Source organism: Eumetopias jubatus, unplaced genomic scaffold (assembly GCF_037043125.1).
Source record: "Eumetopias jubatus isolate StellerSeaLion01/CBP00866 unplaced genomic scaffold, mEumJub1_p1.0 scaffold_3, whole genome shotgun sequence".
Lineage (NCBI taxonomy): Eukaryota > Metazoa > Chordata > Mammalia > Carnivora > Otariidae > Eumetopias > Eumetopias jubatus.
Genome location: NW_028274809.1, coordinates 47,767,765 through 47,839,853, shown reverse-complemented (window position 1 = coordinate 47,839,853; position 72,089 = coordinate 47,767,765). Strand labels below are relative to the sequence as shown.

Below are 72,089 nucleotides of genomic sequence, written 5' to 3'. Positions count from 1 at the left end.
ATAGTAAGCCATAAGTCACTCACCTCATGGCCTCACTATACTAGAACACATAATTTCATTACCAAAGCAAAGAAAGGCAAAATTTTTTCCTACTGCTCATAAATGGTAAATTGAGACACAACAATTTATGATGGGACTTATTAGTGAATAGGTGAATACTGATTTAAAAAGAGAGACTTCTGTGTTATTCTAAACTTGCCTTCAGTAATTAAGATATGTCAGAAGAAACCTTTACACAGAAAAATTACTGGTAAATCATGAGCCAGGATTATCAACATTCTGAATTATAATAAATTTTAATACTTCATATTTATCTGTGATTTAGTTATACTTCGCCTTGTTCCTATTGTGAACAAGGGTGGCTTGCAAAAATACATAAACTATAGCAAGAAGCAGAAGTTTAAAGTTGTTTAAAAAATACACCAAAAGTAAAATCAGTTCAGGAATGTCTGAAGGAAACAGATAAAAGGGAAATGAAGAGTAGGAAGAAAAGTCTAAATATGCTAATGTCTTTTATTTGTGGCTGACAGTCTGTAGCTACCCTCTAATGTTGAAAAAATATACTTAACAAAATTCAATGACCCAATCTCTTAAATTTTTTAGAATAATTCTAGAGAGATACTTCAAGGCCTAATATGACTTTGTTATTAAAAACAAATATTTAATCTGAAGTTAAAATTTTTTACTAAATGTATATGAGATGTTATATTTTAATTAAAAATTACAAGTAGGGAATTATCCCATCTGCTCCAAGATTATTTTTACCTAAGTATCTATCCTTCTATCTACATATACACACATAGATATATTCAGTGCTATTCAGCAAATATTTAAAGTGTTCTGTCAAATAATGGCTGGTTTTTTAAGTTCTTCCTTGTAATTTTCCATATTTTGTTCTTTATATGTAATGAAACTGTTCCATTCTTATGAAAATAGTAAATACATTATTCTTTTTTTTAAAAAACCTGTGAGTTATAATTTAAATTTTTTTAATGCAGGTGTTGGGCATTTGGATGTGTTTAAATGTGTGCAATGCAATTTAATCTGCTACTAATCTTCTTCCCAAGTTACACCCTATTTTGGAACAATCAAGATCTAAGGTATAATTACAATCCTAATCATATAAGGCTTCAAATCCCAACACAGTTTTATAAATAGGACCACTACCACAGCCACCACCACACACACACACACACACACACACACACACACACACACACACACACACCCTCTATCCCATTTGGAAACTAGTTTCCATTCTGTTTATGTGCAGATTTTTGCACCCAAAGAAGGAAAACCATTACTCCATCATTTCTGGGAGGTCCAACAACATTGTCATTGCCACTATTTCAACTTTCTCACTCTTATGCTCCTGCTAATATACGAATGGAAGAATTCCCTCCCATCTTTCAATCTTCAAACCATTCCGGACTTTTCTCCAGGGCCCTCTGTAAGAAACTAAGTTCCTAAGGGCAGGTACTATAGGGCAATTTGGATTAGCCTAGAAGGAAGGATTAAATTTTCAAGTTGTGAACTAGCACCTGAGAAGCATTTTATGAGCTTTTCCTCCTTCCTCAAGAGAAGATACTAAGTCTGGGTTTAATCCTAGTTCTGACAATTACTAAGTAGATAGCTTAGACACATAACTTCACCCCACTGTGTCTCATTCCCTCACCTGTAAAATGGGATAAGTCCTGAAGTCGTGAAATTAAATGAGAATTGAAGTTTACTAGCACAATATCTTACCATAACAGGCAGGAATTCAATTCACCTTTCCAGGTCTAACTTTCCTGCCTCACCTTCTTGCTTCTTTCCTTTCTTCCTTAAATACTGTCCTTGCTTTTTTTTTTCTTCTTTAGTTCTTCTGTTCAACTGCTCTTTCCCCACCCATCTTGCCCTCTCCCCATTTTCATCCACTCCCAGACCATCAGGCAGCCTTCCTATCATATAATTTCCCAGGCAAGTTCTAATCCAGAGCTCCTGAGGACCTGACCATCTGTTACAAACTCACCCCAACGACTTTTCTAGGAAGTATAGGAAATATAAAACCTGGAATCTAGACTTGATATTCCATAGGGCCTGAAGTCAGTAACTACATTAGGCACTATAAATCACATTTATCTGTCCAGAGTTGGAGGGAAACTTGACATTATCTTAATTTTTTTCAAGAGCTAACAAAGGAAAAAAAATGAATAAAATCTGTGAAATCTTGCTTTATGATATAAAATTAATATCAACTATGAGCTACTTGACACATAATTAACCATATGAGTAATAAATGTATACATATAATTAATGACTGATTAATGTACCTATTTAAAATGAATATAAGGGGCGCCTGGGTGGCTCAGTCGTTAAGCGTCTGCCTTCCGCTCAGGTCATGATCCCAGGGTCCTGGGATCGAGCCCCACATCGGCTCCCTGCTCAGCGGGAAGCCTGCTTCTCCCTCTCCCACTCCCCCTGCTTGTGTTCCTTCTCTTGCTGTGTCTCTCTCTGTCAAATAAATAAATAAATCTTTAAAAAAATAAAAAAATAAAAAAAAATAAAATGAATATAATATCAACCTTGCTCCCATACAGTTCAGAGTATGATCTTCTGCCAGAACTTAAAACAGTTGGAAGAAATCTTAGTTAGGATGTCTGACTTCTATCCTCCCTCTAACACTTGTTAGCTTTGTTACTTCAAATTAATACTTTAGCATTGCTGGCCCTCCATTCCCTCATTTATAAAAAGAGGAGTTGGGGTTATACCATCCAAATAGCCCTCCTTGCCCATGAATTCAATAGTTCATTCTTGCTTCTTATTTTTAAGAATAGGATAGTGACAGTGTGAGCTACACGGCATTTCATTAAAGAATCATTGATCCTTATGGCCCTTGCTTGTAACTATTAGGCATGTAATGCTAGTTTAGAGCCTCTTAGTTTTTTAGAATATCCACATGGTAGCACAAAACATCAACATCAATTACTCCCTGGAAACTCTGCCTGCCTTCTTAGTGTTCATTATCCACCCCCAAATGAAAAGCAATGGTATCTGTGAGTAAACATCTCTTTGGTTTATTGCTTATTTCTATGAAAATATATATGATAAATACAAAAGAGAGGCAAAGTAGATAGCTATTTGATGTTCAACCTTCTGTCAGAAATTATTCACGCCAATTAACTAGAATGCTGAGGTGTTCCATCTTTTTTAAAACACTCATTTTCTAGCCCAGTAGGTTTAGAATTTCAGGAAACAGTATTTGTGTTCTACTAAGCTCAAGGAAAATGATATTGTTCCAAATATCCCTAAGAAATGTTATTAACATTTTGCTTAAAATAACCATTCATTTATTTGTCCAACAGTTAATGATTATCTATGAGTGTGTCAAGAGCTAATGACACCTAGAAAAATAAGACAAATTTCCTGCCCTCTGGAAGCACATGGTTCAGTAAAAGAGGCAGATAAATATGCAGATCTTGACAATTCAATTTGATAATGGAGATGTGCACAGGGCAGAATGAAAAGTACTGGTAGTAAAGGAATTATTCACAAAGGATTGACTAGCACAGTGCCCGGCACATAACTGATGCTTAATAAGAATTTCTGAATATTAAATGAGTTGATTTGGAGCTAAAAGCTATCTTGGAGACAAGATAGGGAAGGTAATGATAAATAGAGAAAACAATCTCTGCAAAAACATTTTAATATTGTACCCTGAGGTATGCAATAGTTTAGTGAGACAGATGAGGCTGAAGAAGTAGGCACGGTCTGACCACTAGCAGTCTTGTATGTCAAGATAAGAAGTTTGAGTTTTGGGGTGCCTGGGTGGCTCAGTCGTTAAGCATCTGCCTTCGGCTCAGGTCATGATCCCCGGGTCCTAGGATCGAGTCCCACATCGGGCTCCCTGCTCAGCAGGAAGCCTGCTTCTCCCTCTCCTACTCCCCCTGTTTGTGTTCCTGCTCTCACTGTCTCTCTCTGTCAAATAAATAAATAAAATCTTTAAAAAAAAAATAAAATAATAAAAAAAGAAGTTTGAGTTTTACCCTGATGAATATGGGGATAACATTTGCATTTGAGAAAAAGACTCAAATAATTTGTAGAGGAAAAAGATAGGAGGCAGGTGAACCTGTCAGAAGGATATTATAGTAATCTATGCAAAGAGGGCCTGAAATACAGCCCTTTCAGAAAAAAAAAAAAAAGGCATACTGAAAACAATTTAGGAGGTAACAATTGATCACAAGCAGAAAGTAAGGCAGAGGGAAGTATCTAGAAAAATTCCTAGGACACTGGCTTGTCCTAGGAAAAGTCAGTTAACAGTACCATTTACTCAGAATTTAAGAAGAAATACACCAGGAGGGGAAGAAGATAACCCACTAAGTTTTGGACATGTTCAGTTTCAAATATTTGTGTCATAATACCTAGCAGTGTACATTCAGCTTGCTGTAGGAAAAATGGATATGAAACTAAAGAGTACAGATTCTACTAAACATAAAAACTTGGACTGAAATTGGTTGAAATTGCAGGCATTAGAGAGATCACCTAGGAATAGCCTAGAGAAGAGGGCAAAGAATGAGACTCCAGGAAAGGTCAATATACAGAAGAGGGCAAAGCTAATCAAAGACCAGAGTATGCAGAGGCCAGAGCTGGGTGTGCGAAGACCCAAGAAAAGGAGGTGTTACAGAAAGGAAAGGAGAGTTAAAAAAAGAAATCATCAGTAATGCTGAACTGCGCAAAAAGTCAATTAAGATGAAGAGGAAAACGAGCTCAACTGATCATCCTTATGAACAGGCCAATACGCTAAATTCTTCACATAATTTATCTCATTGACAATTCTCAAAAACCTTGAATTATGTATTATTTCACTCATCTCACAGTCAGGAAATAGAGCTTAAGGAATTGTGACTTTCCTAATAAGAGCAAGAAATGGAATCAAACACGTCTGCTTGGTTCTTAAGCCCTGTTCTTACCAGAAAAACCAAGATTCCCAGAAAATTAATATTTTCATACACTAGTCTAAAATGCAAAATGAGGATGGTAAAATTCCTGGCTTCAACAGTAGAAAACTAAAAACCAATGAAAGCTGTGTTGGTTTGTCATTAACAGGAAGTTAAATAGGTACAAAGAAAACAATTTGCATATAAAGGGCTCTACAGAGAAAATGTGGCACATAGTTGAGCTCATGTGGAATTGCCATAGGAAATGGGAGTTTCAGGTCTGAGCAAAGTACAGCTATTTTTCACCAGGTGGAATATCCACACACATAGCCTACATCTGCAAGGAAACCAGTTACCCATCTCCTCCCTCTCCAGCTACCAATGCAGTTTACATACCACTAGCAGATTATATTTTCTAAAGCTTGAGTCCCTTTATTTTCCCACCCAACTCAAGAATGTTATGGTTGTCCACTATCTCCAAAAGTCCAAACTTCAGAGCCAGGTATTCAAATCTATTCATAATATTTTTCCCAAATTTATCTTCATTTTTATCACACCCAGAGATATCCAGTCAAGCTAAATTCATCTCAGGTCCATGCAGACACTCAGTTTCCACTTCAATCCTCATTCTGTTTTCTCTCCCTGGAACTCCTTTTTCCCATATCCTCTTGGGGAACTCCTCCTCATGCTTCAAGGCCTCCTAAATATCACTTCCCCCTAAAACAGCTCCTGATTCTGCATTTCTATGTCCTTTAACCCGCCTTTACCCTCCTTTAACCCACCATTTACTAGCTTTGAATTCATCTTTGTATACCATGCAAAAAAAGATCTCTGAAGCCCTGAACTCAATAGGCTTATGTAATAGAAAAGTTAAATGGATCCTCTCTTGTCAGATTAATAACATATTTGGGTATTTAAATAAATTCATCCCAAGCATTTTTTTCATTACATGGCTCATATTCAATTTGATATAATGAATGAAGAACAAAAATCAATTTTATATCCCATAAGCTTCTCCTGCATTAGGATGCCTTCAACTTAATATGAATAAAATATCTTCTTTTGCCAATGCAAAACTGCTACCTATTAACAAAAATACTCTGAATAACCACTATATCTATGTAATATTAACAAAGGGATTGAGGCAAATATAATTTATAATATATTTTATAACTTACTAAAATCATAATCATTAACTTACTTGCTACATACATATGTATATATTATGGTGTTTTACATTAAAACACAGTGAAAATGCTGTGCCCTAAATGCCCAATGTTCAAGAGTTTAATCAGACATTCCAAACCATGTTTCCACTCTGTCTGAAGTATGTTGTCACTAATTAAAATTTATACCGATAATCCCTCCTTGCACCATTAATGCCTTACTAAACATTTGATTAATTTCTCCATAAAAGCATGCTTTCTACACGGCTCTTAGCATTTAGTAGGAATAAAATATTCCTACTAATAGCTATTTTGCATTTAAACATTAAAGATCTAAAATAGATAAATTTCCGAAGGAGTCCTTATTCCTATAAAATTTACTTTAATCCTGGAACAACTTTCAACTCCATGCAAAAATATTATCTTCATGAAAGCTTGCTTTCTTCACCACATAGAAGTTTGGAAGAGGAACAGGTCTGGAACACACTGTTTGCAGGCTATCTAAATGAAGATGTTGATAAGAAAGTTAGAGATGTTGGTGTGAGGCTTGGAAATGAAACTGGATTGAGACAAATGTATGAATCACTCATGCTGAAGGGATAACTGAAGTCATTGAAACCATAAGATAGTAGGCAATTAGTACAGAAGAATGTATAAAAACTGAAGGAAAAAAAGGTGAAATACAGTCTGAGGAAGGACAGAAGAGAGACAAGTCAGAAAAGAAAGAAAAAATGTTACAAGGGAGAAACAATGTAATGGAAGGTTGTGGATATCAAGAGAAGAGAAAGTTTTAGGAGGAGAATGAAATATAATTATGCAGTCACTGATGACCATTAAGAGAGCAGATTACTGGAATGGGAAAGGTAGAATCCAGAGTGACATGAGGATAAAACTGAGTGGCTGAAATATGTTACACTAGGGGGAAGATAAGTGGTAAAAGGAAAATTAGAACATAGTTCAAAGATGTATTTAATGTGAAGAGAGGTTTTGGATCTTGTTGTTTTGGTTTTTTTGTTTGCTTTTTAAGTTCTCTGTTTCTGTTTTGTTCCTGCTATTGTTGTTGTGGGATTGTTGTACATTCCATTTTTTGTTTTAAATTTTAAGTATATCTTTCAGCTAGTCTTAATGTTCTTCTTAACTCACACCAGTCTCCACCACTTCCATCCCTACAACACCACTAACATTCCACTTGCTGAAGTCACTATAATATTCTGTTCTATCAATGTCAGAGACCACTTCTCTGTCTCGACTGTATTTGAAATTTTGGCTGCATTTAAAATACTTGATGTATTTGGTCTATAATGTTGTTCAAGTCTGCTGGTTCCTTATTGATATTCTGTCTGATCTATCCATTATTGGAAGTGGGGTATTGAAGTCTTCTACTATTATTGTATTGCTGTCTATTTCCTCTTCAGATCTGTCAATGTTTGCTTTATATATTTAGGTGCTCTGAAGTTGTGTGCATATATATTTATAACTGTTATATTTTCCTGTTGAATTGACCCTTTTCTTAATATATAACCCTCTTTGTCTCTTGTGACAGTTTTTAACTTAGTCTATTAACAAAATGAAAAACAACCTATAGAATGGGAGAAAATATTTGCAAACCATATATCTGATAAGGGGCTAATATCCAAAATGTATAAGGAATTCCTATAACTCAAAAGCAAAAGAACAAATAAGCTGACTAATAAATGGGCAAAGGGCCCAAATAGGTATCTCCTCAACCTATAGAATGGGAGAAAATATTTGCAAACCATATATCTGATAAGGGGCTAATATCCAAAATGTATAAGGAATTCCTATAACTCAAAAGCAAAAGAACAAATAAGCTGACTAATAAATGGGCAAAGGGCCCAAATAGGTATCTCCTCAAAGAGGGCAAAGGGCCCAAATAGGTATCATATGCCCAAGAGGTACATGAAAAGGTGTTCAACATCACTAATCATCAGGGAAATGAGAATCAAAACTACAATGAAATACGACCACAAATCTGTTAGGATGGCTATTATAAAGTAAAAAAAAAAAATTAAGATTTTATTTATTCATTTGAAAGACACAGACAGAGAGAAAGAGAGAGAACAAGCAGGTGGGAGAAGTAGAGGGAGAAGTAAACTCCCCACTGAGCCAAGAGCCCAACACAGGGCTCCATCAGGACCTCTACTTGTATTTTCCATAGTTTCTTTCTTAAAGACAAGTTTTTGGGTTTTTTTTTTTTAAGATTTTATTTATTTATTTGTCAGAGACAGAGAGAGAGAGAGAACACGCACAAGCAGGGGGAGCAGCAGGCAGAGGGAGAAGCGGGCTCCCCGCTGAGCAAGGAGCCCAATGAGGGGCTCAATCCCAGGACCCTGGAATCATGACCTGAGCCAAAGGCAGATACCTTACTGACTGAGCCACCCAGGCACACCTATTATTTAGTCTTTAAAAAGAAAGAAATCCTGCCAATTCCAACAACATGGATGAATACAAAGGGCATTATGCTAAGAAAATAGGCCAGACACAGAAAACCAAATACTACCTGATACCACTTATATGAGGAATCTAAAATAGTCACTCATAGAAACAGAGTAGAATGGTAATTGACAGGGGCTGGAAGCAGGAGGAAATGGAGATATTAATCAAAGGTACTAAGTTTCAGTTACACATGATAAATAAGTCCTAGAGATCTGTATAGCATAATACCTATAGTTATCAATGCTGTATTATATGCTTAAAAATGTGCTAATAGGGTAGATCTTATGTTTAGTGTTCTTATCAACCAACCAATCAATCAATAAATAAAAGGGTAGGAGGAAACTTTTGGGAGTAGTGATTATGTTTATGTCATGGATTGTAGTGATGGTTTCACACATGAACACTTAACGCCAAGTTCATCAAGTTGTATACATTAAATATGTACAGCTTTTGTATGTGAATCATACCTCAATAAAGTGGTTTTTAAAAATAAAATGTAATAAAATAAAATAAGTTGATCATTTCCTCCTTTTTGAAATGCTTTCTTTTCCTGGTTTCTATGACCCAACTTTTTCCTATTTACCTTCTACCTTATTCATCAAACTTCTTTGTTGTCTTTTCCTCTTCTGCTTAACCTCTAAATGTTGGGAGTGTTCCAGTGCTGGCCATGGAACTACATCTCATCTCTCTATTTTCCTTACCTTTAGGAAACCGCATGTCTTTAAATACCATCTTTAAATCAATAACTCGAAAACCTATACCTGTTCTGGACCACTTCCTTGAATGCCAGACTCATATATCCAACTGCCTACTGGACATCTCCACTGGCTATTTATTTGGCATCTCAAACACTAGATGCTCAAAAGAATTCTCAGTTTTCCTACTCCCCAACCACATCTCTGTATATTCTTCACTCTCTTCCCTCACTCCTCATGTCTTCTCTAGCTCAGTAAACTGCACTATTAACCATTCAGTTGCTCAAGCCTAAAACCTAGAGTCATCCTTGACTTCTCACCTTCAATCCATCATCAAATTCTATTAACTCTGCTTTTGAAAATATTTCTCTAACCCATGTGATTTCACTGCCTCTCCACTACCCCCTCAGTCCAAGCCAACATCATCTCTCACTTGCACTCTCAAATAGCCTTCTAGTTGCTTCCTGCCTGACACCTTTGTCCCACTTCAATCCATTAACCATATAACAGCTAAAGGAATCTTCTAAATTATAAATCAGATCATACCAAATGCCCTGCCTATTATTCCTAAAATAAAATCTAAAATCCTTTACCTAAACTGTTTCCTTAAAAGCCCTACACCATCAAGCCCTAGCCTACTTTTTCAACCTTATCCTGTGCCCGATATGTTCCAGCCCAGCCTCAGTTTATAGCCATAGTATTAATTAGTCTCTAAGTGGAATGCACCCTCCTCCAAAATTTCTCCTGCAGACTTTTTCTTCTTATTCACCTGCTTCTGATTTGTCTTTGTTAATAAGTTATAAAGAAAAAAAGGAATTTGCCTGATTGGTAGCTGTATACTATGAACTACGGACAAAGTTAATTTGCTCAAGTACAGAAATCACATCCTGAACACTACCTGCTAATGAAGTCACTACCTGATTAAGTCCTTCCCCAAGTGCTGTTGTCTTCTGTACAAGAGAGAAGTTTAATAGGGATGTAATATGAATCATCATTCTTACTTCTTTTAAGTGTGTGATGATGCCACAAATGTCTGAAATCACTGCAGGAAAGCTCTATTGCATTTGTTTATTATCAGGGCAGGAAGAAACAGCTCCAGGGCCTTCCATTTGACCCTCCTTGTCACTAAACAGGTCAGGGAACCAATATGAGCATTCCCACTAATTGTTGAGTATGTGCATTTTAACAATTACTGTGGTCTGAGTAAAGCAGCAACCGCACCTGGCTATCTAACTTGCTGCCAGGTTTGTCATCCCTCTCTATGTGCTATAAAGGCAGAAAAATCCATTTGGACAGAACTGATCCTTAACCATCTTATTCCTGGTGCTACCAACATCAGCCTCAGTACACGTATCTCTCCTCGTATGTGTACAAACACAAGACTGACAGAACTGTGTTTCGATCTGACTAAGACAAATTCATATGCCCCCTCTAATATCCAAACAGCCTTGGGTTATGCTATGTGTAGCAATCAAGGCTGCAACTACTTGATTACACTGCTCATGTGGTTAAACCAAAGTCAGGTAATGGTCATCCAAATCAGGTTTACCAACAAATCCCAAACTGAAGTTACCTGTGCTCTCCAAGTTGTATGTTTGTCTGTGGAAGAGAATGGTCCAAGAATATCTCTCCATTGGGAATGAGGATTGGTTTTGTAGCATCTATTGCCCCTGTAACATTAGCAATGAAACCAAAGATCAGCAAGTCAGTCTAAACTCCTTTAAAAGAATCATAATGGGTAACAGACTGGACTTAGATTACATCCTGCCATTCTGAAATGAGACATACTTATCCTCCTGGGACTTACTCACACTTAACTGAGCCCAGGACTTTGGGAAACAGAGAGGAGGTCAATACTGAAGGATGGCCTCATTCTGATGATTAGAGTCATGTTGATAGTATCCTTAATTAAATGTTGTATAAAACAAATTGAATGGATTTGTCTCAGCCTCAATCCTTCAGATTAATCAGAATGATCAATGAAGTGCAAATAAAGTTGAAAATCTGAGTTTTGCCAAGAACATGTAGGACAGAGGAATAGACTTATGGGAAAGTCCATTCCACCATGGACTCTGAGCAAAACTGCATGCTCTTGCCAGTTCCATGAATACAAGGCCCTGATTGATCTTTATGCAAGCTATTTCCCATGGTTGTGTTTTCAGCGATCATTTCAGATATGAAGTAATGTCTCCATCAACCAAAGCATACACTTGCCATAGGATAGGTAGATTCCCAAGCTCATTGTTCCTCATCTACAACACAAACCCACAGCATGCATATCATCTATTTGTGCCCTCTGAACTATCCTTCTGAGACTTAGAGAACAGGGGAAATGATGCAGAAGTTATGTCCATACTACTTGTTATACAGTAATAAAGTTCTTTATATCTGACCCCAAGAGTCTTACGTATTCCATGAAACTGTAACAGGCTAACTTATTAGCTTGTAAGGAAAGTAAAATCAATCCCAGACTCTGACAATAGCCACTACTGGGTTCAGGTTTTAGTCAACCAACCGAGCAAACTTATAGAGCCTTTCCCAGGTACTCAAGACAACACTAAATCCAGAGTCTTTGCTTAGAAATATCCATATTGGCATATTTGGCAAGTTTGTTATCTCCTCCCAGGTCACATTTTGTATCCATCTTCCTGTGGCATATAGAGCTTTCTGTCTAATTATAGGTCTAGAAGAAATGATAAGAAGTGGAACTGAATTTTAAGGATGACTGACATTTTTCAGAAAGATGATTACTTCAGGAGAGCTCATCATATGTTCTTCAGGCAAAGGGAAGCTAAATTCCTCAGACAACAGTAAAAGAACTGCTTCTGTTGTTCTTTTGGAATTTGAAAGACTGGAATTTGGAAGGCTCTAATCTAGAACCATTCAAAGCAGAGCATTCTTGAAAATATAGTTCCCAGCCTCAGAAGGAAGTAGTAGTAACGGTGCTGAGTTGACAATAGACAATCCAGCACAAATCCAGATAAGTTATCATCTATTGGATGATTTTCAATCACAACAGTAAGCTTAAATTTCCCCCAAATTTCCCCACTCCAACTTACGCCAAATTTGAATTTCATTTTCAGGTGTGTAAGCAAAATTAGAACTTTGTCCTATGTTAAAATGCAAATTCATAAAGTTTAATAAAATGTCTATTAATTTGAATGAATCAAATGATGCTTTCTTGAGATGGAGTTTTAAGGAGAAGACAAAAGAACAGAGGACATGAGAACTTTAAGTTCCTGAGATGGATCAATATCACAAAGTTAAGAACAAGTGGAGAGAAAAGAAAAACAAGATATTGAGAGGGACTAGCTATAGTTTTTGCCTAAGGGTAGCCTAAATAAAATGAGGGGAAAATTGTGTTTGGTTTCCACGTTTAAGCAAATAAAATAAACTTAAATGTCCTTACTAAATTGTCACAATAAAATTACTGGTTTAAAAATAGGTCATTTTACTGAGAAAGAACTATTCTTTAAATTATTATTTATTTATTTATTTATTTATTTATTTGACAGAAAGAGACAGCGAGAGAGGGAACACAAGCAGGGGGAGTGGGAGAGGGAGAAGCAGGCTTCCCTCCAAGCAGGGAGCCCGATGCGGGGCTCGATCCCAGAACTCTGGGATCATGACCTGAGCCGAAGGCAGACGCTTAACAACTGAGCTACCCAGGTGCCCCAGAAAGAATTATTTTATTTTATAATTAAAATTTTAATCATTGAACCATGAAAATAAATTTAGTGTGACACTCATAAGGGATAAATATGTTTTTATCAAATTTGAATTCTACTTCATTCCTCTTAATAATTGGTAGGATTTTTCCCCCCAATGTTTTCTTTAGAAAAATTTCCAATGATAACACTGTGTTTATGGCTCCCTTCTACCAAAAAAAAAAAAAAAGCAAACATGACTTTTTTTTTTCATAGTAAAGTCATTTAGCAGCTGTTAATTGGTAGAAGTCAATCATCTGAGAGGCAACCATACAATTGGGAAAGCTGAATCTCTTAAAGTATTTATTAGGAATATAAAAGAACTGCTGTGAGATCAGACTAGCACACACACAAATCAGCAAAGTTGGAGTCCCTAATTCCTTTCTACTACTAATTAGAAGAGACCCCAAGAGACATAAAAGAAATTGTAATCCCCAAAGAAAATGCCGAGCAAAATTGCCTGAATGATATGAAAAAGATATCTTGGTAAGGGAAAAGAGAGAGGATTAAGATAAATACCAGAGTTTTCAGAATACAATCAGAAGAGCTGAGACTAGTAATCCCCTGTTGATATATGATAGAAAGCACTGATGTAAAGTGCCTTTCAAGATACTGGCACGATGAACTGAATTCACAGAACATTATTTACCTGTGCTCAGTCTGTGAATGTACTATGTAGAAAATAATGATAGGGATCAAAAATTTCAATCTTACTGACAGTACCTAGGGATGATGCTGTAAGATTGTGCTGGCAACTTCATCTTAAAGTTCTGCTTTCAATTGTTATAAATTTTCTCAAAAAATAACACTTCAGTGCTGATATTTTTCAGCCGGTCTCTTGGTGACTATTGTAAAGAAGATTGAGCAAAATCTATTCAACTGTTTTGTGTATTTCATCTAGTAAATATTTATTATTTCCCAATATTAATCCATAAAGTTGTCCCTATATGGTTCCCTGTACTGATCAAAATACATTCCATGGGACCTAGGATTATATATATTCTGTAAGCACAATAAATAGTAAATTAAGGTTTTAACACAACAGAAAATGAAAAACAAAAGATCAGGTAAGAAATACGTAATACAAAATATAAAAAAATGTATTAACCCTAGTCACACTCTTAGGCAAAACATATTTGTTACCTTATATGCATACTTTTCACCCCAATTTTAATAATGTCAAATCAAGAAGACCCCTAAGACTGCCTAAGGAATAAGTTTACTTGGATGATTTCATCTTCTCTGACATCTTACTAGTGTCTAAAATTTCATGATTGCAGATTTCTCTTTTGAATTAAAACATTAAACTGGCTCTTGCAAATAGTATATTAAACGTTTTTATATCTCTCTCTACTGTAAAGCATGTATCTGATATCTTTCTGAATATGGAATTCAATGCGGCAAGAGTGTGACCTCTGGAGCCATGAAAATGATCTTTTCCCTTTCTTTCCAAATCTCTCCCAGGACCTACTTTGGTCCAAAATCCCAGGAAGGTAAAAGTCCAGGAAAACTATAATCTATAGGGTCACCTCAGAAAGAAGGCAAGTTTCCAGCGCAGAGCTTTCTGAGGAATACAGCATAGCTTATGAGGAAACAACAACAAAAAAGACTCAATTAGTTCATACAATGGCTTAAAATACAGTTTAATGAAGAGGCAAAGATTAGATCAAGAAAGAATCTGAGTGGGGTGCCTGGGTGGCAGGATTTCAGGGTTGTTAGACAGAGGCCTGCATTGGGCTCCATGATGAATGTGGAGCCTGCTTGAGATTCTCTCTCCCTCCCTCTGCCCCTCTCCACCCACACTCTTTCTCTCTAAAAAAAAAGGGAAAAAATCTGAGCAAATTCATCTACCATCCCTTTCAGAATCCCTTAAAAAACAGAATATACATGTATTAGTACTAAACTATATTACATATATAAAACTATATCACAGTATATTATTAATATAGTACTATAAAACAATAAATAGTGATATCAACTGATCAAATATGTGGGGGCATTCAAAGAAGATAAATTGACAGAGAACGCAAAACAAAGACAATCCACAGTCAAATGAATGCAAGACAAATCTATACAAAGGTAAGAAAAATTTCAGAGATACCCAAATCTCAGAAACAGTATATAGAAAGAGAAGTTAAGGGGCCATGAAGTAAATCAAGAACTTTGTAACTCTACAGCTAAACGAAAAGACCCTTTATTCTCCTCCTTCCCCTGCTGAGCCAGAACCAGTAACAGCTTTTGCATAAAGAAAAGCTTGTCTAGGGAGAGCTCCCAGAGCTAGGTTATAGTACACATTAGAATTGCCTGGGAAGACTTTAGAAACCCCGATGCCCAAACCTTACACCCCCCCTCAACTAATTAAACCACAGTTTGAAGGTGGGGGAAGAGACCCAGACCAGATGTCACTAGTTTTTAAAGCTCCACAGGTGTATTCAATATACAGTCAAGTTTGTGAAGCACTATCCTAAAATAGTGGAACTAGAAAAGGAACTAGAAAAAAGCATAAAGAAATTCTGAAATCATGAAAGAAAGAAAGAGAGAAAAGAAGGAAAGAAAGAAAGAAGGAAAGAAAGAAATTAAATCTAAAATCTAACAAAACTGCAGCAAAAAAATTTTTAAGGAAAAAGAAATATTAATATCAAATATTGTCTATCTGAAGTAGAGGTTCCAAGAAGATTCAGAGTTGAGGCAGGGTCAGACTGGCAAAGTGCTTACTTCTAGCCAGTTGCCCCCTTAAGTAAGTGGAAGTCAGAGGCACAAGCCCCATAACAAAAAATGTACCAAGGGGCACAGTGAGTCAAGGATAGGATCTGTTAGCCTAAACACCTTCACAGGACAAGAATCCAAAAGAAATGAAGATATGCAAACATTACAAACCAAAAGAAACTGGTTGAGGTCGTATTAATGTCAGTGTAAGTAGAACTTAAGGCAAAAAATGAAGACATTACCGAGATAGGTCTTACGTAATAATACAGGAAACAGTTCACGAAAATAAAACAATCATGGCTATGCATATACTAAAACATCCAGTTTTGATACATATACAGCAAAAGTGGTTTCATATACAAGGAGAATTTGAAAAGCCCTCAGTCATTTGGGGAAAATTTTAACCCCTATATGTCAGATATTGATAGATCAAGACAAATTTACTGAATACATCAAGTGTTATAAAACAAAATTAGTAGGGTGCCTGGGTGGTTCAGTTGGTTAAGCATCTGACTCTTGATCTCAGCTCAGGTCTTGATCTCAGGGTTGTGAGTTCAAGCCCCATGCTAGGCTCCACACCAGTGTGGAGCCTTGTAAATAAATAAATAGATAGATAGATAAATAAGCAAGCAAGAAAGAGTGATCTAAGAGGTATAAATACTGGACTTTGTTTTTCTTTTCAAATATATATGAAATGTACAAAAATGACCTCATAAAAAGTAACAAAGAGTCAAAAAATGCCAAAGCATTGCTTCCCATACACAGGATTCTCTAACAAAATTTAACCAGAAATCAGCAAGTAAAAACAGCCTTTCTTGGGAGGAAGGAAAACAATAGATGGCAATAACAAGATATTAAGAATTAAAACAATGCAAGCGCTACACATGGGATGCAGCTAAAGTTGTATCAGTTTAATTTACAGCCACAAATACATGTATTAAAAAATAAGTGAGTTGTGTTCTATTCAACATGTTAGAATAAGAATCAGAAAATAAATCTACAAAATGAAGGTAGGACGAAATAAAGAGACAACAAAAGACATTCTATAGAAAACAAAGAAAACCCCACAAAAACAATTTTTAATTAATGAAAGAAATATATCTCCAACAATGCTTACAGAAAAAAGGGAAACTGAAACTAAACAATACTGAAAGTGAAAAATTAAACAAAACTTAGGTACGTTAAAGATTGTCAAGAAATTTGAAATGTGGGTCTCCTGGGTGGTACAGTCGGTTGAGCGTCCAACTTTTGGTTTGGGCTCAGGTCGTGATCTCAGAGTCATGAGATGAAGCCCCCAGTGGGGCTCCCTGCTCAGTGCAGAGTTGGCTTAAGACTCTCCCTGTCCCTCTGCCCCTCCCCACCATGCACTCTCTATCTCTCAAATATATAAAATCATTTTTTAAAAAAAGAAATTTGAAATGTAATTTTCTAGAGAGAACTAAATTGACTCAAGAATAATGGAATTAAGCAATAAACATTAAATAAATTAATCATGTATCACAGTGTCTTCTCTCAAGACATGTACCCAGACAGACTGCAGTTTTCAGGCCAGTTTTCTTAACCTTACCAAAAAAAAAAAAAGAAAAAGAAAAAGGCAGCTCTAAGCAAGGATAAAGAAAAATAAGAACTCATATGCTGCTGCTGGGTTCATAAGTGTTAAAATCACCACAGAGAGCAATTTTGCATCATCTAATGAAATTGAAAATTCCCACAGATAAAATACAATTCCTACTCTAAGTATTTACAAAAGGAAAATTCTTAAATATATTCTAAGGAGTAATATACCTGACCTTGTTGCAGCATCCTTTGCAATAGCAAAATCTGGAAACATTTTAAGTGTTCTTCAACAGGAAAAGGAAAAAAGGAATAGGTATATGCTGTGATATACTCATAATGGATACAGATCAGCAGGTAAAATAAATGAAGTAGAGTTACATATAACAACATGGATATTTCTCAGAAACATAATTTTAATGAAGAAAAGACATTGTTCATAATGATGCCTACAAGTATGATACCATCTAAATAAAGTTCAAAAGCACAGCAAAAAGAAAGAAAGAAAGAAAGAAAGAAAGAAAGAAAAAGAAAAGAAAGAAAGAAAGAAAGAAAGAGAAAGGAAGGAAGGAAGGAAGGAAGGAAGGAAGGAAGGAAGGAAGGAAGGAAGGAAGGAAGGAAGAAAGGAAGAAAGAAAGGCTCCTGGGTGGCTCAGTCATTAAGAGTCTGCCTTTGGCTCAGGTCATGATCCCAGGATCCTGGGATCGAGGCCCACATCGGGCTCTCTGCTCAGCGGGAAGCCTGCTTCTTCCTCTCCCACTCCCCCTGCTTGTGTTCCCTCTCTCCTGTCTCTCTCTCTCTCTCAAATAAATAAATAAATAATCTTAAAAAAAAAAAAGAAAGAAAGAAAAGACCACCACCACCACCAACAATAACAACAGTATATGTTGTTTATGGATATATACAACTATAATAAATACCATGTAAAAAATGAAAATAAAAATTACTTTAAAAAATACTTTCTTCTGGAGAGAAAAGAAGAATATCTATAATGAAGAAAATCAAATAATATAATTTAGGCAAGTAAAGTATATTTGAGATTAGTTATTTTTTAAATACACCTTGCTTTAAAATTACATTTTTATTTTGGTATTTTAAATAATCCTCAAAAATTGAATATCTCTCTTTGCTGGTAATTTCAAGGTTACTTTTTTAAAGATTTTTATTTATTTATTTGACAGAGAAAGACACAGCGAGAGAGGGAACACAAGCAGGGGGAGAGGGAGAAGCAGGCTTCCTGCCGAGCCGGGAGCCTGATGTGGGGCTCGATCCTAGGACCCTGAGATCATGACCTGAGCCTAAGGCAGAAGCTTAATGACTGAGCCACCCAGCTGCCCCAATTTCAAGGTTTCTTAAGTTATACCTAGCTCTTTTTATAATGCTTGAAACTATGATCCAGTTTTTCAACAAATATTCCTATTATGCTCTGTAATGCCTTCTTTTCATTTCTTAACACTGAAAAATCCTGAACACTGACAGTAAGAAAATGAAAGCCAAGTACTTATCTGAGTGTTGAGCACACAGAAATGCAATCTAATTCATCATTATTAGTTGACACTCTCTTCTAATGTTTTGAAGAAATTAAGGGCTATAAGCACTGGCTGATGAAAGGGAATTATGATAAGTACTAGAAGGTAACTGTGTAAACCATGAGATGCTTATTAATTATCTGATGATGACTTAATAGTAATACACATTAATTTCCTTGTGTTTAGAGGAAAGCAAAGAAAATAAAACATACAACAAACAAGAAATTTTTGTTCATTATAACCTTGAATATCTCATAAATGTCTATCTGGCAGTCTAATGAAATGTATAGATGAACATATGCATATATACATAAAACTCAAGGATAATATTCAAAAAAGTTAACAACCAGTATGGCATGGGCATCAATCAATCAGACAAGCAAACTGACCAATCAGAACAGAAGCTGACCATATTAATAAAAGCAAATCAGATACTACTTTAAAGGGACTAAGAAAAGGTAAAAAAAAAAAAAAAGAAAAGAAAAAAAGAGATCATTTCCTTACTATATATAGTCCAGCTTTCTCATTTGAGAGCCACACTTCTCAAACTTTAATGTGCATATGAATCAACTCGGGATCTTATTAAATGCAGATTCTGATTAAGTAAGTGCGGAGATGGCTATGAAACTTGTGCTATTCTAAGTGTGGTTCTCTGTCCATTAAAATAGGCATCATCTGGGATTTGGTTTGAAACACAAAATCTATCAGGGCACCTGGGTGGCTCAGTCAGTTGGGCAGCTGATTCTTGACTTCATTTCAGGTCATGATCTCAGTGACCTGGGACTGAGTCCCACAACCAGTTCCACACTCAGTAGGGAGTCTGACATTCTCTCTCTTTGTCTCTTTCTCTCTCTCTCTAAAATAAATAAATAAATCTTTTAAAAAAGAAAGAAATACAAAATTGTTCAACATCACTCATCATCAGGAAAATATAAATCAAAACTATAATGAGATACACCTCACACCTGTCAGAATGGCTAAAATTAAAAACTCAAGAAATGAAGATGTGGAGAAAAAGGAACCCTCAAGCACTGTTGGTGGGAATGCAAACTGGTCCAGCCACTCTGGAAAACAGTATGGATGTTCCTCAGAAAGTTAAAAATAGAACTACCCTATGACCCAGCAATTGCACTACTAGGTATTTACCCAAAAGATACAAAAATACTGATTCAAAGGGATACATGCACTCTGGTGTTTATGACAGATTATCTACAACTGCCAAATTATGGAAAGAGCCCAAATGTCCACTGACTGATGAATGGATAAAGAAGATGTGGTATATATATATATATATACACACACAACAGACTATTACCCAGCCATAAAAAAAAGAATGGATGAAATCTTGCCATTTGCAATGACATATGGTTGGAGCTAGAGAGTATTATGCTAAGTGAAATAAGTCAGAGAAAGACAAATACCGTATGATTTCACTCATATGTAAATGGAATTTAAGAAACAAAACATGAAAATATGAAAAAAAAAAGGAGAAGCAAACCATAAAACAGACTCTTAACTATAGAGAACAAACTGAGGGTTGCTGGAGGGGAGATGGGCAGGGGGATGGGTTAAGTAGCTGATGGGTATTAGGGAGGGTGCTTGTTGTGATGAGCACTGGGTGTTGTATGCAAGTAATGAATCATTAAATCATACACTTGAAACTAATATACACTATGTTAACTAACTGGAATTTAAGTAAAAACTTGAAACAAAAAAATAAAATCAACAGTTTAAATTCTAAAAAAAATTAAAAATAGAGAGAAGTGGTGGTTGCCAGGGGGAGTGGGTAGGGGGATCGGTGAAATAGGTAAAGGGATGAAGAGCATGTTTATCATGATGAGCACTGAGTAATGAATAGAACTGCTTAATTGGGTTTACCTGAAAATAATATAACTCTGTATGTTAATTATACTTGAATTTAAAAAGTAAAAATGTTTTAATTTAAAAAAAAGAGATACAACATTTTAGGGCCCTTCCCAAACTTACTGAAGAAGAATCTGCATTTTGACAAAACCCTTAGACAATTTATATCTCAAATATTAAAGTTGAGAAGCACTATTCTATATAACATACAACCTGAAATTTCTACTAAATCACAGACCAAGAAAGGGGCAGGAAGATTTTACAAAATAAAAAAAGACTCAAGAAACATAATAACCAAATGCAACATATGGAATGTTGTATATGGATTGGGATGATACTAGAGTATTACTGTTAATTCTGTTAGATGTGATAATGGCATGTGATTACAAAAAAAGAAAGGCAAATGTTGACTATTACATAAATTAGATAATGGACATATGAAGGTATAGAGGTTCACTCACAAATCTCTCTATTTTATGTATGTGTGAAGTTTTTCATAATAAAATGTTAAATAATGATTCCCCAAAGGTTATTAATTCATTTATTCAAAAAATAGAGATACTGTGTTCAATTTCTTTTCATGCCAACCTGAGAAACTTTCAAAGTATTCCCATTATGTATATTTTCCAAAGTGTTGAATCCAAAATTTTATGTATTTAAGCTCCAATTTTAATAGCACATGAGTATTTATGGTCTTCTGTGTTATTTGATTGGTTCTTTAGAAAGGTAACACCTTGGGAGTGGGAACAGCTAAATAAAGGCTATTCTTCATTCACTCAAAGCTTCAAAAACAGTGTGAAAGGATCAAACTGATCCATAAACAACTGTTTGTCAGAACAAATTCCAACACTCTTTAAAGAAATACAACAAAATTCTTCCAATCAACAATTCATATTTCACAACATCAAGTGCCAAATCAAAAATCATCTGGCAAGCAAAACACAGGAAGATAGGAACCTTAAATAGGAAAAAGAATAATCAATAGAAATAAGTCCAGACATGATAGAGATTGTATCTTAGCGGTAAAAAATAAAAAAATAAAAAACTTCAAATAACTTTAGAAATATAAAAAGGCTCAAGGATTCAAAGGAAAAATATAAATACAATGTCTGAAATCAAAACATACTGAATGGGAATAACAAGTGATTAGATACTGCAGAACAAATATCAGTGAACTTGAAGACATAGTTATAGAAACTATCCAAAATGAAATAAAGAAAGAAAAAATAATTTCTTTTTTTTTTTTTTTTTTAGGGAGCGAGGGCACAAGCGCATTCAGACAGGAATGGGGGCAGAGGAAGGGACAGAGAGAGAATCTTAAGCAGGCTCCAAGCCCAGTGTGGACCCAACTCGGGGCTTGATATCACAACCCTGAGATCATGACCTGAGCTGAAATCAATAGTCAGACGCTTAACCGACTAAGCCACCCGCCACCCCAAATTTAAAAAATAATAATAAATAGTGCCAAATTTAAAAAATAATAATAAATAGTGCCTTGGTGTCGTGTGGAACAATAACAAAAAGTCTACAACGTATATCACTGTTCCCAGAAAGGGCAAGAGGAGAAAAATTATGCGACAATTTGATGGCCAAAATTTTCCAAGTTCTTAGAAATTATAATGGCACAAATCCAAGAAACTCAACAAAATCCAAGCACAATAAACAAAACCACATCAGGGCATATAACAACCAAATTGCTGAAAAACAGGCATAAAGTGAAAATCATAAAAGCAGCAACAGAAAAAGACACTATGTACAGCAGAACAAAGATAACAATGACAGTAAAAATCTCATTAGAAACTATGCCACCCAGCAGACAATGGAATGACATCTTTAAATTTTTAAAAGAATTAAATTGTTGAAAGAACAGCTTAACCCAGAATTCTAGCCCAGTAAAAATATCTTTCAAAAATGAAGATCAAATAGAGACTTTGAAACAAACAAAAGCTAAAAAGTTTCACTGTAATGCCACCAACCTGGAATAGAATAAATGTAAAAGAAAGTTCTTCAGGAAGAAAGAAAATGATACCAGATGGAAGTGGTAAATTTATGGATGAATATAAAAGACAAATTTTTGTATCTTAATATTGTAAAGATAACTGTTCAAAGCAAAAATAGTAACAGTGTATTCTGTCATTTATAACATATGTAAAGTAAAATATGTGACAATAGCACAAAAAGGTCTGGAGGAATAGAAATACTGTGTTGTAAATTTCTTTCACAATATTTGTAGCAGCGTAACATTATCTTTAAAAAGTAAAGATGTAGGGATGCCTGGGTGGTTCAGTTAAGTGGCTGCCTTCAGCTCAGGCCATGATCCCAGGGCTCTGGGATCAAGTCCCACATCAGGATCCCTGCTCAGCAGGGAGTCTTCTCCTCCCTCTCCTCTGCCCCTCACCAACCACTCGTTCTCTCTCTCTCTCTCAAATAAATAAATAAAATCTTAGAAAAAAAAGAGTAAAGATGTATATTGGAAGCTTAAAGCAACCACTAAAATTTTAAGAAAAGGGTATATAATGAATAAGTCAAATGTGGAGATAAATGTGGAATTATTTTTTAAAGCCCAACTAATCTCAATCAAAAAGAATGCAGTAAAAGAGGAAATGTGAAAAAATACATATAGGACAAATAGACAACAAAGAAAAGAGGGTAAATTTAAACCAATGATATTGATACTTACATTAAATGTGTGAATGTAAATGATCTGAAGACTCCAATAAAAAAAACAGAGTTGTTGGGGCACCTGGGTGGCTCAGTTGTTAAGTGTCCACCTTCGGCTCAGATCATAATCTCAGGGTCCTGGAATCGAGCCCCACATCGGGCTCCCTGCTCGGCGGGAAACCTGCTTCTCCCTCTCCCACTCCCCCTGCTTGTGTTCCCTCTCTTGCTGTGTCTCTCTCTGTCAGGTAAATAAATAAAATGTTTAAAAACAACAACAACAACAAAAACAGAGTTGTCAGACTGCGCAAAAGAAGCAAGACCCAACTATAAACTACCTATACAAAACCCACTTTAAATAAAAAACACAGATAGATTAAACAAAAACAAATGGGGTATGGTGATTAACATAATAAAATTAAATTTAAAAAAATATTTCAGAAATACAAAAAAAAAAAATGGGAAAAGACATAGCATGTTAACACCAACCAAAATAATTTGGGATGACGATAGACAAAATAGGCTTCAATATAAGGAATGTTACTGGGAATAAAGAATATCATTATGTAATGATAAAGGGATCAATTTATCAAGAAGACATAAAAATCTTAAATATATATGCCCCCCAAAACAGCCTGAAAATATATGAAGCAAAAACTGATAGAACTAAAATGAAAAATAAGCAAACATAAATATAGTTGAAATTTGAGGGCTGTTCTCTTGGCAATTGGCACAACAGACAAAAGAATCAAACAAAAAAAATATAGGAGAGTGAAACAACACTCTGGAATATTAACCAAAAGAAACCACATACTGAGCCATACAATAGTCTCAATAAATTTAAAAGTATTGAAATCATACAGAATATGATTTTTGATCAAAACTTACTATGTAAATAAACTATAAGTCAATAAGAAGAAAATATTAATATAATAACCCCTATGTATTAAGAAATCAAACAACATACTTCTAAATGACCCCTGGTTCAAAGAGAAAATCACAATGGAAATTTTGAAAATATTTTGAACATAATGAAAATGAAAAGTATATCAAATTATAAGATACAACCTAAAAATATTTAAAGTATAGACACTCTGAAAGAGAGTTTGGCACTTTCTTACAAAATTAAACATATACTTACCATATGTCCTAAAATTCCACTCCTAGGTATTTATCCAAAGAACTGAAGACATAAATAATATAAATATAAATATAAATAATATATCCACTCAAAAAATTTATGTGAATGTCAGGGGCACCTGGCTGGCTCAGTCAGTAGAGAATGTGACTCTTGACTTCGGAGTTTTAAGTGCAAGCCCCAAGCTGGGTACAGAGTTTACTTAAAAATTAAAAATCTTTAAAAAAAATTATGTGAATGTTTAAAATTATTTCATACATACTAGTATAATTTCAAAAAGGGAACACTTAGCAGAGATAATAATAACATATGTAAGATCTGTAGAATGAAAATTATAGGAAAATCAAAATAGACCTAAATAAATGAAGAGATACAACATCTTCAGGAGACTTGAACTATACGATATCAATTGTTCAAACTATATGATATCAATTGTTCCAAAACAGAGCTACAGATTCAACAATAACACCAATTAAAATCCCAGAAGGATATTTTTTTTTAAATTGACAAGTTGATTTTTAAAATCACAGAAATGCAAAGAACACAGAATAACCCAAACAATTTTTAAAAACAACAAAGCTTGTTACACTGATCTGAAACCTTTTACTATAAATCTACAGTAATCAGGACAGTGTAGTATTAGAGTTAGATTATGTGTTTAGATAAATAGAACCATATAGAGAATCCAGAAAAGATCCCTTCATATGCAATGACTGTGCAAGCTGAAATTGTACAAACTGGCCTTAATCATCAATTGGAAGATTTATAATTATTTTGTGACCTTTGTAATTTTTTGCCAAAACATTTAAAATTCTCTTACTGTTGGCTATAAATATATAGGGAAGTGAAAAAATAGTAAAGCTGATATTTATTCAAAAATAGTAAAGCTGATATTTATACTGTAATTTAAAACATTAGAAACATTAAGAATTAGAATGCTTTAATTCTTCATCTAAAAAATCTTATCAAGAGTAGTGTGAATGTGCTTCCTTGTCATATACTACAACACAGAGCAAGCACCTCTTCTATGCCTTGAAAATTGTCATATTCTTGTTTGGATCAGCTTCTACACTTTTATCTTTGTATTTTCTATGTCATGAAATATCCCCAAATGTTCCTTTAGTGTTAAATTTTATGCCAGTGTCACTTTCTCTGGGACATCTTTCTCCTTTTCATCACAACTATTTCCCTCATGTATGTTAGTAAGTTCACCATTACTAAATTCCTCGGGATGCATATCTAGTCTCCCCAATGGCAGGCAGTTATCATTCCCACAGTCAGCTATTCCTTCTATAACTACATTTACATTCAATTGGAATTTCACTTCCAACACTATCATCTTTTGTTTCTTTGCTGTACTTTCATCTTGATTAGCCAATTTCCTCTTCCAAGTAACCATTTGTGTAAAATGACACATGGGTTTATCAGTTCTTGACAAAGAAGCTATACAACTTCACATTTTGCATTAATTGAATAACATGCTCACTGAGAAAATAGATTTTGAAAGAAATGACATCACTGGTCACTAATCATAATGCATATTTTATTTATTTATTTATTTATTTATTTAGAGACAGAGAGAGCCTTATCATGCATGCATGTGGGTGGGTGGGGGGCAGAGAGAGGGGAAGAGAATCTTAAGCAGACTCCACCCCCAGCACAGAGCCCAAGTCAGGGCTCAATCTCACCACCCTGAGATCATGACCTGAGCCAAAATCAAGAGTCAGACACTTGACCCACTGAGCCACCCAGGTGCCCTTCCAATGGGCACTTCTAAAATGCAAAGGAATCTGTATGCCCAATAGGAAAAGGGAATCTTATTTGTTAAACAACTATGCAGTTCATGTGCCAGGAGTCCTCTAATCTATACGTTTTAATTTACATAAAAGGCTTCTGGGGTCCCAGAAGATAAAGGTCTCATAGTGAGTGAAAGTCAGCCTAGGACCAGAATTTGCATGATCTGACTCCCATTTCAGTTCTCTTGCCTTTCTACCAAATGTTAACAATTTGCTCTCACTCTCATTCTATTTTCATCATTGCTTATTTGCCCTTTAATTGAATTCATTTTAAATTCAAATACTAAAATGGATTCAAAGATGAAAAAACTAAGCTGCTAATAAATTATACAACCAAAAATTACTTCAAAGCCAAGTTTATTAGGTGTTCAGATCAATACTAAGGAAACTATAGATTCATAAACATATAAAGCATTTTAAACTATCTCCCTTAAATATGACGTGAGAGATGAATAGTATTTAATTATATGCACAAAGATAACTCAGTCGTGAAAATCTTAGCCCTTGGTGTTGACTCTTACATGCCACTGCTACACATTTTCTTATTTCCTCATGAACATCAGACTTTCTTAATTAAACAAATATATCATCTATACCTTGTGATTACAATTCAACAATTAAAACCTTGGAATTAGAAGAAACATCATTTATTTTAGTGTATGCAGAGTTTTTCATCTTTCCAAATAACTAGAGAAAAGAGGCTCTCTACAGTTCATATGCTGTTTATGAAGGTAATATTGTATAATTCATCGTGAGATAAAACATGACAGGCAAGTTCAAAGGAAGCAATGGCATTTTAACTTTTGAGCCTAATGAAGCATATAGAACAGCAAAACATTCTGCTTGTTACTACTGCATGGTATTGGAGCATGAACTTTCTCTCACCTTAGGCCCCAGTTAACTTTACTATTAATAACTTCAGTATTATCCTTGAACTATTTCTATCTTCCCATATCACATATATAAGTAAGTCTACATTTTCTTCTACTTTTGCTTAAATATTCAGTTATTATTTACCATTATTTCTTTCAACTTGCCTTTTGCAATTTATTTTCCCATTCTTAAACCTCATATGACACACAGTAGATATGGTCTATGCTCTGCTTAAGGAGGTCTAGACCCCTCTGTCATGCCTGAAAATTTGTATTGTTGTCATTAATTAAATAGATTTCTACCTCAAATGAAGTTAAATGTTCATAATTCAAAGACAAATTATCTACACTGGGCTCCAAACTGACCACATACACAAAGTGTGCCTATTCACAATGCAGATCATCCAGGTAGGTAATTAAGAATTAAATAACCCTAATCTCCAGGAAGTTAAAATTTAACAGAAAAAAAATCTCACTCTCCTGGAGAACATGATAAGGATTTTTAATGTAAAATCTGACATTCCTCATTATTTCCTATGACTTGGAGCCCAATCCAGTAAAATTTCACCAAATATTTCACCAACATCTTACATATCAAAAAGGACACAAATGGCTGAAATGACTTTGAATTCTAGGAAAGCCAAGAAACATAAGTTATCAGGAAAACACCATTTAGAAAACTTGGAACTAATATCACAAGAATAAAAATATAACATGTAGATAGATCCAAGTTCAAATAATATTTTAGAAATAAGGAGGTTTAATCACCTAAGGGAGAACAGCCTTGTATCAAAAACAGAACCAAAGAACAAAGACACTTGCAGAAAATAGCTCAATTTAAGGTTAATTGACGTCTGTAAAATAAATTTAAAATAACTAACATAAATTTAAAATAACACCTGGGTGGCACAATTGGCTAAGCTTTCAGCTCTTGATTTCAGCTCAGGTCATGATCTCAGGGTTGTGAGATAGAGCTCCACATCAGGCTCCATGCTCAGTGCAGAGTTTCTTGAGATTCTCTGCCTCTGCTCCTGCCCCCACCCATGCGTGTGTGCTCACTCTTTTTCTCTCTCTCTCTCCCTCTCAAAATAAATAAAATCTTTTAAATAAAATAAAATAACTAACATGGAGTTTTTTGTTTGTTTCGCACAATTAAGATTACAGAAGCATAATATTGTTTCTATGCATTTCGAAATAAACCAACCAAGATAAGAATTACCATTGAGAAAGAACTGCCCAAGTACCAAACAAGGTAGCCTAGGACCCCAAACCTCTTCCCATATTATACTGATATGATAGCACTAGTATAATAAACTAGATGCCCAAGTCTAATAGTGGCACAAAATAAGCAGCACTTTGGGGACTCTCTAGGAGTTGGCACATACTGTTCCCAGAGTAGAAATGGGGAGAAACTTTGTGAAGGCAAAAGAGGGAACAATGAAGAAGGGGTATGACTTGTATTTGTAGATGTACATAAATTCACATATGCTTATTTAGAAAATGTCAGGGCTGTAGACTTGTCAGTGCTTCCACTGTCCCAGTAGTGAATCAGTGTAAATAAATCAGTGCTATCTGATTTCTGTTGCTTCTCCTCCTCTACTCCTCTGCCTATGGGCACCTCCACAAATTCTTGGACTAAGAATCAGAGGATGTTAACTCTAAACAATACTTGGGAGTTGAACTGCCTGTTTAACAATGCTGACAGCCAACTAACTTTTCTCATATTCCGTACAGTTGCCAAGGAGATTACCTAGATTAAGAAAAGGTGGGGGGAGGGGAGCCAGTCAAGTAGAGTGGAGTACAGTAGACCCCCTTTATCCAGTTTCGATTTCCAGGTTTCAGTTAACCAAGGTCAACAGCAGTCAGATGCAAATAATCCTGCTTCTGACACACTGTCAGAAGGTCAGTAGTAACCAAACACTAGATCACAATACCTAGTCATTCACCTCACCTCCTCCTCATGTAGGCATTTTATCACCTCACATCATCACAAGAAGAAAGGTGGGTATGGTACAATAAGGTATTTTGAGAAAGACCACATTCACATAACTTTTACTACAGTATATTATTATAAATGTTCTATTTTACTATTGTTGTTGTTAATCCCACTGTGCCTAATTTATAAAATAAACTTTATCATAGGTATGTATAGGAAAAAGCATAGTATATATAGGGTCCAGTAGTATCCGTGGTTTCAGGCATCCACTGGGGGTCTTGGTGCATATCCCCCAGGGGTGGGGGGAGGAGCTACTATATAAGGATAGAACATGGACATCATAACAAAATCGAGCGTTAGCTAAGAATTGAAGTAGACACTGGGAGGAAATTATAACCAGTAGAAACTTCATTTGGAAAACTATAAATTAGATAATCTGTAAATCAGTTTATCTCAAATATTACACATGATTAATATGCCTATTAATTACAGTCAGGTAATCATCAGGGGGAAAAAATCCAACTTTCAGTGCCTGAATTCATGGGAAGTCCCATGCACTGGGAGTCAAGAGACCTGCTTTTTAACCAAGAATTTGCCACTAAATAGCTAAGTTATCTTGAGAAAAATAGCTATTCTATATCTCAATTTCCTTATCTTGAAAATTGTCATTTTTATTAGATTATTTCTTCTAACATGAAAATTCTATAACAACTAAAATTAAGTATGTCAAACTTACAGCAGCAAAGAAATTCAGGGTTAAGTTCAAGAGTCTGGAATAAGGGGTGCCCGGGTGGCTCAGTCGTTAAGCGTCTGCCTTCAGCTCAGGTCATGATTCCAGGGTCCTGGGATCGAGCCCCACATCGGGCTCCTTGCTTGGCGGGGAGCCTGCTTCTCCCTCTCCCTCTGCCTGCAGCTACCCCCGCTTATGCTTTCTCTGTGTCAAATAAATAAATAAAATCTTAAAAAAAAAAAAGACTCCTGAATACTTAGCCCTTGGCACTCTAACATCACAGACCATTACAGCAAACATTATATACTGTAGTTTTTTCAGTCTTCTTTCCCGTTTCTTCCTCCTTAGTTGTTTTCTTGCCAAGCTGTCCAACATCACACACTGACAACTGGCAGTCACTAAAGATTGACTTACTGGTCAGCATATGGATTGCTGGGTGGCCTATGAATCTTTTCGGAATCTGGTCTGCATCCCAGATTTTTGGAAATGGCAGAGGGCCACAAGTCCAACATAGTACAAACTATGAAATACAGAAAAAGTTATCTTTTCTCAAAGATTAAAAGGAGAAAACCAATATATCTTGGATAGCAATTCAGAATGTTCTATACATTCCTATATAAAATAATTTTAAATGTTTGCCCTTTTCCATGCATTCCATTCACACAAACATACATATACTCATATTCACACTTACTCACAGACTTCTGCCTACTCTATATTCTCTAGCCAATCCAAGCACAATCTTCCCTCCAGAATCTTTTCAATCTGAAGAATGACAAAAATATTACATGGAGAAAAAGTCTGCAAAGGCTGTTAAAAAGTAATTTGTAATCCCCATGCAACTTCTTGTAGGTTCCTCAGAAATAAATCCATGCAAATACATTCAGTAATCCTAGAAAACAACATCCATTTCCACCATTAATTTTCTTACCTTTTAATAAAAAGGCTACCAAAGGTAAGGGGAAAGTTTAAACTATAATCTAAAGTAAAAAGACAGACAATGAAATAGGATCTAGTAGACCATCTGCAGTTACACACAATGATCCTCTGCAGTTACACACAATGATCCCTTCAGTCCCCTTAAACCATATAGAAAGCAATTTCCATCTAAAACGCACATGCAAATGGAACATCATGTCAGGAGACAAAGTTATTGAGAGTAACTTGTTCAATAGATGATAATGTATTTTGCATCATATAAAGCTGCTCAGACCAACTTATATTCAAGTATAACATGGTCAAGATATTAACAGATAATAGCCACATGAAAAGAAGTTACATTACTGTATTATCTGGATCCTCTCTTTTAGAAAATTTCAGAGAATCAAACATTCTGTCTGGAGACTCATGATTGATTTATTCCCATTTCTTCAAAAAAACAATTTTCCCTTGCTCCAACCCTGATCCAGCTTGGGTGAGATTCCCCAGCAATTCTTAAACAGACACCTTCATGTATGTACAAACACACAGCCAGAAACAAGGCTTCAGAACAAATATTCACTCAAACACATACCTTTAGTTATTTTATACTTAGGAACTTATTTCTAAAGAAAAAAAAATTAGTTGGGCGCCTGGGTGGCTCAGTTGGTTAAGCGACTGCCTTCGGCTCAGGTCATGATCCTGGAGTCCCAGGATCGAGTCCCGCATAGGGCTCCCTGCTCGGCAGGGAGTCTGCTTCTCCCTCTGACCCTCTTCCCTCTCGTGCTCTCTCTCTCTCATTCTCTCTCTCTCAAATAAATAAAATCTTTAAAAAAAAAGAAAAAAATTAGTTAATATATATATCTTATATGTCCATGGGGACCTGGATGTTACACAAAGATGATGAGCCAGACATTGGCCTTCCAACAGATGTGAAACAAGTTCAAAATAAATTCAGCTGGATTTCAGCCAGTAATGACAGAGCAAGACACACCAAACCAATTCATACAGAGGGAAAAAGAACTATAAGGTATGAATATAACACAAAAACAGCTACCTGAAAGTATTTGTGTATTTGTCATCCCCAAAATATGATGGTAAGCTTCTTGAAGGCAAAATTATTTCATCATCTTCTTATACTCCAAATTATTTAATTCACTACAGTGTTTTCCCCATAGTTATTACATAATATATAAGGGTTGAACTGAATATCTGCGCTCAATAAATACAAGAGTGATTAATTGTAACTGATATTAGCAAAATGCTCAGTCAATTGAGCATCCAACTCTTGGTTTTGGCTCCGGTCATGATCTCAAGGTCGTGAGATCAAGCCCCGAGTCAGGCTCCACACTCCAGCGAGAAGTCTGCTTGAGATTCTCTCTCTCTCTCTCTCCTTCTGCCCCTCCCCCCACTCATGCAATCGTGCATGTTCTCTCCCTCTCTCTCTCTCTCTAAAGTAAATAAAATAAATAAATCTTTATTTAAAAAAAAAAAGCCCTTTCCCTGCTCAGATTCTACACACTGATTATAGGTACAGGTGCACCTCAAGAGACACAGGTCTATTGGCATGATCAGACACCTTACACTGGAAAAAAGCATAGCAGGAACACCTTTTCTAGAATTTTCTCTTCCATAACAAATATGGCAACAGTTACTACACAGAGAATTATCTCTTCATAGTATTCAGGATTCTTTCTGGCTAACCCTCCTGGATTTAGGAGGAAATAAGAAAAATGTTGGGCGCCTGGGTGGCTCAGTTGGTTAAGCGACTGCCTTCAGCTCAGGTCATGATCCTGGAGTCCCTGGATCGAGTCCCACATCAGGCTCCCTGCTCGGCGGGGAGTCTGCTTCTCCCTCTGACCCTCCCCCCTATCATGTGCTTTCTCTCTCTCATTCTCTCTCTCTCTCAAATAAACAGACTCTTTAAAAAAAAAGAAAAATGTTAATAGGATACAAAAAACCTTGAGGATCATCCCAGAATCACCTCAACTCTTAAGAATGACAGAATTCTGAAGAATAGAAGAAATAATTAAAGTTTAACTTATCTTCTTTTTACTCAAGGCCAGATACAAGATAGCAGGTCAGTCCCTAGCACAGTCTGACACATAACAGGAATGCTTTGAGAATATTCTTTATGACATCAATGAGTATCTTTGTTTGAGCTCTATGGGTATAGTTTCTCTTAGGTTTCAGTATAAAAAATAACAAAAACTGTATTGTGAAGAAATCTTGAAGCTCAAAAGAGATAATATCCCTAAAAGTGTTTAGCACACTGTCCAGCACATGAGAACTCTATAAGTGGTACTATTACTGTTAGTAGTAGTATGTTCCAAAATAACTGCTTTATTCATAGCTATGAACACATAAATCATATAAATAATCTGTTCACAGAAGCCAGGAAATGAAAAATCTAATATTTATCTTCAGAAACTCACTGATTTCCTATGTGTCCCAGGCTCCTCCTGTTTAGAATAATTTTACTTAATTTTAATAATATGTTGCCAATCCATTATGATCACAGACAGAAAATAATTCAAGTGATCTTGTTGCCACTGGATGAGGTAGTCTGAGGCCTTCTCTTGACAATGACTCAACAGTAATTGAAGGGATTTATTAGTCATCTTTCATGGATCAATCCTAACAGTTTATGCTTTTTGTGGCTGTTGTGTTTGCTTCCTATTATGTTTGTTTTGTTTTTGTTTTTTTCATTGGATGGGTTTTTTTTGTAGTTAGAATAACATGAGCTAAGAGAAACTTTAGTGAAGGCACAAAAGACTTATATCCAAGAGTAGTCAGTGCACTGAGATTAACTAGGTCAGCCAAGATAATATCTTATTTTAGCTGGTTACTACATCAGCAAATTATATAAAGGAGTAAATTGGAAAAAGAACTCCATAGTCCCTACAACTAATACCCAGAGTCTGAAAGAAAAACACAAAACTATTGGGGCAATAAGCAGATAATGTCAAATCAAAAACACATGTCTGTGCTAATAGTTAATAAATAAAGTGGCAACAACCTGGGAATTGGGCAGGTACAGCCCTTGATTCAGTAGGTCACTGGGGAGCAACATCATTAATGAATATTTATGGTTGAATCTTTTCTAATAAGTAGGGTGGTGAATACAGAGAACCAAACTACCACTGATGTTGCTGTCAAATCACACTCAATATATGCTATGAATAAAAATATCCTTTTTTCTGCATGTGGACAAAATCACTAAGTCATTTAGGATAACCAGGTTCTGGATAGCATCTGAGGCTGTAGAAATTGTGTCATTCACAAAATTTAACCCAACAGATATATAAAAAGATGATCAAATCACTAATCATCAGGGAAATGCAAATCAAAGCCACAATGAGTTATCACCTCACACCTGTTAGAATGGTTATTAGCAAAAATACAAAAGATAAGAAGTATTGGTATGGATGTAGCGAAAAGGGAACCCTTGTACATCGTTTGTAATGGAATGTAAATTTGTACAGCTACTATAGAAAACAATATAGAGATTCCTCAAGATTCCTCAAGAAATTAACTATAAAACTACCATATGATCCAGCAACCTCACTTCTGGGATATATTTAAAAAAAACAAAATCAGTACCTTGAAAAGATATCTGCATTCCCATATTCATTGCAGCACTGTTCACAGGAATCAAGATATATACAGAAACAACTAAAGTGTCCATTGACAGATGAATAAAGAAAATATGGTGTGTGTGTTTATATACACAATGGAATATTAATCAGCTTCTAAAAATAAGGAAATCCTGCCATCTGCAACAATATAGATGAACCTAGAGGACATTGTGCTAAGTGAAATAAGCCAGATGTAGAAAGACAAACACTGCATGATCTCACTTATATAGAGAAGCTAAAAAAGTTAAACTCATAAAAGCAGAGAGCGTGATGGTGATTCTCAGGGACTGGGACAATGGAAAAAATGGGGAGACGTTGGTTAAATGGTACAAACTTACAATCATGCAGGGTGAGTAAGTTCTGGAGATCTCATGTACAGCACAGCGACTGCAGTTATAATACTGTATGATATACTTGAAATTTGCAATAACAGTATATCTCAAATGTTCTCACCACAAAAATAAAAGTAACTATGTCAGATGATGGATTTGTTAATTAACTTGATTGTGCTAATCATGTACACTTGAACCAAAACATCATGTTGTACACCTTCAATATACACAATTTTTATTTGTCAATAATACTGCAATAAAACTGAAAATATTTTTAAACAAAATATTCTTTTGAAATTAGAAGGTTTTAATATCAGAGTTATGATGCAGAAAATAGGATAAAAGTTAAGCAACAAATTCACAATAGAGTTGTCCTTCTCTTTTATTTAAAAGGAAATACTAGAGGCACCTGGGTGGCTCAGTCGTTAAGTGTCTGCCTTCAGCTCAGGTCATGATCCCAGGGTCCTGGGATCGAGCCCCGCATAGGGGTCCCTGCTCTGTGGGAAGCCTGCTTCTCCCTCTGCCTCTCCCTCTCCCTCTGCTTGTGTTCCCTCTCTCGCTGTGTCTCTCTCTGTCAAATAAATAAATAAAATCTTTAAAAAAAATAAAAGGAAATACTATACTTCTCCATCTTTGGATATATTATCACTACTACTAAAAGCCTTATATATGAATTTTTAAAAGCAGTAATGCATCTTCTCCTGCTTTTAAAATCTAGAATAGAAACTTAAATGTTTTAGAAAAAGAACCTTTCTCATATATTTCTAATGGATATGCTATATAGTAATTATTAACATATTTAGAAGCTTATAATCAGATTTTATTTAGAAACGCCACTGTTATAAATGTTAATGCTTAAATTCCCCCAGACTCTAATTATGCTTCTGTAGTGCTGTGGTAACAAAGCAGAATATTTGTCTTAATTGAGTAAGCTCTTTAAAGGTAAAGAATCATTAATATTTTCAAGTGTCAAGCTGTAACCTTGCCAAATCTTATTTACAACTAATATTTTAATGGCAGTAAGATATAGTAGATGTATATAGGAGATCTAGCTTTCGATTGTAACTTCCACTAATAATGTGAACTTGAACAAACCATTGTGTTTTCCTGGTCCTCAGTTTTCTTACTGGTAAAATGAGATGATTTGAGTTAAATTCTAGGATCAGGTAGAAAATGCTTTGAAACAAAAGTGCAAGAGCCTAGAACATTCTTCTCCAACTTAAAGGTGAAATAATGACAGTAAGTGAAACAAATTAAAAGTGAGACAATGACACTAATTTCAGGAGAAATAGATAGGAGCACAAGATGGGGTTCCATCTAATATATATTGGGGGCCAATTTAGTTTATAGTCTTTATTGCCAAAGACAGATGCTGACTGGTAATTTGTTCAAGTTGCACAGCAGGTAATATCTTGGAACAGTGACTTTTCCTCGGTGGTATCTTTGAATTTTTTCTGCATGCCAAAATCTGAAATGAACTTTCTTTTTCCCTAAAATGTAGCTCAAAAATAGGAAGCCTGGATCAAAGTTTTAATATCTCTACTGTTATCACAATGGCTAAGCCAAACTCAGACCCCAGACATCCATCCTCTAATCGTGGGGTTCAATAGTAAGTCTGTTTGAAAAATCAAACATAATAAATGCATAGTTAATAGATATACATCATAGTCCAGATAATAATATCTAGTTCTAAAGATAAATGTTTATGTTTTCATGGCTACGTTTCACTTTGTTTACAAAAAAAAAAAAATCAGGTAAACTTGACCTATATCACTTAGAATGGTTAGCAGAACTTGCTTCTCAAACAAGTATTAGACTTTTTATACTTCTTTGCACAACAGGATTCTGTATCCTTTTATGGTTTGAGAGGTGATGGCCAAGCACAAAGATGTGGGAGCCATAAGGAGTACATATGTCAGGAATTTCTACTAAATATCTACATCTATAATGTTTCTACTAAGTACACTAAATGGAGCAACTCAAAAAGACATGGCATTTTTCAATAAAATACAGCTTTTGAGCAGTGATTTCTAATCTACTCTTCCAGTGAAATTTTTGCTATTAAATTAAGATAACTATACTTCTAATTCCTAAGTACTTTGAATTTCAATTAAAATACAGCATGATTTTCATAATGTAATTGAGATACGGTCACTGCCATTGTCTACAACTTGATTGCTGTCATAATTCTTGGTGATTTTAATAGCCAGGCAGTTCACTGACCTTAACTCTTTAAATAATTTTGATTTCCTCTTCTCTTAAGCCACACACTGCCCTAAATGACATTCCCTTCACAATCTCAATATTAAACATTACTCTCTTTTGCACCACCCCCTCCTCCACGTTTCTTCATTCTCTCTGCTACGATTTTCAATATTGCTTCTACCCACTAGAACCTACAATCTTGCAATTTTTTTTCACAGGTTATTATCCCCGTTATATTCTCTCCTCCTTCCTTACACAGCACTTGCCTTCATGCAGGTGCAAGTAGCTGGAGAAAAACACAGAACCATGTTGACTGGTCTCACTTTGAAGTCAAGAGCACTAACCTCAAGTAGGCCTTTCATGCTGCCCAAGACATTTTTTTTTCCTACCATATACTTTGATTTTCCTTGTATTTTACAACTTTTTCACTTTCCTCAAATCTTTAATGCTTCCACCCCCAGATTATGACCACCTTCTTTCCTTCTATCTTAGTATGACTTCTCCATGTGTGCCCTAGATCCCAATATCCTCTATCTACTCAAAGAGTATTGTTCTAGGAATTCTTCTCTCTTTAAGGCATCATCACATTACCCCCATGGATCATCCCCCATCAGCACACAAACATGCAGTAATATATGTCATCTTTAAGTAACTTCTTGTTACCATATATCACCTTTACAGCAAAACTCATCAAAAAATATATTATACTCCCTGATGATTTTTTTCCTATTGAATGCAATCCAGTCAAGGTCTCTACTTCATTCAGTCTTGTGAAGTCACCAGTGATCACCTCCTCCTCCTTCTCAGACTTCACCTTACTTAACGTATCTATAGTTTTTAAACCACTTAATCACTCAGACTCCTTGTCAAAACCCTTCCTTCAATTAGTTTCCATGCATTTTCTCTTGACTCCACTTCTGTATCACTAACCATTCTTTCTAGTCTCCTTTGTTTGCTTCTCCTTGTTGCTCTACTTTCTTAACATTGGAATGCTCAGTACTTGGACTCCCTTCAATCTATACTCATACCCTTGGTGATAACTTCAGTTATGATCTCCTCTATATGCTCTCTGCTTTCAATTTAATAATCAACCCAGAGCTCTTGCCTAAGCTCAAGACTCACATCTCCAACTACTTACTCAGCATCCACTGGAATGTCTAATAAGCATATCCCCAAAGGAGAACTCTGGATTATTTTACTCCAGAATCTGTTCCTTCAGCAGGATTTTCCATCTCACCATCTCCATCATTCCAGTTACTCAGCTTAAGAATTAGAATCATCCTTGTTTCCTCTGTTTCTCACATATCACATATCCAGTTCACCAATATATTCTGTTGGCTTTATATTCCAAATATATCCAGAACCTAACAATTTCTCACTATTTCACCACTACTACCTTAGTCCAAGCCATCACACATCTCACCCACATTGTTCTATTAACCACTCAACTGCTCTCTCTTCTTCTATACTTGACCTCTTTAAAGTTATTCTCAGGAGAGGCAAGATGGAGGAAGTGTAGGGAACCTCATTTAATCTGGTCCCTTGAATTTAGCTACATAACTATCAAATCATACTGAACACCCATGAATTCAATCTGAGGTAAGACTGAACTTACTGGAACTCTACAAGTAGAAAAGTGACCACTTTTTGCAAGGTAAGAGGTGTGGAGAAGTGAATCTGAGGGGAGATACAGAAGATAAATGGAGTGGGTAAGGATCCTCCCTAAGCTGGCTACAGGAAAGTGACATAGCCCTGGAGCACAAAATCGGAACCCTTAGAAATCTGCTCCAGTGAGAGATATCCTTTCCTGAAAGGTGCTCACTTGGTGAAGTGGGGGCTGAATCCTAGGTGGGACAGTGTGGTCTCAGGATCTCCAAATCACAGAAAGAAAGGGGTGCCTGAGCCAGTAGAGTTCCCAAGCATTGGAGCAGGGAAACTGGTTAAGGCCAGTGAGCTGGGGAGGGGTCTCTCAGCTCGGTTCACCATAAACCACGAGCCACAGCATGGGGACCCTGCAGAGGTCTGGAACACGAGGACTCTCCATCTTCCCCTGGGAGGAGCAGAGCAGGTGCCTGCATGACCAGGGGACAGCTCTCAGTGCAAGAGCCATGTAAAGGACAGTAACGGGCAACCCTCCACCTTCCGTGGGAGGGGCACAGTAGGTATGCACGATCAGGTGACCTTTCACTGTGCCAGCGCCCTACAAAGTGCAGAAACGCAGCTACCCTCTGCCTTCCCTGGGGAGGATCAGGGTGGGCACACACGATAGGAGTCTTCAGAGTTTGGCACACACAAAAGTGAAGACTGCTTATCCCTGAGGGTTTACTGAAGGGAGGGGACCCTGATCTTTCAGCTCTAGGGCTGGAGATCAGGTGGCCATTTTTATTTTCATCCTCTGAAGCAGGGCAGAAAGCCTTAAGGGTATAAAAGCCATACAGAGCAACCAGCTTACACTGAGCCCAGCCCCCTTGCAAAGGGCTGTGCAACTCCACCCAGGCAAAGACACCTGAGAATCAGCTAAGCAAACTCCTCCCCCAGAAGACCAGCTGGAAAAACAGGTGAACAGCAAGTTTACGGACCACACAGGACTGCAAAACTCCAACACAAGGGGAAAATAGTATATACAATTTGAGGGTTTTTTCTCATGATTCATTTATCTTTCGGTTTAAAATTTGCCATTTCTTTTTTTTCTTCTTTCCTTTTTCAACTAGTTTTTTATTTTATCAACTCTGTTTTTAAGCCTTTTTTTAACTTTCTTTTTTTTACATTTGCATTTTTTAGATATATTCTTCATTTTTGGCTTCCTCTCACCGTATTCAATTTTATTATTTTTATGTATATAAATTTTGCTTTCTTTACAATTTTGGGACTTAGTGTATTTTAACACACAGACAAAATACACTCAGGACCAAGCAGATCACCTTGCTTTGTACACCCTGTATGATTATATACCTCTCTTCCCCACCCCACCCCACCCCCATTTTTTTTCCTTTTCCTCTTTCTTTTTCTTTTCATTCTTGGCTTCTGACAGCTTCGGGTTCACTCATTCTTCTCTGGGCAAAATGACTAGAAGGAGGAATTTACAACAAAAGAAAGAACCAGAGGCAATACTTTCTGCCACAGATCTAATCGATATGGATATAAGTAAAATATCAGACCTGGAAATCAGGATAATAATTATAAAGTTACTAGCTGGACTTGAAAAAAGCATAAAAGACACTAGCAAATCTTTTAGTGCATACATGAGATCTAATTGGGCCGAAATTAAAAATGTTCTGAGATGCAGTCTAAATTGGGTGCTCTAATAGCTAGGATAAATGAGGCAGAAGAGAGAGTGACAGAGAAGACAAGTTGATGGAAAGGAAGGAAGCTGAGGAAAAGAGAGAAAAACAACTAATGGACCATGAGGTGAGGCTTCAAGAAATCAGCAATGCCATAAAATGAAACAATATCAGAATTACTGGGGTGCCCAAGGGAGAAGAAAGAGAGAGGGTCAGAAGGTATATTTGAGCAAATCATAGCTGAAAACTTCCCTAATCTGGGGAAGGAAAAAGGCATTCATGCCCCAGAGGTAGAGAGGACCATTCCCAAAATCAATAAAAATAGATCAACACCCCGACATTTAAGTAACAATGAAGACTGCAAATTTCAGAGATAAAGAGAAAATCTTGAAAGCAGCTCGAGATAAAAGGTTCCTAACCTACAGGGGTAGGAATAATAGACTGGCATCAGACCTATCCACAGAAACCTGGCAGGCCAGAAAGGACTGGTATGATATATTCACGGTACTAAATGAGAAAAATGTGCCACCAAGAATACTTTATCCAGTAAGGTTGCCATTCAGATGGGAAGGAGAGATAAAGAGCTTCAAAGACAGACAGAAACTGAAAGAATATGTGACTACCAAGCCAGCCATGCAAGAAATATTAAGAGGGATCCTGTAAGCGAAGAGAGAGCCCAAGACTAACACAGACCAGAAAGAAACAAAAGATAATCTACAGAAACAGGGACTTTACAGGTAATACAATGGCACTAAATCATATCTTTCAATAGTTACTCTGAATGTAAATGGGCTAAATACTTCAATCAAAAGACACAGGATAGGGCGCCTGGGTGGCTCAGTTGGTTAAGCGACTGCCTTCGGCTCAGGTCATGATCCTGGAGTCCCGGGATTGAGTCCCACATCGGGCTCCCTGCTCGGCAGGGAGTCTGCTTCTCCCTCTGACCCTCTTCCCTCTCGTGCTCTCTGGCTCTCATTCTCTCTCTCTCAAATAAATAAATAAAATCTTAAAAAAAAAAAAGACACAGGATATCAGATTATATAAAAAAGCAAGACCCATCCATATGCTAGCTACAAGAGACTCATTTTAGACCTAAAGACACATTCAGACTGAAAGTGAGGGGGTGAAGAACCATTTATCATGCTGACAGACCTCAAAAGAAAGCTGGGGTAGCAATCCTCATATCAGACAAATTAGATTTTAAACCAAAGACTGTATTAAGAGATGTATTAAGATTAAGACTATATCATTCTTAAAGGGTCTACCCAACAAGAAGCTCTAACAATTATAAATATTTATGCTCTTAATTTGGGAGCAGCCAATTATATCAACCATTAATAACCAAATTAAAGAAACACATTGATAATAATACAATAATAGTAGGGAACTTCAAAACCCAATTCACAGCAAAGGACAGATCATCTAAGCAGAAGATCAACAAGGAAACAAGAACTTTGAATGACACACTGGACCAGATGGACTTCACAGATATATACAGAGCACTCCATCCTAAAACAACAAAATACACATTCTTCTCGAGTGCACATGGAACTTTCTCCAAAATAGGTCACATACTGGGTCACAAATCAGGTTTCAGCCAACACCAAAAGACTGGGATTATTCCCTGCATATTTTCAGACCACAATGCTTTGAAATTTGAACTCAATCACAAGAGGAAATTTGGAAGAATCTTAAAACACTTGGAGGTTAAAGAGCAACCTACTGAAGAATGAATGGGTCAACCAGGAAATTAAAGAATAATTTTATGGAAACTAATGAAAATGAAAACACAACTGTTCAAAACCTTTGGGATTCAGCAAAGATGGTCCTAAGATGGAAGTACATTGCAATATAAGCCCCTCTCAAAAAAATTAGAAAAATCTCAAATGCACAAGCTAACCTTACACCTAAAGGAGCTGCAGAAAGATAACAGCAAATAAAGCCTAAACCAAGCAGAAGAGAAATAATAAAGATTAGAGCAGAAATCAATGAAATAGAAACCAGAAGTACAGTAGAACAGATCAGCAAAACTAGAAGCTGACTCTTTGAAAGAGTTAATATGATCGATAAATCCCTAGCCAGACTCATCAAAACAGAGAAAGGGTCCAAATAAATAAAATCATGAATGAAAGAGAAATCACAACCAACACCAAGGAAATACAAACAATTTTTAAGAACATATTATGAGCAACTATATGCCAACAAATTAAGCAATCTGGAAGAAATGGATGCATTCCTGGAAACTTATAAACTACCAAAACTGAAACAGGAAGAAATAGAAAATCTGAGACCCGTAACCAGAAAGGAAATTGAAGCAGTAATCAAAAATCTCCCAACAAACAAGAGTCCAGGGCCAGAGAGCTTCCCAGGGGAATTCTGCCAAACATTTAAAGAAGAAATAATACTTAGTCTACTGAACCTGTTTCAAAAAATAGAAATGGAAGGAAAACTTCCAAACTCGTTCTATGAGGCCAGCATTACCTTGATCCCAAAACCAGACCAAGACTGCACCAAAAAAGGAGAATTACAGACCAATATCCCTGATGAACATGGATGCAAAAATTGTCACCAAGATACTAACCAATAGGATCCAACAGTACAATAAAAGGATTATTCACCACAACCTAGTGGGATTTATTGCTGGACAAGAACCATATGATCCTCTCAATTAATGCAGAAAAAGCATTTGACAAAGTACAGCATCCTTTCTTGATTAAAACTCTCCACAGTGTAGGGATAGAAGGAACATGCCTCAATATCATGAAAGCCATATATGAAAAGCCCACAGCAAATATCATTCTCAATAGGGAAAAACTGAGGGCTTTTCCCTAAGGTCAGGAACACAACAGGGATACCCACTCTCATCACTGTTGTTCAACACAGTACTAGAAGTCCTAGCCTCAGCTAACAGACAACAAAAAGAAATAAATTGGCATTCAAATTGTCAGAGAAGTCAAACTCTCACTCTACACAGATGACATGACACTTTATATGGAAAACCCAAAAGACTCCATCCCAAAATTGCTAGAACTCATAGAGCAATTCAGCAACATGGCAGGATATAAAACCAATGCACAGAAATGAGTTGCATTTCTATACACTAACAATGAGACAGAAGAAAGAGAAATTAAGGAATCAATCCCATTTATGACTGCACCAAAAACCATAAGATACCTAGGAATAAACCTAACCGAAGAGGTAAAGGACCTGGACTCTAAAAACTACAGAACATTTATGTAAGAAAATAAGGAAGACACAAAACATTCCATGCTCAGAGATTGGAAGAATACTGTTAAAATGTCTGTGCCACCCAGAGCAATCTACACATTCAATGCAATCCCTATCAAAATACCATCAACATTTTTCACAGAGCTGGAACAAATAATCCTAAAATTTGTACAGAACCAGGAAGACCCTAAATAGCCAAAGTAATGTTTTGTTTTGTTCTGTTTTGTTTTTTTCTAAAATAATGTCAAAAAAGAAAACCAAACCTGGTAGCATCACAATGCCAGACTTCAAGCTATATTACAAAGCTGTAATCATCAAAACAGTATGGTACTGGCACAAAAACAGACACATGAATCAATGGAACAGAACAGAGACCCCAGAAATGAACCCTCAACTCTATGGTCAAGTAATCTTTCACAAAGAATATCCAGTGGAAAAAAGACAGTCTCTTCAATAAATTGTGCTGGGAAAAGTGGATAGCCACGTGCAGAAGAATGAAACTGGACCTTTTTCGTACACCATACACAAAGATAAACTCAAAATAGATGAAAGACCTAAATGTGAGACAGGAAACCATCAAAATCCTAGAGAACACAGGCAGCAACCTCTGTGACCACACCACAGCCACTTCTTCCTAGACAGGTCTCCAAAAGCAAGGGAAACAAAAACAAAAATGAACTATTGGAACTTCGTCAAGATAAAAAGCTTCTGCACAAAGGAAACAACAAAACTAAAAGGCAACCAATGGAAGGGGAGAAGATAATTGCAAATGATGTATCAAATAAAGGGCTAGTATCCAAGATCTATAAAGAACTTACCAAACTCAACACCCAAAGAACAAATAATCCAGTCAATTAATGGGTGGAAGACATGAACAGACATTTCTCCAAAGAAGACATACAAATGGCCAATAGACACATGAAAAAAATGCTCAACATCACTTGGCGTCATGTGAAATACAACTCAAAACCACAATGAGATACCACCTTACACCAAAATGGCCAAAATTAACAAGACAGGAAACAACAAATGTTCACAAGGATGCGAGCCCTCTTATACTGTTGGTGGGAATGCAAACGGGTACAGCCACTCTGGAAAACAGTATAGAGGTTCCTCAAAAAGTTAAAAATAGAGCTACCCTCTGACCCAGCAATTGCACTAGTAGGTATTTACCCCAAAGATACAAATGTAGTGATCCGAAGGGGCACCTGCACCCCAATATTCATAGCAGCGATGTTCACAATAGCCAAACTATGGAAAGAGCCCGAGAAGTCCATCAAGAGATGAATGGATAAAGAAGACGTGGTGTGTGTGTATGTGTGTGTGCATATATATATATAATGGAATATTACCCAGCCATTATGAAGAATGAATACTTACCATTTACATTGACATGGATGGAACTGAAGGGTATTATGCTGGGCAAAATAAGTCAAACAGAGAAAGACAATTATAATATGATTTCACTCATATGTGGAATATAAGATACAGTGCAGAGGATCATAGGGTAAGGGAGGGAAAACTGAATGGGAAGTCATCAGGGAGTGAGAAAAACCATGAGAGACTCTTAACTATAGGAAACAAACTGAGGGTTGCTGGAAAGAAGGTGGGTGGGGGGATGGGGTAACTGGGTGATGTGCATTAGGGAGGGCACGCGATGTGATGAGCACTGGGTATTATATGCAACTGATAAATTATTGAACACTACATCTGAAACTAATGATGTACTACATGTTGGCTAATCCAATTTAAATTAAAAAATTAAAAAGAAAAAAATTTTAAGTAAAAAAATAAAGTTCTCTCTCCACACAAAAGCCAGGGCAAGCCATTTTATAACATAAGTTATATAATATTACTTCTTCGCTCAAAACCCCCATGACTGCCTACCTCATTTGTACTGAAATCTAAAGCCCTTACAGTGGCCGAGAAGTCCTACATGACTTTGCACCATCTCTCCACTCTCCCCCTCCCAAAGACCTCTGTAATATCATCCTTCTACCACTCTTCCTTTTGCCCAGTTCATTCAAGCCACATGGGTCCCTTTGCTTGTTTATGGACATGCCAAGCATGCCCCTACCTCAGAATCTCTGCATTCTGTGGTTCCCTCTTCAGTGAGGACTTTCCTGACCATCCTGCACAAAAAAACAATACAGACTCCCCATCCCAGAAGCTCCAGCCCCTTCACATACTTATCTTTTGGCATACAACATATTTATTTTTCTATTGTGTCATTCCTCACTAAATATAGGCACCATGAGTGAAAAAATATTTCTTTGCTTGCTTGTTTGTTCATTCACTTATTCCAAAACCTAAATAATGCCTGGTATATAGTAGTAGCTCAATAAATATTTGTTGACTAAAGAAATCATTTTACATAATTCAAAATGGAATTTTGATCCAAAGGGAGTTTGTCATTATTTAAAAACACCTCAAAGCATTAGAACTGGAAAGAAGATAAGGACTACCTACCAAAAATAAAATAGTTCCATTGTCTTCTCTGGAAACTCTCATGGGCAATGGGAGCATGAGTTAGGACCAGGAAAATGTAAGTGCTCAGTTACCACCCTGTCACAGCCCCAACCAAAGCAGCCCTATTTTGTTGTTGCTGTTGTTGTTGTTGTTGTTGTTTCCTATTTCAGGCTTAGACATAATGGTTTAATAAATATTTTAAAGAAAGTTCTGAAACCTAAAAAGTAGAACTGTAGATCTGGTGTAAATCTTCAGTCACAGAGAAAGAGATTGAATCCTGGAAAATGAAGTGAGTTAATCCAGGTCAAATCACGATAGTTTCAGAAAACCAGGGCTGGAAATCCAGACTCCTCAATTCTGTCCTCATGCTTGCCCCACTCAAGGCCAAGATTTCTCCATGTTCTTCATGTTCATCAAGGGCATAATGCTTGAATGAGATATGTGTTGCCTTTCCAAGAAATCCAATTATGATTTCAGATTTATCATATTCTCAATTTCTTACAAAATTTCTTAAATTTCAAATTCAATAATTATTCTTTCAGATTGCTGAAAACAGTACACATTTGAACTTTTCATAATTTTTCATAAAAAGTAACCTATATTCACATTGCTAAAGCAGTGCAGGAGACTTGATTACAATTTGCTATATTTAAGTATTTCCCTAAATAGATTATATAATCTAAATTTTCTGCACGCTATTTCTCAATTTCTCTTCATGCATCCATGGATCAGCTTTTTAGCACACAACCCACAAAGTTAAATTGGTTTGTGATTGGAGCAAATGAAAAGAAAATGTATGACCCATGTGCATTCTACTAAGCTGACACATTGAATGTGTTTCTCTGCCAGGTTTAGATTAACCACTGATTTGATGCACCAACCGGCCCATTTCTCATAAATGGGTTTTCTTCTATTCAGTGTTTAGTAAGCTCCTTGTCAACAAAATAACCCCTAAGCTGAATAAAAATCCCCTTAGACCTGACAGCCTTGGAGGATTATTTGCTCAGCAGTGATTTAAGGAATCTCTGACAACTTCATTTCAATATATTTTCCAAGAAAGTATATTACTAAAAACCCTGAACACTTAAGCATTTGCAATTTTAAAGACTTAATGCTTGGAGAAAAATGGGAATCCTACCAGGATTTTTGATGGCTATTTAGAAGATGGGATATCTAATCCATTCCTTCACTTATTGCAAAGAAAGTAAATTCAAGACAACAGTAATTCACTTGATCAAAAGAAGTTTTCAGCCCCAACGGCTGTTTGTGGCTCTCATGATTAGTTCTGTACAAAAAAAACAGACTGAAGGCAAAGAGTTATCCCAGCATAGACTTCACTTATCATCTACATTTCCAAGATCCTATTTGTTGGTAGTGGAATATTGAAAACCACAAAATAGTTCATGTTTACAGCTTGCAATTATAGTCCATAAAATATTATTTACAACACAACAGAATTTATTGCTTCCTTACTTTATATAGTCAGTAATCCTCATGTACTTAAAACTATTTGATATATAAATTCAGTATACTGTGTGGGAGGATGGGTTAGCCTGGTGATGAGTATTAAAGAGGGCATGTACCGAATGGAGCACTGGGTGTTATACGCAAACAATGAATCATGGAACACTACATCAAAAACTAATGATGTAATGTATGGTGATTAACATAACATAATAAAAAATAAAAAAATAAAAATTCAGTATACTGAGACCTTAAAACCTATCTCTGTCACTAATTAGTGGTATGATTTTGATCTTGGCCTCATAGATATGTGAAGATTAAGTATGATAATGTATTCAAGGTATCTAGTACAGGGAACAGGCACATAATCGTTTGTCAATTGATGTTAATTTCCTTTCTTCTTCCTTTCTCCCTTTTCAAGTATATACAACCTTACTACATATAATGCCATGATTTTATTCATCTATTTATCTTTAAAAATATTTACTGAGTACATATTACATACCAGTTTCCCTGCATTGCATTGGGCAATAGAACTGTATACAAGCCCAAACCCAACAAAGTCCCTGTCTCACAGAATTTACACTTTTGTGGGAGATACAGAACAATAACAGCATTTTTCCTTAAATGGGTCAGTCATGAATGACTTCTCTAAAGAGGTAAAGCAAAAAAGTCATATGAAATTCTGGAAAAGAGCTTTCCAAACAAACAGAATTGCTAATGCATAAGCATGGGTGCATCAGAACTTAACACCAAGTGGGGTAGCATAGGCAAAATTCCATGGAAGACAGAGACTTAAATGAGACTCTCTTATTCCTCAAATCTGCTTTCAACCACTGACTGAACCTCTGGCTTATGTGACACTGGGAAGTGGAGGAAGAGGGTAAGGACAGTCTGTTGTAATGAGTTGTGAGTCAAGCCACCCACAGGCTGGATGAAGCATCTGCAATACCTTCTATATGACAAAAAAGGAGTTCCAATCTGGTAATACGAATCTGGTGCTTTCTTGGAGATCAAGGAGCTAGTGAGAAGCATATGCAAACCATTCTGCATAAAGGCAGAATGAAAGAGAAAATGTCTTTTAAAAACTTCCACCACCTCCCTCTCACTTGCTCATGTGCTTGCTCTGTGGGAGGTCCTACTACTATGTTGTAAGAAACCCTGTGGAAAGGCCCATTTGGTGAGGAATTAAGGCCTCCTGACAACAACCATATGAGGGAGTATTCTTGGAAGCAGATGCACCAACCCCAGCCACGCCTTCAGAGACTGCAACCCCCACCACCATCTTGAATGTAGCCTCATGAAAGATCCTAAGCAAGAAACACTCAGCTGAGCTGTTCCAGGATTGCTGACCCTAAGAAACTGAACAAAACTCCACCAGTCTTTTCAGCTATAACAGAACATCTGGTAGTATTTCCTCAGGCTTGTAAAAGCTCAAAAATGAAATGTGTTGGGGCGCCTGGGTGGCTCAGTCCATTAAGGGGCTGACTCTTAATTTTGGCTCAGGTCATGATCTCAAGGTCGTGAGACCAAGCCCCACATCGGGCTCCGTGCTGGGCATGGAGCCTGCTTAAGATTCTCTCTTTGCCCTTCCTGTCAAGAAAGAAGAAAAGAAAAGAAAAGAAAAGAAAAGAAGAAAAGAAAAGAAAAGAAAAGAAAAGAAAAGAAAAAGAAAGGAAGGAAGGAAGAAAGAAAGAAAGGAAGGAAGGAAGGAAGAAAGAAAGAAAGAAAAGAAAGAAAGAAAGAAAGAAAGAAAGAAAGAAAGAAAGAAAGAAAGAAAGAAAGAAAGAAAAGAAAGATGTTTATCATTTAGTGCAAAGGCCAGAGAAGGAATCTTCCAGAACACAGGTGAGAGAGTGAGTAGGAGTGACCACTCTGGACTCTGGGCCAGGAGAAGATGCCAGCACAATTTCCTCACTTCCAGAATCACATCATTATCATCGACACATAGTGTTGGCTGAATTACAAACTTTCATTCATGCTCAAAAATTTTCAGGGGCGCCTGGGTGGCTCAGCCGGTTGAGCATCTCCCTTCAGCTCAGGTCATGATCCTGGGGTCCTGGGATGGAGTCCCGCATCTGGGCTCCTCACTTGGTGGGGAGCCTGCTCCCTCTCCCTCTGCCTGCCGCTACCCCTGCTTGTGCACTCCCCACCCCTGTCTCTCTGTCAAACAAATAAATTTTTAAAAATCTTAAAAAAAATTTTTTTTTCAATGGCCCAAAGATTATACTGATCTACAGAATCCTAGATGACCTGTTTCCAGGCCCACATCTAGCCTAACCTGACGTTACTTTCTTTTCCTCACGTTCACTCCATCTAAGCATTTTCAAGCCTGGCCCAAAGGGCTCCATGAACAAAAGAAAGGTCGAGAACCACAGTCACTGCCATGCAGTGGTTGATGGAATCATCTTTAGAGAAATGACCATGCAACCAAACATTTCTCCCTTGTTCTTTAAATGTGAGTTTTTCCTTCCTTGCCTGCCTCCCTTAGGGGCTTCCAGTTCAGAAACATAAAGCTTTCAACTTCTCACATCTATATCACAGTTACAAGTGTTGTGAGAACGAAACCTGAGCAAGTTCCTCTGTCTCTCTGAATGGTAAAATTTTATCTGCAAAATGAAAACTTTTTAAATAGCTAAACTTTTTCTCTTCCCATTGATAGTCATTCAAATTTAAACACAACTGTCTTTGGAAGCTATGATTTACTGGGAGCCACGTCCAACAGACAGTGTCATCTCATCACAGTCTCTAAGGTAGCTTTATTATCCTCATTTTAAATATCCCCATTTTAAATTGAGCCTGAGGGGTTAAGTAACTGACCGCGATCATACAGCTACTAAACCACTGATGCAGTATTTGAATCCACAACTCTGTCCCTGGGACGTCATCAATATGGCAACTTAGCTCATTCTGACTTCAGTCCCCCTCATAAGACCAACTAACAACTATCCATAGAGAAGGCACCAACGTGAAAATTCCAGAACCCGGTGGATAAAGCCGAAGCAACCCCCTGGACCCCAAAACTGAAAAGGAAGGGTAAGAGGAGCAACTACACTTTTACCACATTGCAAATTCACAGTCCTGCCCAACTGCTCGACACAGCCTCTAGTCTATCCCTCCGGAAGTCTGGCCACAGACAGCCAGCTGTTGTGGAACACAGCCTATCTTCCTGGCAGAGAGGCAAGCCAGCAGCCATGCCCAGCTGTTGAACATAGCTTCCAGGGCCACAGAACCAGGAACCCCGAACAGCAGCGGCGCCCCGCCCACAACTGCACTCTGCAACGCTGCCTGGCACTGGACCCTGCCGCACGGCACAATGCAGCCTGTGGCCTCGCCCACACAAAGAGCCCAGCCAGTGACCATGCCCAGTGGCAGAGCACGGTCTGCAGCCACATCCAACAAGGAAGCCAGGACATCACCCGGCCAGGCAACGGAGCACAGCCCCACCCCCATATGCGGGACACAGCTGAAGGCCCCTCTACACCAGGGAGCCGGGCCAGCAACTTCACCCCCTAGAGGAGCAGACGCAACAGCCTACCTGCTCTGGAAGCCTGACCTGTGGTCCTGAACAACTTCGGGATGCAGTTTGAGTCACGGCCAGATCATACAGCACGGCCTGAGACCCCGGTCCGACTGCGAAACCCGACCGGCTGCCGCCTGAACCCAGAATCCTGTGGGTGGCACCATCCAATCAGAATACAGCCTGAGGCTCACGCAACCAGGAGTGACGGCGGCACCCAGCCCGCAAGCCCTGCACAATCGCGCAATGCATTAATGGCACTGCCCTGCTTGGGAACGTAGCCCGCAACCTCACCAGACCAGAGGAGATTGGGGAGGGCAACTAGTGGCCCCAAACTCACCACAGAGTGTGGCCAGCTGCCCTGCCTGAGCAGGGAGCCAACCCAGCAGTCTTACTTGAAGGCAGAGCCCAGCCAGCCTCAGCACAGGCAGGTACCTCACCCAACAAGAAACTCCTATAGCAGCCCCACCTGTCCCCAGAAACTACTAGCTGACTTGTCCAGTACCCCAGACTGAGCTAACTGGTGAAGGCCTTTCCCTGTAAAGTCTGGAAGAGACTGCTTACTCAAGTGCACAGATACCGACTCAAAGATACAAAGATCGGAAAGAATTAAGTAAAGATGATACGACCAAAGGAAACAAAGCTCCAACAACTGACCCTAAAGAAACGGAGATCTATGAAGTTCCTAAAAAATTAAAAATAGAGGGGTGCCTGGCTGGCGCACTCTATAGAACATGCAACCCTTGGTCTTGGGGTTGGTACCCCATGTTGGGGGTAGAGATTACTTTAAAAAAATAAAATCTTTAAAAAAATTAAAAATAGAACTACCATTTGATCCAGTAATCGCACTTCTGAATATATATCTGCAGATAAAATCACTGTCTTGAAGTGATATCTGCACCCATATGTTCATTGCAGCATTATTTACAACAACCAAGACATGGAAACAACCTAAGTGTCCACCAATGGATGAATAGATTAAGAAAATGTATGGAATATTACTCAGCCTTAAAGAAGAAGAAGAAGAAGAAGAAGAAGAAGAGGAAGAAGAGGAAGAAGAAGGAAATCCTGCCATTTGCAACACCATGCATAAAGCTGGAGGACATTATGCTAAGTGAAATAAGCCAGTGACAGAACAAATACTGCATGTTTCCAAATTTATGAGAAAACTAAAATGCTCAGATTAATGGGGCAGAGAGTAGAATAGTGGTTACCAGGGGTTGAGGAAAGGAGAAATGAGAAGGTATTAAAAAGCAGGTTACCAAATGGGCTCTGGGACTAATCCCACTGTGGGCCCTCTGAGAACCATGTAAAACATGCTTCACAATTGTCCCACTCATGTATGGGAAGGTTGAAGCATGTGATCCACTGACTTCTGCCTCCTATCGGCTGAGGCTTTCTCCCACTCTTCCAGGTTGCCACAGTGCATGGCAAGCTTCTAAGGTGCCAAAGAAAACCTTCAGATAGTGAAGCAAAGAAATTCAGGTGCTTAAGATGCAAACTGGTCAGTGTGCCAGAAACTCCCTACCACAGAAGCAGTAGCTCAAAGCTATTGTAACAATATGGGAAGGGACATTAAGAACATCTGTTACAATGTGTGTATTGGGTAACATTTGCTGTTGTAAAAGATAAATCCCCAAATCAGTGGCTTAATACAATAAAATTTATTTCTCCCATAAAATGGAACCAATAGGACAGTAAGGCTGAGGCGGGGCGGAAGAGTAACAAATGTGTTCCTTGTCAGTATAAGGAAACAGCTAACAGACAGGAGAAGAGAGAAGAGCAGATTGTGTGAGAAAAATTTAAGTAAGGCTACATGGCCACACCAAAGCAAAAAGGGGTTTGGGTAATGTGGTCTAACTGTGTGCCCAGCAGGAAAAGAAGAGTGGATGAACAGCTAGTGATCTCTGCCATACACGCCAAGGGAAACAATTAACTCAGCCCAGAATGCTCAGGAAAGTTTTAAAAGCATAGATGGCCCTTAAATGTCGAATGTAAAGGAAGGTGTGATGGTTAATGTTAATGTCAATTTAACTGGCCCAAGGGAGCCCAGATATTTGGTTAAACATTATTCTGGGCCTGTCTGTAAGGGTGTTTGTGGATGAGATTAACATTTCAATCCATAGACTACTTAAAGTAGATTGCTTCCTGCCTGAATAGAACAAAAAAGTGGAGTTACAGAGAATTTGCTTTCTCTGCCTGTCTTTGAGCTGGGACATCAGTTTTCTCCTATTTTGGGACCCGGACTAGAATTTGCACCATTAGTTCTCCAGGTTCTCAGTTCTTTCAACCCAGACTAGAACTATACCCTCAGCTCTCCTGGGTTTCCAGCTTGCTAACTATAGATCCTGGGACTTCTCAGCCTCCATAATCATGTAAGCCAATTCTTACAATAAATCTTACATGTAGACCTTATATTGGTTCTGCTTCTCTGGAGACCCAGACTAATACAGAAGGGTGGAAATTTGTCATTGGATTAAGGATTAAAAGCATTACAGGCAGAGCAAATGTGTAACGGGGAAATAGAAAAGAACCCAGGCAGGTTCAGAGAACTAAAGTAAATTTGACAGGACCCAAAGTGGGTGTGGGTATACAGAAGAATCCGCAAATGCAGAGAGGAATCGGACTTTAAGACTCCTGACGTTATGGGGCGCCTGGGTGGCTCAGTTGGTTAAAGCATCTGCCTTCTGCTCAGGTCATGATCCCAGAGTCCTGGGATCGAGCCCCGCATCGGGCTCCCTGCTCAGGGGGAAGCCTGCTTCTCCCTCTCCCACTCTCCCTGCTTGTGTTCCCTCTCCCTCTCTCTCTCTGTCAATTAAATAAATAAAATCTTTAAAAAAAAAAGACTTCTGACATTACACAAAGAAGGAAATATGGAGCTAGAGAATTTTAAACAAAAGTATAAAGCAATACAAGGGGTTTTATGATACTATTTTGGCAACTGAAAGAAAGATGCTTTCTAAGAGCAAAAGGATTTTCTGCTTAATATAGTTGACCCTTTAACATCTTAGGGGTTAGGTATGCCAACACCCTACATAGTCAAAAACCCGAGTATACCTTTTTTTTTTTTTTTTAGTAGGCTCACTCCCAATAGGCTTGAACTCACGACCCTGAGATCAGTAGTCAAATGCTCTACCCACTGAGCCAGCCAGGCACCCCCAAAATCCATGTATAACTTTTGAATCACCTTACTAATAACATAAACAGTCAACGCATAATGTGTGTTTTATGTATTATATGCTGTATTCTTACAATACACTAAGCTAGAGAAAAGAAACTGTTATTAAGAAAATCATGAGAAAGAGGGGCGCCTGGGTGGCTCAGTCATTAAGCGTCTGCCTTCGGCTCAGGTCATGATCCCAGGGTCCTGGGATCGAGCCCCACATCAGGCTCCCTGCTCAGTGGGAAGCCTGCTTCTCCCTCTCCCACTCCTCCTGCTTGTGTTCCCTCTCTCACTGTCTCTCTGTCTCTCTTTCTCCGTCAATTAAATAAATAAATAAAATCTTTTAAAAAAAAAGAAGAAAATCATAAGGAAGAGAAAATACATATACAGTACTGTACTTTATCTAAAAAAAACCCACACATAAGTGGGTCTGTGTGCTTCAAACCTGTGTTGTTCAAGGGTCAACTGTATTGTTAAATATCAGCTATCTTGAGTTCTGTGACACTTAACAAGAAAGACTATGAATAGTCAAACTGTGCATGGGCTGGAAGTCAGGCAGACCTGAGTTTAACGCTATCTAGCAAGTTATAAGAATCAGATGGTTTGTATGTAAACTTCTAGCACGATGTATGACCAATAGTATGTGCTCAAAGAAAAACTTAGCTCCTTTCTTTCTTCTCTGAACAACAAAGTAAATAGAAAGCATGAATTTGAGAACAAGAGCAAAAAAATGAATTGGTTGAAGCTCTGATGCTGGAGAACTGCTTGATATTGCTAATTAGGATCAGATCCTACTTGTTATTTCATTAATAAACAAACTGATGAATAATTAAAATAAAATGCACGTCTATTATTTACCACCTAGTATGAACATAATAACAGAGAAAAGTAAAAGTACATTCTTACAAATGTAGGAAGTTACATATACCCAAATATATACACACATGCATATGCATATATGCAAATTAGTGCAGGGAAGCGTTCCTTAAGTATTTCAATTACTGATTATTCTCTAGAACTTTCACTCTAGTCTTTTTTTTCAGATTTCAGTCCACATCTCTAAGCTCTTTCCTTATTTTCCTTCAGTTTGAACTATAAAATTATCTTCAACCAAATAACAAATAAAAAAAATATATATATATATTTTTTTGCCATACTGCCATACTACCATATTACAGATTAAAACTTCCAGAGTCATGAAGAAAACCATTAGTACCACTTCCTAATTCTGGGGACTTTTTCTTTTCTTTTCTTTTTAAGATTTTATTTATGTATTTGACAGAGAGAGAGACAGTGAGAGAGGGAAGGGGAACTTTTTCTTTTTTTTCTTTTCTTTTTCTTATGTCACTTAATTAATTTGTCATTTTACATTTGAAAAGTAGATTCTTTCTCTTACTATTTAATGAGTATCCATGCTGGTTAATATGTTTAAGTAAAGACATAGATTCTTTGAGGTCTTGAAGCTCTAGGACAGCTTACAGGACAAGTCTGATGTACAGAATACTCTTGTCTTCTTACAGACAGGCACTGTAAATATATTTTTCCCCTGAGCAACATTAGGTTATATAAACTAAATATGCCAAGGGTTGGCAAATATCACTAAAAACTATAATTTATGGTGGGTAGGGGAGAAAAGGAAGAAATAGAATTGGAAAGAGAAATCCATTCTTTTTTTTTTTTTGAAGATTTTATTTATTTGTCAGAGAGAGAGAGCAAGCACAAGCAGGGGGAGCAGCAGAGGGAGAGGGAGAAGCACGCTCCCGACTGAGCAAGGAGCTGGATGCAGGACTCCATCCCAGGACCCTGGGATCATGACATAAATTGAAGGCAGACGCTTAACTGACGGAGCCACCCAGGCAATCCTAGAGAAATACATTCTAACAAACTTGATTCTCTATTCTCCCTAGCCATCTATTATTTCATTTTAAAAAATAATTTCTCATTATGATCATCTAGAAATTAGCCATACTAAGTGGAAACTAATACATAACTGGTATTTTATACTTACTTTAAATATCAGTAATAGCAAACATACAGACTGAAAAATGTCATTCAAGAATTATTGACAAATATTACTTAATCTTACTGTAATTATATATTTCCTGCCTTGTCTTACCCAAAATCCATAAGAAGAAAATATTAATAATTTCGGTCTCCAAGCCTTCGGACTCAGACCAGAACTACATCTGCCCCCCTGGGTCTCCAGTTTGCTGACTGCAGATCTTGAGACTTCTCAGCCTCCATACTCACCTGAGGCAATTCCTTATAATAAATCTCTTTATGATATATACAGTTAATTAATATGTATACAACTCATCTGTTTCTCTGAAGAATCCTAACCAATACACCGTTCAATTGGTAAATAGTTTCAGCCATGAAAGATGAAAACGTTCTAGAGATATGCTATACAACACTATGCTTATAGTAACAGCAGTGTGCTGTATACTAAAAAAGTTGGTAAGAGGGTAGATTTCATATTATGTGGTTTTTATCATAAGAAAAAGGGTGGAGGGCGCCTGGGTGACTCAGTTGGTTAATCGACTGCCTTTGGCTCAGGTCGTGATCCTGGAGTCCCCGGATCGAGTCCCGCATTGGGCTCCCTGCTCAGCAGGGAGTCTGCTTCTCCCTCTGACCCTCCCCCCCTCATGCTTTCTCTCTCATTCTCTCTCTCTCAAATAAATAAATAAAATCTTTAAAAAAAAGAAAAAAAAAGAAAAAGGGTGGAGGAGGATTTCCTTTGTTGAGGACAATATATTTTGAACGGCAGAGTCACTGAAAGAAGTACACAGACTTCTTTCTCGCTTGGATATAGAAGTTCTGATGTTTCTAAAGTCTCTCATTATTTGCCAGTATTTAAACTAAATTGTATTTAACAGTTTGTGCATTTCATCACTAGAAAGTAAGGAGCTTTGAATAGGCATTAAGATGTTTTAAGGTTGAATTTTTTAAATGGATATCAACTACTGAATTATAGAATGTGTTTTTATAAGCAGGCAACTACCATTCCCTCTTAAGTTGTCAGTGGCAGATCCCATGTAAATATCATGAGAGTTGCAGTTTTAATATTTAAAGTCATCACCAGAATCACAAACACATCACAAGCCATTACACTTGTGAAACCTTGAAAGTGTAACCTGAGAGTCTTTCCAGCCTGAAATGAATTAGAAGAAATGAAGTAAATTACAAATATGTCCCCAGCCTGAGGTTAGAAAGCTCATGAATTACTATACCAAAAGAGACCCCAAGCCCTAAATATCATTGTAAACCTCATATACTTTGTTGTTATGCATAGAACTATTTATAGTATCAAAATAATATGGTATTTGGGATTTTCCCTGTAATTCCAGTACTCGTAATAGTTATAGTTTGCTTCTCAAACTACCCTTGAGAAAAAAAAAAAACATTAACATGATCATAATGAAGTCACTGGAGGACTACTGTTGCTTAGGAACATCACAGAATTCTAGCATGGACTGAGGATTTATTATCATACGAGCCATCGAAATCAGCAATTGGGTGCTTTTCCTTTGATTAGATGCTATATATCAATGTGGCATCTCTAACACTTCCCAGTTAAGTTGATGAATGAAATCAATTTTATATTACATTACTCATTGTCTGTTGTTTAATTTGGAAATAAAATTGAACCCTTATAAATCTGAAAATACGAACTATAGAAATGTAAACACAACATAACAAGTGGTTTTACTGTTGTAAATATTTTTAGTATTTTCTAAGTTTTACTCATTTTCATGTTTTTAGTTCTCCGTCTCACCTTTCCTCTTTATCAAAGAAAACACAGAATTGATACATTTTTCAAAGGCTATTGATGCATAAATGCTTACTCAAAGGGCCATTTCTGATTACTAACATATTATGAGCCATGGGGATTTATGTTTACAACTGCTGAAATAAATGGCTCAGGTTTCAGGTTTTCATGAAAAAGACAAGCCTCCAAACTCAGAATTTTATTATATATAGCACTAACTTTTAAAATGACATCTTAATGTGGAAGATAGAAAAACCATTTCAACGATCTGCTTTGTCAGCTAATCTTTACAATTGTGTGCCAAATCATTTTTCTCAGATTAGCTCTATGAATTAGGCAGTTTGGGAAAAATACAGCTCATCCTCTGTTCCATTTATTTATTATTTTTTAAAGATTTTTTTAATTTATTTGATAGAGAGAGACACAGCAAGAGAGGGAACAAGCAGGTGGGGAGTGGGAGAGGGAGAAGCAGGCTTCCCACTGAGCAGAGAGCCCGATGCGGGGCTCCATCCCAGGACCCTGGGATCATGACCTGAGCCGAAGGCAGATGCTTAACAACTGAGCCACCCAGGCGCCCCACTTTGTTCCATTTAAAACCTATCCATTGGTGTAGAACATAGATTGTGTCACTAGAGTCTAACTGATTGCTTCTACCTTCTCTTTTGTATTTTATGTATCATTATTAAGATAAAGGAATGATAGAAAAATGCAGGGAGTGGAGAACTGTTGGGTATATAACAAAGTCAAATTTTGAGAAAACAAAGGGAAATTAATGTTTCCTATTTGAGTTCAAATACCAGATTAATTATTAGAATAAGATAAAGAACAATTTGCCACAATGCTTGGAAATTTGTTTATGAGGGCATATCAAATACAACTCTAGGTGCAAGCCTAAAAATAATGGTTTTCTCATAGTTAAAAAGTTTTCTTTTTTTTAAGATTTTATGTATTTATCTGACAGAGAGAGAGACACAATGAGAGAGAGAGAACAAGCAGGGGGAGAGGGAAAGGGAGAAGCAGGCTTCCCGCAGAGCATGGAGCCCGATGCAGGGCTCGATCCCAGGACCCTGGGATCATGACCTGAGCTGAAGGCAGATGCTTAACGACTCAGCAACCCAGGTGCCCCAGAAAGTTTTCTAATAATCAAGAAACTATATCAGATCATTTTAACACAAAATGATTCATTCTTTTTTTCATATTTTTTATTTAAATTAAATTAACATATAATGTATTATTGGTTTCAGAGGTCTCAGAGGTCAGTGATTCATCAGTCTTATACAATATCCAGTGCTCATTATATCACATGCCCTCCTTTTTTTTTAAAGATTTATTTATTTATTTATTTGAGAGAGAGAATGAGATAGAGAGAGAGAACATGAGAGGGGGGAGGGTCAGAAGGAGAAGCAGACTCCCCGCCGAGCAGGGAGCCCAATGCGGAACTCGATCCCGGGACTCCAGGATCATGACCTGAGCTGAAGGCAGTCGCTTAACCAACTGAGCCACCCAGGCGCCCTATATCACATGCCCCCTTAATGCCCATCACCCAGCTACCCTATCCCCCCACCCCTCTCCCCTCCAGCAACCCTCATCACTCTTATCTAGGAGAATCTCATTTCATAAACAGCTCTTTCACTCATTTGATCAGCAGTCAACAAATATTTATGAAACTCCTTACTGTGTGCTACTCACTATACGAGATGCAAATAATGAAGCTGGGAACAATACAGACAAAATCCCTGCCCTCTTAGAGTTTTTTTTTAGTAAGAAAGATGCCTGAAACTAATATTACACTGTATGTTAACTGACTGGAATTTAAATAAAAAAGACTTAAAAAAAAAAGAAACACAGGCAAAAAGTAAACGGATAAATAACAATCTCAGGTAGTGATAAGTTTTTCAAAGAAAAATAAAACAGAAATAGAATGCAGAATTATGTTTAAAAGCTTTTAGTTTTAGGGTTAACAAGAAAGGCTTTCTAAAAAGATGGACATTTAAGCAGAGACCTGAATGAAGTAAGGAAGTAAGCCTCAGGAATATCTCAGGGAAACACATTCCGGGGAGTGGGAGCAGAAAGTGCAAAGGCCCTGGGGTGGGAGTGTGCCTGACATTTTCAAAAATAGGAAGGAGATTAATATGGCTAGTATATATACAGTCAAGAGAAAGAGTAGCAAACAGTACAGATCAAAGAGGTAGCCAAGAGAACATAACATAAATTCTATCAATTACAAGAATTATAATTTAAGTATTGGGGTAAGGGAACACTGGGGAAGAAACTGTTGCAGATGAAGAATTTCTGTTGGAAGCATATCTATTTAAGATTCACATGGAGATTTTGAAAAAGACAGTTTGATAAATGAGTCTAGAACTCATGGGAAAGACTAGATAAAAATATGAGTCAGTCCATTGATGGAAATCAAAGTCATTGGACTGGATAAGATGACCTAGCAAATGGGTGTAACTTGAGAAGGAATGAGGGGCAATAGAGAAGTTAAGAAAAGGAAATAAAAGCAAGGTAAGTGAGAAGATACAGCCAGTGATGTGTGGGTTAAAACCAACCAAGAACAGTATCCTAAGTCAAAAGAAGAGAGGGTTCAAGCTTTATATGGGGACTAGTTGTTGCCAAATGATGCTAATAAAGTCAGGTAAAATGAGAATTATGATTTGGCCATCAACTTGGGCAATTTGAAAGTTATTAATGACCTTTACAAGAGTGACTATAGGGGAAGAGAGAAGATGAAAGTCCTATTGGAGTGTGTTCAGGAGAAAGTTGAGGTAAAGAAGTAGAAAGAGGGAATAGAGATGGCCCTTCTTGAAAGGACTAAGAATAATGGAGATAATAAATGGGTTAAGATAAAGAAGATAAGAAAACTAAGACTGGTACCTGGAGGGGAATGTGAGGTCAGGGAGGGTTCTTTTAAAGACGGCAATGTGTTGGTCATTGGTGGTAAAGGTCCAGCAGGGAAAAGGCAATTGTTAATAAAGAAGCCAAAGGATTAATTGTAGAGACAAAATTTTTTAACGGGGTGGGATCCAGTATACTTGTGGAAGTGTTGTCACAAATAAAAGCAGAGAGAGTGGGCCCATTGCAACAAGTGGTGGGCAGGGTATGTGGTTACAGATACAGGCAGGCCCTAAATTTGCTGGTATAACTTTATACTTATTTTCTGAGTGCTAGTGTATTTATTAATACTTGTCTGTAGCTAATCAGTCAAGTCTGCCCATTTAGTTCCATGCAAATCAACCTGAGGGTATGGGCTCTATTTAACCCTCTATAGTCTATTAATTATTTCTGTTCTGAGGCTATAAACTACATCTAAGACAGATGCCCTTCTGCAAAGGCAAACCAGAGCTCTCATGATGGAACCCTGTAAAAGAAGTAAATGGGTTTGTGAGAATCTGTCACTGTCAATCTCCATATACCTCCATCTTTGGATAATGATAGCATGTTTTTTGTAGGCTCAAACACAGCCACTCCCCAAATCAGAGAAAGTCTTGTTTAGTCAACACTATGTTAGAAGTTTCTTCCCCAAGGGTGCTTGGGTGGCTCAGTCAGTTAAGCGTCTGCCTTCAGCTCAGGTCATGATCCCAGGGTTCTGGGATCGAGTCCCTCATTGGGCTCCCTGCTCGGTGAGGAGTCTGCTTTTCCCTCTCCCTCTGCCTGCCACTCCCCCTGCTTGTGTGCTCTCTCTCTCATGCTCTGTCTCAAATAAATAAATAAAATATTTATAAAAAAAGAAGTTTCTTCCCCAGTAATAAATGAGGTTTAGAAATAGGTCAGTGGTCCCTCTCCATACTCAGACTGACGTGCAGGAGATAGGAGGAGAAAGCAGAGTAAGGAGCAGCAGAGAGGTGTGGAAAGGAAGGATTTCAATCCCTGGTTATTAAAGTAAGCATCAAACAACAACCTCACTATCTGCTCTTCAGACCAGGCCTCTGATTCTCCATGCCTGAAATAGTTGAGTCCTGATCCCTCTGGCCAGGTAACAGAGGACATGGACCTCCTACCTAGTTCCTTCCACCCCCTTGGCCAGGCACTATCGTCCTGATCCACACTATGAAATTACACAAGAGGAAACAGTTGTCTAGAAACATTAATCCTGTCTGATTTCCACATTGAATATCAATCCTGACCTACAATAATCAAAATTTTTTCTTCCTTCCTGCCTCAGGCAGCCCCTCTGCCTTCAATCATTTGAACTCCTAGCTCCTTCCAGAGGGTGCTACCCTATCCATCCTGGTTTATTCCTTTCTTCCTCATAGCCATGCACTCCTAGTCTCCTATCTTTATTCTTCTAAATCTTTAGATCTTTATTCCTTTCTAAACTCATTCCTTGTTTCTTATGCCCAGTTTGTCTCAGACTATGACAATCATTTCTGTTGAAAATAAATAGGTCAATGTCTTTGATGATTAGTTCTCTACCTACCTTACTTAGAACAGTTCATTCACTGTTTTTCTTTCTGCCGTACTGAGTAACTCATGAGTTGCCTAAACCTGTCATGTTATTTCATAATCCTTTGCCTCTTCAAAAGACTCCCTCTCTCCCTAGTATGGCATCCCCTAATCTCTTCATACATCTGTTACAGGATTACAGGGTTCTTGTCTCACGGAGTCAAAGAATGAATCTTGTGTACACAAAAGGGTGAAATGAAGTGAAAGTTTATTAAGTGAAGGCGAGAGCAGAAAGGAAAGGAGAAGCTCTCTAGAGTGAGAGGGTCCCAAGTGGGTTGCCACTAAGGGCTTTTAGTGGCAGTCTTTTATTGGGAACTGACTGGGAAGCTTGTGGCCGTGAAATTCTTGTGCCAACTTGGTTTGAGCATGGACTATTGATAACACCCTTAATGACTTAATTCCTTGAGGTTTAGCCATTTTCTATGATTATACTGTAGCCACCAGAGAAAAATATTCCCAACCATCCGAGACCAGGTGGTCTGCTTCCTTATCTCTTATTCACTTTGGCTTAGGCTTCCGCCTGCCAGGAATAGTTTCAGAGCCCAGCCAGCAGTCCCCTGCCTATGCCTTAACCCTTTCCTTACTCATATCTAAATAAAACTCAAGTCTTACCTCTTCTAGGACCCCATCTCTGAATATCCAGACCTATGGTTCTCAAACTTGGCTGCACATTAGAATCACTTGGAAGCTCTAAAAATAAAACTGGGGCCTGGGACCCACCCTCAGAGATTCTGATTTAATTGGTTGGGGATGTCACCTGGGCATAGGGATTTTTTAGCACCTCCCCAGGTGATTCTAATGTGCAGCTGAAGTTGAGAATTCCCACCCCAGATGACATGAATGCCCTCCCGCTGAAACTCCATATCACTTTACACATCATTATCAGAACTTCTCCCCTTGTACTTTTAGTTGTCTGTGGACCATATTTTATTAGACTTTGCATCCCCAGTGCCTGTCCCAAAAAACAGAAGAATCGGGGCACCTGGGTAGCTCAGTCGTTAAGCATCTGCCTTTGGCCCAGGTCATGATCCCAGAGTCCTGGGATTGAGCCCCTCATTGGGCTCCCTGCTCCATGGGAAGCCTGCTTCTCCCTCTCCCACTCCCCCTGCTTGTGTTCTCTCTCTCTCGCTGTATCTCTTTCTGTCAAATAAAATCATTAACAAAAAAAAAAGAAGAATGTTCAATACACAGGTTTTGAGCAAATGAAGGAATGACATTATTTCATGTTTGTATATGGATGTTATTACTTTTTAATGAGGTAAGAAAACCTAAAGTATCTTGGGGGGAAAAATCACATAAATGGAGAATAGAGGAAAGAGTACATCTGGAAGTGGTTGCCTGATGTGCGAGCCATGTTGGGAAAACTTAGATTGATTCCTTAGCTACACCGAAAAACAAACAAACAAACAAACAGCAGGTCTTTTAAAAAAGTAACAAAATGAAATAACTGACAATCACACTTTTTCCTCAGTGTCCTAAAAGTGTCAACAGAAATGAACCTCTAGAACTGCTCTGGTACCTGATGTTTCATAACTCTGATGATTAGATAACATGTCAGCACTTTTATTTTTTTCATTTTTTTTTAAGTAAGCTCTGAACCCAATGTGGGGCTTTAACTCACAACCCAAAATCAAGAGTTGTGTGTTCTACCCACTGAGCCAGCCAGGTGCCCCGATATGTCAGTACTTATAAACTAACCTACCCATTTGATCCCAAATCATAAAGTTGTTTTTAAGTTGGAGGAATCTAATGCCCTTTATATTACTGAGGCATCTGGATTCTCCTCACTTTATTATCGATACTCTATCTTCTTATTTGAAGGTCAGCATAAGAAGATAAAGGGGGGGGACAAGTACAGTAAAATAAGCGTGAAAATAAATCCTGGGAAGCACTAGGAGACTAGATGTAATGCCAAACATAGTTTTATTGGAACATGCTCCAATTATGATATGTCTAATCTTGGGTAAATATTAGCTATAAATTCAATGATCAGATTATTAGGTAATATAAGCCCATTTTGCAAAACAAGTGAACAAAACATGAATTTTAGGTTCCTGCTTAGGTATATGTTATGATAATATTTACTTTTTCTTAAATTTGTAATGATAATTGCAATAAAAATCAAAGCATTTGGAACACATTATTTTCAAATTAAAGGGAAAGAAAACATTTTTAAGAAAAGTTGTCCCTGTCATTGAAGATACAAGCTCCAAAGCTGATAGTAAGAATTCAACAGAATTCTATCAGTTTTCAGAGGATCTGGAATTGAAACTGTTGAATCCTAAGATGTCTATGATTCCTGACTTAGGTATAGACATGTTACAAAATAAGCTATGCTGGACCCAATGCTATTTACAGAAGGGAAGTATGTTACCGTTCTGAAACTAAAGAACAAAGTAGATAATTTTTATCCATTTAGGGGGAAGTTGATTTGTTTTGCCCTTTTCTGTTTTGATGTAATCAGCTATTATTTTTGTTACTGCTGCTATTTCTTTGGCCTTTGAAAGCAGTAGATGAGCACAAGTATCTGAGTTTGTATTATTGTAGCTGATGCTCTGGTAGGCAATTTCCACATTCCACTCATAACTCAGGAGAGGGAAATTGTCTTGCCTAATAATAAATCCTTAGAATGAATGCTTGAAACCACAGACAACAAATGAATATTTACAAGAACTATTCAGGTAGTATAAAGGAAGGAAGCCAGCCATTAAGACAACAGGAAATGCTGGGAGCTAAAGAGAATTGCAAATGTCACGTTCCTTGTAAAGGCATTCTGATTATCATCATCATCATCATGCTGGCCACCATTTGGCCCCTACTTTAAATTCAATATTTTACATAATGGTTTTCCCTAAAATAAAGAATTTTAACAATAAAATTTGTCAAGAAATCACACACAATAAACTTTCATTTATAGATACTCCTTAGTCTTAAACCAACTACATCCATTAGCAAAATTGCATGGCTGAAATAACTTGGTACAAAATTACACAAAAGATTTTTCTTCTTGCAACATATTTTCTTAGATTTACCTGTTACTTAATAGAGTTTGCAACTAGGAGGAAAGAATAAAGAAAATGCAAATATAGACATGAATATTTACTTAGTACCTAATATTTCTAGAATCTATACCAGGATTATTTCCTATATTCGTTCATTTAATCCTCGCAGTAGATTATAACCCAAGCACACTTGATGGAACTGAAAATAAAGATATTAAGGGACTTACTCAAGATCACAGTAATACACAACAGAGTTAGGACTGGAACTCTTGCTTTTCTGTCTTAATTCAGTCTCTTTCCACAGTATCATTAAAAAAAAAAAAACAACCTTATCCTTAATAAACCATTATCATGGGGGCGCCTGGTTGGCTCAGTCGCTAAGTGTCTGCCTTTGGCTCAGGTCATGATCTCAGGGTCCTAGGATCGAGCCCCACATCCGGCTTCCTGCTCCACGGGGAATTTGCTTCTCCCTCTCCCACTCCCCCTGCTTGTGTTCCCTATCTCGCTGTGTCTCTCTGTCAAATAAATAAATAAAATCTTTTAAAATAAATAAATAAATAAAATAAACCATTATCATGATGACATTAATGTTTATTGAAAAAGGTATATAGGTGTATTTTGAACTTCATTGTCCAAAATAGTCTTCACTGAGATTGCTGTACTTGGTAATTTCTCTGTGGAAACACTAAACAGTGAATTTTTTCACAATGTATCAGTAAAGTCTATCTTTCAACTGCATTGACATAAAGCAAACCAACTTTTATTAAAAAAACTAAAATAATTTTGCTGATGGAAATATCATAATTATGCTTTCTTGTAGAAAATAGCTAAGAGTAACATTTGGCATCACAGAACACTCTGTCATGTGAAATTTGTCTTAAAATGTTATTCTGGACAAGAGGTGTTTGTCATTCTCCTCCAAATATCAAACATAGAAATAATTCTCAAATCAATTAAATGCTGCTAACTTAAAAAAATAATGCAGTACATTGCCAATTCAGAATCAGATCTCAACATCATCAGAATTATGCCTGAAAGCATCTGGACAACACAAATTTCAATGTGGCCAAAAGCCTATTAATACTTTTGTTGTAGGATTGCCTGACCTCAATCATTCAGTTAGATTTGTGTGTAACTACTGAGAGGTGCCTCTAGAATATGAGATCTATTTCACACTTGAAAACGAATGTTTTTTAAAATATGTTTCATCATGGGGCGCCTGGGTGGCTCAGTTGGTTAAGCGACTGCCTTCGGCTCAGGTCATGATCCTGGAGTCCCGGGATCGAGTCCCACATCGGGCTCCCTGCTCAGCAGGGAGTCTGCTTCTCCCTCTGTCCCTCTTCCCTCTCGTGCTCTCTATCTCTCGTTCTCTCTCTCTCTCTCTCAAATAAATAAATAAAATCTTTAAAAAAAAATATGTTTCATCATTTCTCTCTTTGGTTCAGTCCGAGAGGTATTTCGAAGTGGGAATTTATAAGCATTTAGAGAGAGAATATATATATGTTTATATAATTGTTAAATGCAGGTGGAAAATGATCTCCACATATCCTCAAATAGATGATACATGCATGTTAGGAAAACAAGAGAAAAGAGTGAACACTTTAGCACTTGTTTCCTAGGTTCTCACCACTACTGTCATCAAGGAGAAATGTTTAAGTATTTAAAATACAGGCATTAAGGCAAACATACACATTTTAAAAACCTAGAATGACACCTTCACCCTGCCCTTTGCTGAAGGAAGTTGGCCTTTGTATCAATCAAATTTTTAGCACAGAGATATGATGGAAAGAGCAGCATCGAAAAATCAGAGCAGCATGTACTTTCCCGCATAAACACTCCTTTTATTGGTATGATACTTAAAAATGAAACTCTTCCCCATGTCCTCTGTTCTCTGGGGTTAACCAGCTTTGTGCAATGACAGCAGCCAATCCTCCTGCTGTCTGAAGTCCAGACAGTAGCCAACCCTGCACCTTTCTCCCTTGCTAGAAGTTACAGCGGCAATTACTAGGCATGTGCGAATAAGCCAGTGCAAAGAAGACTCACTGCTAATGTGAGCATCAATCCCTGTCTTTGTGCAAGAACTATAAAACCGACTCACACAAAGTAACACATTGGCATCTCCATGATAAATATGTGGGATCCAGGCTCCAGGATGGCTCCCCAGTGAACCTCATCCCTAGAATTCTCACCCCTGTGTATTCCCCTGTCACAATGGATAGGACTGGACCATGATATCAATAGAATGCTGTAGAAACCACAAAGTGCAACTTCTGAGCCCTGGTCACAAAGCCTTCTTTCTCTTGGATCCCTCACTCTGGGAAAGGTGGTCACCATGCATTGGGGAAACTCTAATAGTCCCATGGAGATGTCTTTAGGGTAAGGAACTAAATAAAGCCTCCTGCCAATTTCCAGCACCAATTTATCAGCCATGTGAGTGGACCATCTAGGGAGAGGATCCTCCAGCCCTAGTCAAGCCTTCAAATGACTGCAACCCTGGCTGGCATGTAACTGCAACCTCATAAAGAAAAACCCAAGCCAGAACCAACCAGCTAAACTGCTTTCGAATTCCTGCCCCATAGAAAGTGTGTGAGATAATAAATGTTTGTTGTCATTTTAAGCCACCATATTTAGAGCTAATTGTTTGTGCAGCAATAAGTAACTAATAACAAAGTGTTATAGATTCTTAGGTCACAGCCAAAACAGCAGAACTTTAGCCTCTGATTTTTCTCTATTGGCCGCACTGTGGGAATTAACCATCATTTGACAGTGAGTAGACAGAACAGAAAGGTACGTTTATGAAGTCTCTATTGGATATGGTATTGTTGTTGTACAAAATATTTTGTCTATTTTTTTTAAGCAATAAATCCCTTTGCAATTAGGGACAAGTAGTTTGCACTGTTACTTTGACTCTGAGGAGTTGAGGGCAGGCCACCCCAAGATGGGCCTCTTTGGCATGAAGATTATTCTGAGCTGAAGGCAATGGAGAACCTACCACTTCAAGAGAAACTTTTGCCCCTTAAGTACATAGAAGAATCTAAATTAGAGGTCTTTCCCAGAATGAGAGTTATTAGCCTAAATCAATTTTATTTGAGTGACCCATCTGTATGGCAGGGCAAGCATCTAATTACCAAACATCTGCTTTTCTGCTTATTGTCCTGTGAATTGCATTCCTTTCTTCTGAAGTCTCAGACCCCTACCCCCTTTTCCTTAGTTCAGGGTGACATATATACTTCATTTTGCCTAACTATCTTTAGAATTGCCACGTCTGCGTTGATTCCCCACATAGGCTATTAAATTTAATTTTCTCCTGGGGCGCCTGGGTGGCTCAGTCATTAAGCGTCTGCCTTCGGCCCAGGTCCTGATCCCAGGGTCCTGGGATCGAGGCCCGCATCGGGCTCCCTGCTTGGCGGGAAGCCTGCTTCTCCCTCTCCTACTCCCCCTGCTTGTGTTCCCTCTCTTGCTGTGTCTCTCTCTGTCAAATAAATAAATAAATACCTTTAAAAAATTTTAATTTTCTCCTGATAATCTGTCTCATGTCGATTTGATTCTCAGTCCAGCTAGAAGGACCCTTGAAGGCGACAGAAATTCTTGGTCCCTTTCAACTTTTTGTACACCGATGACTAAAATCTATTCCACATGGATTGGGAATGGAGTAGTGCGCAGGAGAAGAAAAATTTCGGTTTAAAGATTTTACTTACCAAATGTTCTGCACTTATAAATAATCTTTTTCCTACAGATAATCCCTACCTATTCTAGATTGAAGGCTTTAAAAATAGTTTTTAACATTTTAGTTACCAAGTTTATCTCAGATAAATACATGAATTGGCATAGATAATCCTGATGTTGAAAAGTAACTGAAATATTTTCGGAACTACTGAAACTGATAGGTTAAGGTAGCAAATGTTTGATCATGCTACCCTTAAGAAACTCTGGCTAACTTGATTTATGAGCCTGTTTTGCAGAAGTGGTACTGACCACCGACGAGACTAGCTAAAACTGGAGTAGACCAGGAGGAATTCTTGCAGTTGTGCAGAAGGGATAAGGGTGAAGGAAAGTAGCCTCTATGAGGACACACCCTGAGATCCTCCTGTCCATTCCTCAAGTTGGCAGGCCATTCATTTTTTATACATAGGAGGGATGTACAAGCGTGTCACTAGGTGGCGCCTGCAAGAAGCAGTGATACCTTCCCTTCCCCTTACCTCACCTTTTCCCAACCACCAATCACCTACATCCATCCTCAAGATACCTCCCCCACCCTGTAAATTCCTATAAATTCTCAGCTTTCTCTTTCCTTAGGGAGGCGGATTTGAAAATTTTTTTCCCATCTCCTTGCTTGGTGCCCTGCATTAAAACCCTTTTTCTCTGCCACAGAAACTGGTGACAGTGTTCAGGTTTTGCTGCACATCGGACAACAGGATGCTTGGTCAGTAACACTATCATGGGTGGGTCACTTTTGAGCATCCAGGAGCCCCAGCTTGCATAAATCTGTGTAAACCCTTATTTCACTAGTTTATTTTTTCAATAAAATAATTGAGAATGTAACTTAGAAGGACACCCAGTGGCTGAGTCAATTAAGCAGCTGGCTCTTGATTTTGGCTCAGGTCATGGTCTCAGAGTCCTGGTATCCAGCCCGGGGTGGGCTCCCTGCTCAGCAGAGGTCTGCTTGAGGATTCTCTCTCCCTCCTCCTGCTTGCCCACGTGCGCTCTCTCTCTCTCAAATGAATAAATAAATCTTACAAAAAAAAAAAAAAGAGGGGTGCCTGGGTGGCCCAGTTGGTTAAGTGTGGGACTCTTGGTTTTGGCCTCAGGTCATGATCTCAGGATCCTGGGATCCAGGCCTACACTGGGCTTCCCGCTGAGCTTGGAGTTTGCTTGAGATTCTTTCTCTCTCTCCCTCTGCCCCTCCTGCTCTTGCTCTCTCTCTCTCAAATAAATAAATAAATCTTTTTTAAAAAATGTAATTTAGAACTTCTACAGCATATTTTTACAAAAGTCTGAAACCATTTTCTTTCTTCTACCTCTCCCCTAAATGTCCCTTAAGCTACCGTCTGATTTCTCTCCTGCCATTCTCCTTTATCTCACTCCTCAACCTACTGTACCATGGTTTGTACCAATCATGCTGTAGATACTATTCTAAAAAGTTACCAAAATCTTCTAACTCCCAGGTCCAACAGTCTCTCTTCGTATGCCCTTCTGTAAGCAGAAAGAGTTAGGGGTCCCCAGAAGAAGAAAGATGAGACATATCTGTACTTCTGAAACAAATAATGCAATATATGTTAAGAAAAAAAAAAGAAGAAGAAGATAGGGGAAGAATGAAGGGGAGTAAGTCGGAGGGGGAGACGAACCATGAGAGACTCTGGACTCTGAGAAACAAACTGAGGGTTCTAGAGGGGAGGGGGTGGGGGGATGGGTTAGCCTGGTGATGGGTATTAAAGAGGGCACGTTCTGCATGGAGCACTGGGTGTTATGCACAAACAATGAATCATGGAACACTACATCAAGAACTAATGATGTAATGTATGGTGATTAACATAACAATAAAAAATTATAAAAAAAAAAAGTCATTTTAGGCTCCCGGACATCTTGGGATCTATGCTACTTTCCCAAAGCACATTTCTTGGAGAACTTCCTGGGATATGTTGAAATTGCAAAAGAACTGACCTCGGTAGATAATGATTTTAAGGAAACAAACAAAAACAACAACAGCAAAAATTTAAGAACAAACAGCCACTGTCAGGTCAGGAGATAGCCTAATCCTATCAGGGATAATAAATCAGGGGTAAAACTCCATTGCTGGTTCAAAAGTAGAGATTGGACTAACGTTCTTGAGTTATCTTTGCCAGCTCTAAACACCTTTGGGCACCCACATACTGGACCAACTAAGCCAAAGAATTAAAGATGCTGGCTTTTGCCAGCCCTGGTGACTTCGACCTGGACTCGGTCACTTTAAGGCGACTTTTGCCCCTCTTCCCCCCCGTTTCATGGGGAGCAGGAGGTGCCTAGCTGTCCTGTGAAGATGCCTCCGCACTGCTGTCCCATTTGCTCCATTGGCCGCATTCTCTGCCTTCACTCAGGGGGGCAGTTGGGGTGAGCGTGAAGTGGATGACGACGACGGATGTGACCAAGCGACCCCCAGCCGACGGGCGGAGTCCTCAGCCAGGGTGTCCTCAGAGCCTAGGAAGGGCTCGTTACTCCAGCGGGACAGGGACGCGTCTCCGGTTCTGCTCGACCAGCACAGTGGCATTTTCTGGGTGGTTGCGGGTGGCCAAGTCCAGGAGGTGGCCTGTCCATGGCCTCTCAATGTCCTGTCCCTGCTGCTCGCCATCCTCCTCCTCACCTTCCTCCTCGACATCGCCCACCTGATCGTAAAAGAGTTAACATGCTGAGAATTTGGAAGAATAAAGATGACATAGATACTGGGATGCTAGGATTCTGGGCTCCACTTGCAGTGTCTCTATCTGCAGGATTCTCTTGCTGTCGATTTTCTTGGAAAGTGACTTATTTTGACTCTTTTGAGCCAGGAATATTTCCTCCTACTTCTCTTTCACCTGTCAGATTCAAGAAACTGACCAGACATTCTTTCCACATGGGCTATATAGCATGGCAATTTTGAATGACATTTTAGTTGCTCTTAACTGGAGCACAGTGCCTCATGGAAACCCACACCGAAGCAAAAATTTTGGCAAAACTTAGTCATGATTGCTCTGTAATCAGAGGGAAGAACATCATTTGCCTATTCAGAAGACCAAGAAACCTGCGGTTCATTGTGTGGTTCAGATATGTGTCATATCATTGTCATTACGGAGGACTTTCTGTTTGGTTTTTGTTTTGTTTTGTTTTGGAGGATCTTTTTAGCATCATTCTAGAGCTTAAGCATGGAGAATATCTGAATATTAAGTTTCAAATAATTCCTTAAAAGTGTAAGATA

At 37.6% G+C, this 72,089-nt stretch overlaps 1 pseudogene; it reads left to right on the top strand.

The window, feature by feature from the left end:
• Window positions 1-50,837: 50,837 nt before the first annotated feature.
• LOC148164690 (ADP-ribosylation factor-like protein 6-interacting protein 6 pseudogene) lies at window positions 50,838-71,854 on the top strand (annotated as a pseudogene).
• Window positions 71,855-72,089: the final 235 nt, after the last annotated feature.